At 35.3% G+C, this 72,089-nt stretch overlaps 1 protein-coding gene and 1 long non-coding RNA gene across 17 annotated transcripts in view; one reads left to right on the top strand and one right to left on the bottom strand.

Moving 5' to 3' along the window:
- Positions 1 to 34,725, bottom strand: part of lnx1 (ligand of numb-protein X 1) — a 72,011-nt gene extending 37,286 nt beyond the window's left edge. For 6 of the 15 annotated variants that reach the window (XR_015517765.1, XR_015517766.1, XM_087297274.1 and 3 more), the window contains exon 1: positions 20,097 to 20,793. Coding sequence is in view for 12 of the 15 variants with exons in the window: in XM_087297274.1 (XP_087153400.1) it covers positions 20,097 to 20,188 (92 nt within the window). In the remaining 3 variants the exon portion in view is untranslated. 15 annotated transcript variants of the gene reach the window in all.
- Positions 34,726 to 41,961: 7,236 nt separating this feature from the next.
- Positions 41,962 to 66,881, top strand: LOC141379563 (uncharacterized). 2 transcript variants are annotated; one of them, XR_015518373.1, is made up of 4 exons: positions 41,962 to 42,094; positions 44,178 to 44,202; positions 47,253 to 47,338; positions 66,747 to 66,881. It is a non-coding gene; the product is annotated as an uncharacterized LOC141379563 (long non-coding RNA). The 2 variants fall into 2 exon arrangements; XR_015518372.1 differs by lacking the exon at positions 66,747 to 66,881 and adding an exon at positions 47,443 to 49,371.
- The last annotated feature ends 5,208 nt before the right edge of the window (positions 66,882 to 72,089 follow it).

Genomic DNA, 72,089 nt, shown 5'->3' with positions numbered 1-72,089 from the left:
TAAAATCCCTCTTTTAAATCTAAAAGCCAAACCTCTACCTTGACTTCTTCCATGTTCATACTTCCCTGTTTGTGGTTGTAATGTTTTAGATGTAGGCCACAGCCAGGCGAGACCTCATAATGACCTGACAGAAAGAGGGAGAATTATCTGCTCCTCTTCGTTTAATAATAGTCAAATTAATCTCTAGAATATTTTGCTGGCTACTTATGGCTCGGTCTCACACACAGACACACATGCGCTCTCGGTAAATCCAGTACACTAAATCTTTGACTACAGACATCCAAACACACAATAGTCTGAATCTAAGTCATCAAAACCAGATCGACGTTTCAATCCTCTTTTGAGTGAATGGATTATCCTGAACCTACCCAAATAACACAGCTCTAAGACTGGGATGTACTAGTCTTAGACACACATACAAACATATTTCCATCAGAGCGAGACGCCAGACTCAATTCCTGAAACTGACCTAAAAACATCTGCACTCAAACACACACTTTGTGTGTATGTGTGTGTAAACACATCATGTGCTAGTCACATTTTAGTCTAGTACTGTTGCAGACATGGGGTTTGACTGATTCTCAAAGTAGAGGTTGATTTTTTGTTGTTGCTCACACTGAAAAATATATGGTGATATTTCAGAAGTATAACTTGGAATAAAAATTATATTATATTATATTATATTATATTATATTATATTATATTATATTATATTATATTATATTATATTATATTATATTATATTATATTAAAATATTTATCTTAATTATTGTTGCTATTTAATAGAAGAAACATTAATTTCTAATCTACATCTGATCCTTACATCAGTCAAACTGACTTAAATATTAAGTTAATCTTTGTATAACTAAATTAAAATGAGTTAAAACCTGATTAACAGATTAAAATTTAAGTAGCATAAAACATTTGTCGTCATGACTTTGTTGTCCTATCAATTTTACAGTGTATTTGTATTTTTGTTACAAATTAAACACAAATAAACGGCTTTGAAACTTTTTTCCAGTCATTTCACCTTACATCAGTAAACTGACTAAAATACTAAGTTAATCTTTGTATAACTAAAATAAAATTAGTTGAAACCTGATCAACTGATTGAAATGAAAGGTACAGAACATTTGATCTTATCACTTTGTTGTCATATCAATTTTACAATGTATTTGTATTTTTGTCAGAAATTCGACACAAAAAATGGCTTTAAATCATTTTTGTTTACTTAGAAATTGGCAAGTAATTTAAGAATACTTACAAAAGCCATATCACAGTCAATTAAACATGAAATATTTTTATATTTTCAACTTAAATATTTTTAAACAATATTGTGTGTGTAAATAATGCATAAACCATAAAGCAGTTTATACTTTTAGATATATTTTCTCTTTAAAAGCAAATTTACTATGGTATCCCTTATGTGGGGACATGTTTATATTATATTATATTATATTATATTATATTATATTATATTATATTATATTATATTATATTATTGAAATATTTGTCACATTTCTAACATGTCAGTAATTGTTGTTTTATTGTAGTAATTTCTTATCTATATTTTCATAATGTTCTTGCAAAATAATTAATTACAATTTTCACTCTACATTAAATACACTTATGCAGTTTTAAAAAATTATATTATTTTCTCAGTGACTATAGGCAATGTATTTAGGTGCATTTAAACAAAACTTAAATTAATTAATAAAATAATATTTTAGTCACTGAACTTATTTAGAAATTTAATGACAATACAATTAAATTCAAGCCAAATTTTGAAAAAAAAAAAAAATTACAACCTACATCCTTTCAACTAAATTTTTCCATTTTTTGCTTCTCTTGATTTTTCCTCTTTTTTAAATTTGTATTTAATATTTTTCTATAGCAACGTTGGGTTTACTAGTTTTTGGACTGTTATCGTAAGTTATTTCGTTAGATAAACTTCAGATTTGGCTTCAGTACTAACTAATCTAATGTACGTTTATGCTTTAATATAATATTGTATAGCTTCCTATTCAAAATAAGAATTTAAAACAGATTTGCGAGGGGTGTTCTTACAGTCTTTATGCTGAGCACTGTATACAGATTAAATAATTACTCGTAAAACCCCACAAACACAAATATAAATCTGACTGCAGACTGACTAATAAAATAAAAGCATGTTTCATCCAGTCCTCTTCTGTGTGTTGATCTTAAAGAAAACAGAGGTATCATAAAAATCATGAGATATTCCATCCCTTCCCCCTGGATCCTGTTAATCCAGAGCCAAGCATCAGGATAATCACAGCTCATACAGAGAGACATCAGCATAGAGAAAGAGCTGGTAAATCACACAAAACACTGCAGCAGTTACTGAGCTGAAGACAGACAGCAGTGCAATGCAACGCTGCACCAGCACTAAATGCATTTCTGACTGAACCGCAGCGCATTCAGTTCCAATCGACATCTGAAAAGCTCACTGTTCTGCTGGATATTGTGTTTCTCTGCTCACAGCTCAGTAGGATTGATATTTAAAACACTGCAGGGGTTTTGAGCAACAGTAAAGAGCGGACAAAAAAGTCAGAACAAATTTATTTAAAAATTTATTTAATTTTCAAAAATTCTTTTTAATTAATACTTATTTTTGTTCAAAGATGTCTCTTTCTCACACTGAGTTTGTATTTATTTGATCAAATTACATTTAAGCTACAATATTGTGATATTATTTAAATGTGGAATAACAGATGTATGTGTTTATAGCAGGGTTGCCCAAACTCAGTCCTGGAGGGCCAATGTCCTGCATAGTTTAGCTCCAACGTCCTTAAACAAACCTGTCTGGAAGTTTCTAGCATACATAGAAAGACCTTGATTAGCAGGTTCAAGTGTGTTTAATTAGGGTTGGAACTAAAATATGAAGGACGCCAACCCTCCAGGACCGAGTTTGGGCACAGCTGGTTTATAGCATCACATTGTGTTAAAAACAACATATTTGTTATGTCAGCATTTTATTAATAAATGTAATTATTATTTTAGTATTAATATTACATCATTTTATAAACATGACACATTATTAATACATTTTATTAATACCTGTGTATCTTTTGTGTTGATGATTTTCTATTTGTTTTTATGTTAATATAATTGGAACTGTCATTTATTCCCATGATTCAAGGCAAATTAAGTCATCACTTCAAATGTATTTCATGTAAAATGTAACTTAATGTAACTGTTAATATAAAATGTATAACTTACAAAACCTTACAATCAAATTTACTAAATGAAAAAAATATATTTTACTCAAATTTTACTGATAATTCAATATACTTGTTAGGAAAAGAGTTATGTGAACTCATTAGCATATTAAATCAAGCAGAACTCAAAATGAATGAGTTACAGAAAATGTAGTTCCATTTGGAGACCACATGTTAAAAAAGAAGAGTTTTTGATAATGATTTACATTGTATAATAGGGTTGGGTTGATAGACAATGCCATTGTCCATTGCTGATGGCAGATTACACTGGTGTTTCATCTAGCATTTCTAAAAAGCCCTCATTCCACACTATACCACTGAAAACGCACATCACGTAGGCTATGCGCGCATCTGACTCCAAGCTCCAACAGCCACCCCACAGAGCAGTGCACGTTGGACAGTTTATCAAGGATGTACCGCTGGATCGCATCTCACAATAGTTGTTAAACGTGATATTTAATTCATCTTGTCTCTATCTAACGACTTTTTATCTTTTGAATCTATCAGGTAACATATCATAGCGTCAGTACACTGCTTTTTTTGTCTCCCCCAACGGCCTGCATTCACACTGCATTTTACCTTCTAAACCTGAGCACACTTACGTCACTGATGATGCAATTGATCAGTTTAACAGGAAGAGAAGTGCTTTTGCTCAGCACAGTGGACATTGCTTTAGTCATATAGTTATAGTCGTTTGGGATACAGTGACAAACAGTCAAATATTAATATAGGGGTATAATATAGGGGTTTTCGTCTTTAATAAATTCCGACAATTTGTGTTCATTAAAAAGTAAGAATAATTAATAAATTCATATCAAACAGTCCCTTAAAAGTGATGTCGCAGCTTTAGCTGGGCTTAGGCGCACTTAGTACTCACATTACAAGTCTATCTCAACAAAGCCCAAGTGAACTGCACTTGAACACACCTCTTCCAATTGGGCCAGGGCCGGCCAACTGAATCGCATCTGGGCCAACTGAATCGCATTTGTATATTATAAATGTATATAAAACGTATGCACATAAAATAAATACATAATACAGTGTGTTTGTTAATAAAGAAGAATTTTCATTCAGACAAATATGCCAACTCCAAAATAGAAATGCAGAATATGAAGATTTTTGTCAGATTTAGTATGTGAAAAAGAAGACTTTCCTATTTGAAGTCTTTCTTTCAAATGGTCTAACATTTGCAAAGAAAAATGCATGATTGGAAAAATGGGTCTATGTGATCTCGTTAATTACTCTGACGTGTTTTACTTGGGAGGGAGAAACACATATAAATGCGGTTTAATCAGTCTTTGTGAAGTTTATCAAAGGAGGTGTCGTTTTCCTTATCTGAGCTTAATCTGTTGATGGGTTTGAAGATCAGAGCTCTGGTGCAGCAGAAGGAAGGATTAAGGAAAGCAATAATCTCTGGAAGAAGGAGGAGGGAGAAGGAGACACACAACTCTTTTCTTTGGCTGTTTTGAAGCTGTGACGTATTCATGCAAAGTAATTCATTGTCTGGAGGATTACACACTCATGGCAAATGTTCTGAGAGGACTTTTGAGACCCGAGATGAGGAGAGGGAAAGATGAATGGCCAAGGAAAACTCTTTGGGGGACATTTATAAAATGAACTTAAGTTTATCAATATTTCACAGCCAGTATCCTTTTGTGAACTGAACACTGTAGCTGCACCAAATGGAACCTGACACTTGTCTGCATTGGTTGTTCAAACAGATCTGTCCCACCCAAACTCACATCATTAATGGGAGGAAATCTGCTTAATCAAATAAAGAAAAATTCTTAAACAAATGAATGTTTGTCAGCTTATCTTCCAATACGGTAGATGTATTTACTTCAGAATCTGTATTTACAGATTCTGAAGTGCGCATCTGATGCACGCTGTGCTATCCTATGATGCCCAGGCGAGAGAATTCATGAATGGGAGTGAATCAATGCAACTGACGTGGGTAGGTCAATCATGTCAAAATGGCGGATGCAATATGTCTGAGTTTCATTCATACTACATAGAATGTATTTTTCTAATGGTTGACTAGTACATAAAAAATTAAAATGCAGTGTCTACTGGGTAATAGGCAATTTTGGATGCAGTCTATGTCTTCCTTACTTAACACACAAACTGTGCAGAGCTGCGGCCCTTTTGGAACTGAATTTGACACCTGTGCCTTAGATCATCAGCTCGATCATCAAAGGGATCCATGAACTGATCCGTGAGTCAAATAAGAAACATAATGTGCACAAAATGTGCAGTGTGGGGAGCACCGAAATTGGGAACCACTGCCATAGTATATTGTATTTATGTATACATAAATTATATTAAATTTAAATCAATGAATTTTTTAGCAATATGCCAAAGTATACAATTTTTTTTAAGATCGACAAAAGCTACAAAACAAAATAAAGTTGTGTTGATTTCTGCTATGACCCCTTCTCGGAGAGATTAAGTATGGTAATAAATATGTACATGTCATTGTAAATGTGTTTGATTTTGGGGGCATAGATCTGCTATGCTGCTGCTGCTGCTTTTATTATTATAGCAGAGCAAGTACCAAGACTTGCTTCTGCCAGAATATTCACAGACATGCAGTCTGAGAAAATAACATCCTGCTGCTGCAAACATAATATACATGTAACCCCGGTAGCAGATCTAAACACAGGTGGAGCTGGGGTGGAGGAGGGTCTCCAAAAGTACATATTCCTAGCGTAAAACAACACTGAGGCATTTAAAATGTTGAGGAGCAAGCTCAATGGCTGCTGAGGCAACAGCCACCAATCTTCTGCGCCATAGTTGATGACGTAGAAGACGATGTGGTGTGAACTATCAGCCTGTTTCAAGACAGAACTTTCTATAAATACATTTGTTCATTCATTTTCTTTTCGGCTTGATCTCTTTATTCAGCAGGGGCCACCACAGTGGAATGAACTGCCAACTTATCCAGCATATGTTTTACACAGCGAATGCCCTTCCAGCTGCAACCCATAACAGGGAAACATCTATATAAACATTTATTCATTCTTTCATTTTCTTTATGGCTTAGTCCCTTTATTAATCAGTGGTCGCCACAGCGGAATGAACCGCCAACTTATTCAGCATATGTCTTACACAGCGAATGCCCTTCCAACTGCAACCCATCACTGGGAAACATCTATAAAAACATTTATTCCTTCATTCATTTTCTTTTCGGCTTAGTCAATGTATTATTCAGGGGTCACGACAGTGGAATGAACTGCCAACCTATCCATCATATGTTTTACACAGCGAATGCCCTTCCAGCTGCAACTCATCACAGGGAAACATCTATAAATACATTTATTCCTTCATTCATTTTCTTTTCTTCTTAGTCCCTTTATTAATCAGGGGTCACCACAGCGGAATGAACCGCCAACCTATCCATCATATGGTTTACACAGCGAATGCCCTTCCAGCTGCAATCCATCACTTTGAATCATCTATAAATACATTTAAATATTTTTATAAACACACAGATGCATACTCACAGACACACACACATAAACTGTGCATTGAAACTAATCATTTGAGGCCACAATATAAAATCCTATTATATATAATATAAAATATAAAAGCCTATATGAATTGAACAATATTTTTATCTATTTTTTATCATAACAAGCAAATAATCAAACAAGCAAATGATTTCCTCTAAATGCCCTTTGCTTTAAAAAATACAAACATAAACACTTTGCAAGAAAATCAAATCTTTAATAAAATACACCCCGTATAACCGCTGCTACACCAGTGAACACCCCATCCTATAAAATCACATCATGCGACTCAACCAACCAATGATGTTACACTGCCAACCAGCAAGGACGTTTATGCAGACCTTCCCTTTCCTTCTTTCTCTCTCTCTCTCTCTTTCTCCCTCCTTCATTCTATACCTTCTCCTCCTCCCTCTCGTGTTTCCCTTCTTCTGTGTGATGAGAACAGCAGGATGAAGACAGCAGCAGATTTATGCTCATCCCTCTCTCCCTCCTCCCCATGCAGCCCCAGCTGAGCGACCGCATTGACTTTATTTCTCTCTCTCTCTCTTGCTCTCTCTCTTTCTCTCAGTGTGGAAGCGGGACAATGATCTCCTTTAGTTCTCTAATGTGAGCAGGAGATAGTGCTGGAGCGTGTGGTATCTTTGCTCTGAGCACTTAACATTGAGACCTGTGCACAGTCTGGAGCGGTAGATACAACTGACCTGCTCTCATCTCGCCCTTCGCATGCGCTCCATTTTGCATGTGTTTTGCGTTTTGTTCAGTCGCAGCTAAGGACAGAACTGACAGCTTAATTGTATATTTTAAAGGGTACATATCATGAAAATCTTACTTTTGCTGTGCTTAATGTAATAGTTGCATCACGTGCAACTAATAAACCAGAAAACATGAAAAAGGACAGCACAGTGGCTTGATTTTATAGGTCTTTCTTTGCAAGATTGAGAAAAGCAAAACATTCAGATTTGTGATGTAGAAAAAGGATCTTGATTTTATATTACTGTTCCTTTTATATTACTGCTACTGTCCCTGAATGATTTTCTATTCCAATTTGCTACTTTTTCATAGTTTCTAAGTAAACACAAAGTAAATGGTGCAATTTGAGCACAGTAAAACCTAATAAATGAAGAGAACTCAAACCAATTGAGTACTGTAAAACCCAATAAGTTAAGTCAACTCAAACTGCTGGAGGAAACCGATTGATGCAAACCATTTGAGTTAAAAAAAACAAATCTGTATGAGTACTGTGAACTTACACAATTTAAGTTGAAGTAATGAGGTATTTATTTAGTTCAAAACTCTTTTCAAATGAGTAGAGTTAACTTTCAGTTAATTTCTGAGTTAACTACACTCATTTTATTTGATACAATTGACTGTTGGGTTTTACAGTGTACAAACTTACTATACGTACTACAATATCTATCTCACAACAATTATGAACAAATACAATAAAATGAGAGAAATTACATTAGCTGTACAATCAAAATATAAAAAGATGCCAGGGGTAAAATAGGTAAATAGGTATTGTTATTGTTACAGTTGTTACAGTGTAGTACCATATTGTTTAATCTCTTTTATAAAATGTTCACAATTTGGCTTATCTTTGACCCATTTCTTGACATAAATATGGAATTATTTTCCATGTAACAATATTAGCTTTATAAGAAAATAAGTTGTGCTTTTTGATCAATTCTTATTTTGTACTAAAGCAAATATGACATCATATGATACAATTTGTATTAGTGTATCAAATGTCCTTGAAATAATGAATTTCTGCCACGATCACCAGCAATCTAACCACCATAGATCACTGGAAAACATTGGCTGCATCCTAAACCGCATACTTCTATACTATATAGTACGCTAAAATCAGTATGCGAGCCGAGTGGTATGTCCGAATTCATAGAATTCAAAAATCAGTATGCGAAAAGTACCCGGATGACTTACTACTTCCGGCGAGATTCTAGAATGCGCATCCCATGCATGCTGTGCTATCCTATTATGCCCCGCGAGCGAATTCATGATTGGGAGTAAAGCGACGCAATTGATGCAGGTAGGTCATGTGACCATGACAAAATGGCGGATGTAGTACGTTCAAATTCCATTCATACTTTTCACGTTCATACTGTATAGAACGTACTTTTTTAACGGCCGAGTAGTACTTTAAAATTCAAATGCAGTACCTACTGAGTAGTAGGCGGTTTCGGACGCAGCCATTCACATTTATGCATCATGTTATGGACTACTACATATTCAGTCATGCAACACACACACACAAACCTGCTCAATTCAAGTCACCATTGATTGCAAACACTCACACAGCTGAAGCTGCTCATAGACTGATTACTTGGACTATAAAGATAACACAAACACACACACATTGTTGCTGAGTCTTTGATCCTGTAAGTAAACATTACGACGCGGTTTCCCTTGACATGATTTCCGTGTTAGACCTTGCTTTGTTTTGTTTAATTATCCCTGTATGTTGCCTGCCTTCTGACTACTTGCCTGCTATTTTGACTATGATTCTGGATTGCCCATACACATCTGTTTGTTCCTGTATTGACCATCGCTTGCCTGACCACCCTGTTCAATAAAGACCTGCATAAGGATCCTCACTCTGTTGTCAAGCGTCACTGTCACTGTTACAATTTCAGCAGCTTTCACTAGCAGAAATGCTCTTTGATTTCAGTTTCAAACCAATCAAAAGAAAGCAGAGGCGGGGCAAGCATTGGAATTTTCTGTTTTATTTTATGTTAAAGTCTGTGTAAAATCAAAACTTAATTAATGTTTATTATCCTAGCACACATTGTTATTCTTTAGGTGAATAAGTGTATAAGTTAACAGAAAAACTGTAAAACCCAACAGTCTACTTTATCAAATAAAATGAGTAGAGTTTATCTGAAAGTTAATTCTACTCATTTGAAAGGAGTTTTGAACTCAGTGTTGAAGGTAATGAGTTAATTAAATACCTCATCACTTCAATTTAAATGGAGTAAGTTCACAGTACTCATATAGATTAGTTTTTTTTTTTAACTCAAATGGTTTGTTGCAATCAGTTTCCTCAATCGGTTTGAGTTGCCTTAACTTATTGGATTTTACAGTACTCAATTGGTTTGAGTTCTCTTTATTTATCGGGTTTTACTGTGCTCACATTGCTTTGTTTACTCAAATGAATTAAGTTCACAGTACTAATCAGGATTAGTTTTTTTTTTTTAGTTAAATGGTTTGTTACAGTGAATGAAAAAAAAAGCCTGACTATTTGCTTTAGCTTTTAAAGTGACAGTCTTTCTCTTTTGGTGTCTGTTTGTCAGCTTCAGCTACGACATCCTTAACCACACCCCTCATACTGTTGCTATACTGCACTGCATTGTTATTGTGGGTAAAGTTGCTATTGTCTTTGACTGTATTAGTGGAGACCAGGTCTGTGTTGTTTTGGTCACACTTTATTTTAATGTTTGATTCACACTATTACCAAACCATTACCTTTTTTTTAGACCATTAAGATTTTTTAGCTCAATAAACTACTTATTGGTAAGGAACATTATTTCGAACCCTAGTCATGAATTTATACCATTACCGTCAATTTAGAGCCCCGAGTTTGAATTAAAGTGAAATTAAAAAGTCATTTGTACATTAGAAGCTAAATATGGTCCGTGTAAGATTATAATTATTATTTTTCCTATGTCTTTGTAAGGATATTTATCGTGCTGTTATGCAAGAAACATTTCAGATGCAATTCCGACAATAATTTTTTGTATTATTATTAATTAGTTGCTTATTAATAAGGTTATGGCTTTAGGTATTATTAGATGTAAAAGAATACTTTATAAGTGCTAATAAACAGCTAATATCTTAATAATGGGCTAGTAAGCCAGTCATAAATGATGAAAGTTGGTACTTAAACTAAAATATTACCATTGTTTTATCATGAAAATGTTTACCGTCTATGTATTTCATAAATGCACACTTATTAAGTACAGCATAGTAAGTCAATTTCACATTTTCTGTGACATTACTGTAAGTGAATGTTGGACAAATGGAGCAGTAGCAAAGCTCAGTCCTTAAGAGAAACCACCTGATTTTGCTCACTTCCAAGTATTGTTGGGGTATTTTGAGCTGAAATCTCACAGACACATTCTGGGGACACCAGAGATTTCATTTACATCTTATGGCATATTTTGTCCCCTTTTTTTAAGATCTCTGAAGCCCCAGTGGATGAGTACGTGCTTGTGTACTGAAGGTTTAAAATATGCATTTATCCTAAGAGTGCAAAAACATTTTTAGAGGCGGAGGTCACCGTTGGTTTGTGTGTATGCGCGTAATCTTCTGTTTATTCACACTTTAGCTTCACTTGAGCAGCTCTGCTTGGCCTAGTTTTCCAGATATCTTCACATATGCGGTCCTCTCTGAGTGTGCCACTGTGACGACAAGAGATCCTGCACTGAACTAGTGCACAAGGGCCCATTCAAAGTGAGGAAACATACTGTAGTTATATATTCGAGAAAAGAGTCAATAATTAATTACAGTAATAGAAATAAGAGAAATACAGTAATTCTTCTCTATTGTGATGTGTATTTGACTGGAACTGAAATATTGTTGGGCAGGACATGATTTTGCCCTTTGGCAATTGATTGGCAGGTAGCTCGGCCAACATACTATTTTACAGTGCATTAGTGCCTGCGTTAATTTTTCCAGCAGAGCTCATTCTGGAAGAATTTTACAGCAATTTTTTTTTTCTCTCATATGGATTTTAGGTCTTTGTTAAAATTGTTATACAGTTGGCTATGAAACAAAACAGCTACAAAGATAACTGCATCTTTGATCCCATGCGGCACAAAAAAGTCACACAACTGAATCAAAAATGAGAAATATATAACTATTTAATTAAATATTGTAAATTTAAAGTATATAAAGTATTTTAAAATATGCATACATATAAAAAAAATACAGTCATAGTCAAATCTGACTTAATTGCGCCATTTGCAATGTTTTATTTGTGTGGAGCTAAAAGTCGATTTTGCCTTTCTTCACCGCTGCTTTCTGATTTGTAGAATTTTCTGTACATCACAATGGGTAATGCAGTTTTTCTTCATAAATTTCACTATAAAATGCAACTGTTGTTCTTTTTTAGTAAGTAAACTTACACAGAAAGTTGGGCTCAACAAAAATATTTAAATTTATTAACAAACCCAGAGCTCAGAGTTTGTCGCTATTTTACCCAAATGTATGTTAAAGGAATTCCTCATTTTTTGAGTGGGGTATTAACAACTGTACTCTATCTGTATGTAAACATCAACTGAATTTTTACTTAGCTTGTTAAAATATTAGTTACAATCTAAGTATACATTTTTAGTAAGTAAACTTATACAGAAAGATGGGCTCAACAACAATATTTAATTTATTGACAAACCCAGAACTAAGAGTGATTAAGAGTGTTAAGAGTTAAGAGTGTTCTTAATGTATATTAACATGTTTAGCAGCCAACTTAATAACAGAGTCATTGATAGTGCATGTAAATTCGCCCTTAATCATGTACATAGATGATATGATACTGACTGAGTTTATTGCCACCCAGGTTAATTCTGAAAATGTACCTCTATATACATTTCTGGAGAGCATCAAATTTTTCTCAGGTGGCACAATTTTTGCTAATTCACCGGAGGACGATGTGTATGCTTTTTGAGATCTTAAATTTCTCAAATTTTCCAACTTTCCAGAGAGTGTCATTCGCGCCTATTGTTCTCCCGTAAATCCACCAGAGGCCACTTTTGACTGACTGTATGAATGACTGACTGACCGAATAACTGATCCACCCTCCTCTATCCCTAAACCCAACCAATAGTGTTCTCAAAAGCACTGATTGCAATCAGTTTTGCAGTTTGTTTGAAGCGTAAAAAAGGAACTGCGTCATACCGCCCGTAGTGTTTGTTATAACAAAAAAAAAATGCAGCCATATGATCTTCTGGCTACATAATTCATGGTATTCAGAAACGTATAGGGCTACGTTTTCAGAATGAGCCTACAGTATGTTATGTTACAGTATGGTATTTTGAGTGTGGTAATAATAACTGTACTCTATCTGTATGTAAACATCAACTGAATTTTTACTTCATTTATTTAAATATTAGTCACAATCTTAACTCATCTTATGCACCTTTTAGCTTTGTGTTTATGCTAGAACATGCTTAGCTGCTCCTTGAAAACCCACACTATTCACTTCCTTTGCTTTTCCTAAACTCCGTTACTGTCTCCCAGCCATGACTGAGCACCAGTACAGGTGCAGATCCGACCCTGAGCTCAGGTGCTGAGCAGGGAAAAGGACTCTGCCAACTCTCTGTCTCAGATGCGGCTAAAGTGTCGAATTAGCAACAACATTTTTTTTGCTCTTCCTGCTCCTCATCATCATTAACCTGATGAGGAAGGCAAGAGGACGCAAAAAAACTGCAGAGGAACTGCAGGACAGACACTCAGGCGAGAGCGTGCAGCAATCTGTTGAACCCTTGCTCTCTAGGGAAGGTGTTCAGAGGCTGTATTTGACTCTGCAGAGGAGAACGTGGTCGTCACATGTAGGTCATTTGTCTAAAGAACGCTTTGATTTTGCAGCCTTGCACCAGTTAAAGGTGGAAGCTGGAATTTAATCTTCATTAGTAATTACAGGAGAGGAAAACTGGATAGAAGAAATTATTTAAAGATTGATAATCAGGGATCTTTAAGGTATCCATTAAGATCTGGGCTTAAAACATAACTTGAATTATGTCACAATTTTAAGATCCTGTTCACACCTACACTCAAAAAAGGATTTTGGCTGTTTGTTTAAACTAATTATTTAAAATGAGTCGAAACAACACAATTCTTGAGATTTTTTTGGGGAAAAATTGTTTTTAGTTCAATCTACTTAAATTGTTATTTTAACTTAACTGATTTGTGATAGGACAACATGAGTGAATTGTGTGAAACCCTACATTTTAGGGTCACACAAAATTCATTCATGTTGTTCTAACACTAATTGGTTAAGTTAAATTATTTATTTTATTTTATTTTATTTTTTGTTACAAATTTAAGTGAATTGAAAATAAAACAATTAGGTTGTCCCCCCAAAAATCAAGAATTGTGTTGATTTAGCTCATTTAAAATGTTTAGTGGTTATAGAGTTAATTCACCTAAAAATGCAAATGATGCTATTAACAACTCACCCTCATGTTGTAACCCCTGACATAATCATTGTTAATCTTTAGAACAAATTAAAATATTTTAGATAAAACCTAGGAGCTCCCTCATCCTCCATATACATTAAAGTTACAAATCTTTATTGGTAGTTTAGAAAATAACTAAAAAACATCCCCAAGACAGACCATGTGCCTTCAGTGGCACAATCGGAATATTATCAAGCTACAAAGTCATCTTTGTGTGCACATAAAAGAAAAATAGCAACTTTTTTTCAACAGTTTCTTCTCATCAGTGTTAGTATATGAATGTGCACTCTATACTGACACTGAGCGGACGAAACTGTTGCATAAAGTAAATTTTCTGTTAAGTTTTTGCAATTTTTTTGCAAAAGGATTATCTGAATTTGTGTTTTGAAGTTGAATGAAACTCTCAGGGGTTTGGAATGACATGAGGGTGAGTAGTTTGTGACAGAATCTTTCATTTTTGGGTAAAATAACTCTTTAATATGGTTTTCCGTCAAGTTGAATTTCACGAAATACAGACTGGTTGAAAAATATTATAAGATTGTCCACATTTGGCCACTTTTAGATGTTGTGAACCACTCATTCTTCAGGATTGCTTTCATACTCATGTGGTCAAATGCATTCAAACGTTCACAAAAGAGCTCATACTTTTCACTTGCTGGCCAAACTTGCAAACATTATGAGATATGAAGATATAAATTTAAACACAACCCGACATACTGAGGTTTGCAGTGGTCAGTTAATTCTTTTTTGCCATTATTTAAAGCCCCAAAAAGCATGTCAGAACTCAATTTTGGCTGTGTTGTTAGTAGATGACCTTATTAATGCAATGTCTGCTTGTTTGATGCCTAAATTATAACGATATATGAACTCCATTAAACATTTGTAAAGTAGCTTCTGTCTTTTTTCTGTATTTTGGAGTTGTTTTGCATCACGATCAGGTACATGAGCAAAAAGTAATTTAAGTGCACTGATAAAAATGATTCAGTGGATTTTACAAAAAATGTTTATGGCAACTGGTTGCAAACAATTTATATGGGCAAATTAGGTTGAACTTTAATAAATGTAATTAGTTTAAATTCAGCCCATATACTCTAAATTGTTTGCAACCCCTTAAAACAATTTAGTAAATTCAATCATTTTATCCTGAATCATTTTTTAGAGTATATAGATATTTTGTGTATTGAATTGTTAAGCTTTTAACCGATGTATTGTTACACCCCTATATATACAGTATATGTTACACTGTATATAGTTCCACATAAAGTACATCCTGCTTTCTATCCAACAATGGCTAATATAGTACATAAGAGCATCAAAATGAGTGGATATGGCTCTTAGCATCCCACATTTCTTTTCTTTTCTCTATTCACCGCTCTGTTTGTATGTGATGTGTCTTGGCACAGATAAGTAGATGGGTTATGCGGTCACTGAGTGAGCCAGTAAATGCCGCAGGACAAACCGCTAACACGCACGTTCAGCGGTCATCCGCTCACTATGCCTGAAAATAAGGTCACCACAGCAACACAAGCTCACGGATACAGCCCGTGGTGATGACGACACACTACCGTCTGACCAGAGCCATCCTCTGAATGCAGACTTACACCAAAGCACGTACACAAAATCAATCAACACCCTCCAACCCCCTTAACTGATCTTCTTCTAATAAATGAAACAAATAAGCCAGACAGAAGCACACAAATTCAAATCATGTTCATTCAGTCTCACACTGACAGCAATCAGCCTTCCAGCCGTTCTCATTCACATTTATATGGAAACGGCCTTCATTTTAGAATACAGATTTATTAATGCATAAATCAGAGTCACAAGGACTGCATACAGTACACTGATGCTAAAAATGGTAGGTTGTTTTAACTCAAATATGGTAAAATTTTTACAGACCATACTTTAGTTTAAAGATTATGTAAAAATCAAACATAGGGGTTGAGTTTGTCAATATTTTACCCAACTTAAATTAAATTAAACGTTTTGTGTGTGTTTGTGTGTGTGTGTGTGTGTGTGTGTGTGTGTGTGTGTGTATACAATTTCTACAATTGCACAGGTACTGTAAGTAGTACAAGTACATCTTAACACTCCAATTTATGATAACAGAAACTCATCACACTCATCTTTGAAATACGAACATTAAATGTGATCTCAATGGTTTTCAACGGAAACATTTACGTTTATTTTATTATTATTATTATTATTGTTGTTGTTATTATTATTATTATTTTGCAATAAACACAAAATGTGGGAAGAGATTCTTGGGGCAGTATTAGTAATGACATGGAATGATCATTTTAATGATTGTAATTTGTTGCTGAGATGATGTTCCATGTAGAAAATCTAATAACAAAACAAAATAAAAGTCTGCAATTAATCTGGCTCTGTAATTGGAAATAGGTTTCATATTCACAGTAAGTAACACTTTAAGTTAAACATGACATTTGGAAGTAGATGGACTAAATACACAATTTACATATTTTTAATTATTGACTCAAATATTATTTCCAAATGTTTTCATGTTGTTTTATTCACAGCTTCTCAACTAGTCTCAGTTTTATTCACCCTACATAAAAAATTATTTGGCCCAGATGTGGCCCAAATCAGCTTTTGCTTGGCCCACATGCCGCAGTGAATTACGGTACATGACTGGACCAAGTCTGGCTTCCATATAAGGGCCAAACATGAACTATATCTGGGCCTAGTTTTTGCCAAGTGTATAACCCATAACTCGACCTGAACTGGGCCAATATGGCCTACCCATTGTCTGGAAGCCATAATTGGTGTGTCACAAATGAAATTGATAAACCCACGAAGCATTGCTCTTTAGGTGCGTTAGTAATGGTAATGGTTAGGAATTCTTAATAACAATATAATTTGTAAAATAATAATTTGGTTCAAATAAATGTTATGTAGGTTAAATTGAGTTTTTTTTTCTTTGCAACATACAGGAAATAACAGATTATTAAATCTTGTTTACTGGATTAAAATAAAGGCATTAGAAGATGCAAACAGTAAGATGGAAATGACTTTGTGCATCAAAATATTTCTTTACTCCAAAAATAATTTAAATATATTTTTAAAATGGGTCAAGAGAGGCCAAACTTAAGTGGCCCACATTTCAATTTTTAACATCTAGGCCAAATACTACATTTGACATCTGGCCCATGTCTTGCATGGCGCCTCAAAGGCGGTGCCACCACTGCCAAACCTGGGCCATGTTTGGCCCACAACAAGCTGTATGCCAGAATGCCTGCTGTGCCAGCTTTTTTTGCTAAATCTGGGCCAGAATTTTTTGCTACCTAGGACAAGTCAAGTAAGCAAGACACATTATGAATCACACAAAACAGATTAAAAGTATTGTATATTATTAAAACAGCTGTAAATTATGCTCTTGTTAACTCATGATTAAAACAATAACATAAACCAGTTTTATTCATACTAAACGAATCTGAAAGCAGCGACATGTCATAAAAGTTGTCAATATGCAAAAAAGTTTGTGTTTACATGCTGTCAGTGTTTTCCTATTATACATATCAGAGTCTGTGCAAGGATCAGAAGTATGCAAATGCTGCACTTATTCATTATTTATCTACAAACAATACATGTTTTTCTCGCATACCACCTCAAAAAGCATGTACAGACAAATCCAGCATCGCACAGATACAGCATTCCTGTCCAATTATCGAATGCACAAGATGCACACACCTACACAGAAGTTTGAGGCATAAGTGATTTATTAGTAAGTGCAAATACGACTATCCTGATAAGCCCGAAACATTGGTTTGGGGTGGGGTTTTTCGTTTGCCCAGTTATTTGTTTTTGCAATACCATTTGGCAACAGTGGTGGCGTAGAAATCACACATTTCACCTTAAAACTGCTTGCAGTACTATTTAGTAATGCTGTTCATCCAGTATTGCACCCCTGAAAACTCACACGTAGACACAAGCATCAAGCATCTGCAATCAGAATATCTGCGACAGTGCACAGAGAAAATCCGTGTAGAATTCAAAGTCTAATTAAGCATAGGAAAGTATAAGAGAAAATGTGTGTGGGTAGTATGTGTGTGTGTTTAGTCAAAGAAAAGCAATCAGCCTCGGTAGACATCAAACATTCAAGATATCAGCGTTGTCACACACCTGGACTTCACATTCATTTCAGGCTAAATGACTGCAAACAGTTAGTACTAAATACAAGTGTAACGACGTATGTTGGCTGTCAGTAATGCACTAGACCACATCCCATTTATTCCAGACTAAATGAAACGACATCATCCTCAAATATCTGAAAGGCTAAAATGGGTTTACTTTGCTGGTTTTAAAGAAAATAGTACCTGATTGAAATCCTTCCCCTGAGCTAAAAAAAAAAAAAAACAACAATTATTATGGAAAGTATATGATTTGTATTTTTCCACACTGATCATATGATGAACATCCAGTCTACAGACTATCTGTGTATATTTAGGAGCAGGTCATGAGCTAATACCACAATCTGTTTCACCTTGTGATTGGATCACCTGAGACAGATGTTAATACCAGATACCAGCATGTGTGTAATTGATTATAGGGTCAGACTGGTACAATGTGCCATCATTCACATCCATGAGTAAATTTCCATCAGAAAGTTCAACATTCAATAACAAAGACGGACAGAAAACAAAAGGTACTGATTTGTGAAAAACGAAGAGAGACATTCTAGGCAAAACAAAAAACTAGTTGAAAAATACGAGGAAAAAAGCCAGCGTACTGTATATAAGTGTGAGAGATGAGAATAGAAGCTTTCTGTCATTATGTATGATGAAGATGAATGACTGTGCCACTGTCAGCCAGCAAAACAAAAACACAGCATACAATGCCCCTATTTCTCTTTTTTAGCGCATCCAAGATGATACTTCTACCCATGACACTCACATAAATCATAAAACACGTCTCATACGGTGACCCACATACTGTAAACAAAGTGCAAAAGAGGAGAGACAGAAAGACCTAAGATCCAAGCCAAGCAAATGCATGGACAGATGGTGCAGGAAATTGTCTTATCTGCCACCTCACCATTCATCCCTCAGAAGACACCTCGCTGTCCTGTCCAATCCTCCTTTTCTTTGTTTCCCATGCAATACACACACCAGTTTCTGCTTATTTGTGTTGTGTATAGTCTAGACTCTATGAGCGGAGAGGATTTGTAATGCAGTCCATTGTACTACGCTCAGCCTTTCACACACACTTACATGGCACAATTGTGTTTCTGCCAAAGACCCGGGATCAATATAACCAGCGTTCACCCAAACACACTCGCTGCGCTCTTACGCTGAATGCAGAAGTGTCTTTTATACAGTGCGGATCATAACAAAGAAGATCCTAATGTGTTTGCTGCTGCATAAGAGTGTATATTTTACTCTTTGTAGAAGAGTCTTGCGGTTTTTGACCCAAGAGAGAAGTTCAGCTTGAATGTTTTATGTGCCTTGTAGCTCTTAGAGTGACTGGATATGCTGTTGGCAGATCCGATGGGCTTTTGCATGCGCATTTGATTACCTGTGTTTGGTTTTTCTGAATGGTGTGCCTAGCAACAATCTTTCTGTCCTTTTTTCATATGCGCAGACATTTGGTAACACATTGCATGTCTTACACATTTATCAATAAATCACTCTTAAAATGCACAAAATTCCAATCCTGACTATTTGATGCGTAAAACACACCTGCGCGTACAAACACACACACATTAGGTCATCTCAGCCATGCTGCAGTGTCCCTCACTGCTTAGTAGCATCAAAACAAAACCTGCTTCATCACAAAGCGCAACTATAACCACCTCTACGCGGTCCACTGCCTTACAACTAAGACATAACATAATGAAATTTTTTTTCTAAATCGACAAGAGGATACATTTAGAAACTTCTAGAAAACAAAACATAAGCAAGCAACGCACAAACACACAGAGGAATGCAAGTGATTGTGTCAAACGATACCAGTTAGGATTTATGCAGGTTGTTGAGAATGATGTATGGACACACACACACACACGTACACACAACCAGATGCACACATTGCAGTGCTGGATGGGATGGGGTACAGTGCGACTTGTCCTATGGGATGGAACATATGGGCGCAACTCACACCGGACCATGCTGCGAGGAGCCGATGTGTGTGTTACTCACAGTTCTGAGTAGAGGATGTGCAGGTTGCCAACATTGTCAGTGTAGTTTGCTGGACTGAGCCAGGGCAGAACCAACAGCAGCAGAGCCTTCATGACCCTCTCTCTCCAGGGTCCCCTGTCTTGAATCTCTCTTTATTTTGCTCTCTTTCTCTCTCTCTCTCTAGGCTGAATGCAGTCTTTCCTATCCGTCTTTCTTCTTGCCCCTTCCTCCTCCAACTCTACTACAGTTCTGACCCCCCCCTCCCGCCTTTCTTTCAAGTGAAAAGGCTATTTTCCTTCTCCTTTTCTTCTTGTTTCTTTGCCTGTCCACTTTTCTTTCTTTCCTTGCCTCCCTCAGGCTTTTAGCCCGGTCATCTCAGCAGTAGATCAGCAGCAGTGCAGGGAGAGGTAAAGACTGGGAGTGCTGCCAGCGGAGGAGAGCAGAAAGCGCAGGATGAAGAAAGAGTCGAGAAGAAAAGGAGGCAGGAGCTGTGTCTGGAGCGAGCGCAGGTGCACGGGTGCCGAGATGGAGAAGAAAAAGAGAAGAGGGTGAGGTAGAAGGAAAAGTGGAGGCAGAGAGCGGTCTTTGCTGGCACGCCGGTCGTGTGCGATGGTTGCGTTGCAGTCTAATCTGTCCTGGGCATCATCCAAGAGTAAGAGGATTTACGCTCACAAGCCCACATGCTGCTGTGAATGTGAGAGAGAGCGAGAGAGAGTATGAGTGTGAGTGTGGCAACAGAGTCTGACTTATACCGCAGCATGCTCTACAGAGAGAGGGAGAGCTGGGCCGAACCATCTGACACAGGAGAGAGGGGGAGATGCTGGCTTGGGTGGTCCATCTATCATTGTCCATATGCCTCAAGGGTAGAGCATGTGGCAAAGACCACCCCCCTCCTCAACACAACAGTTCATTCAGCCATGAAGTGGTGTGTGTACGCGTGTGTGTTTATGTGGAAGTGTGTGCAGGGGGTAGACATAAGCTGGACGGATGAATGGATGAATGGATGGATGGATGGATGGACAAACAGTAATATTCATATAGACATATGAAAGATGGAACCGATGGGTGGATGTACAGATGGACTGATCTACAGATTGGTAGACTGACATACTGTATGGATGGTCAACTTGATGGATGGATGGATGAACAGGAATAGACGATAGCAAGTTGGACGAACAGACAGACAACAAGAATGTTAAATAGACGTATGGATGGATGAATAGATGGATTCAGAGAGAAATATGAATGATAGAACAGATGGATAGATGTACAGACGGGCTGACGTAGACTGATATAATTTATGGATGGACAACTTGAACGGATGGATGGATGAACATAGAAATAGATGATAGCAAGAGAGTTGGTTGGATGAACAGATAGACAACAAGAGTGTTAAATGGATGTATGGATAAACAAACAGATGGACAGACACACGTTAAAATAAAAAGAGAGATAGATGAAGAAATGGATAGAGGAAGGATGGGTGAACAAATAAAAAGTTGAAATGGATAGAGGGATTGACAGACAAAGACTCAGATAGATGGATGGATGGATGGATGGATGGATGGACAAACAGTAAGAGTCAGAAAGACATATGAATGATGGAACAGATGGGTGGATGTACAGATGGACTGATTTACAGATTGCTAGGTGATATACTGTATGGATGGAAAATCTAATAAATAGATGGATGGATGAACATAGGAATAGACAGTTGGATAAACAGACAGACAACAAGAATGTTAAATTGATGTATGGAAAAACAAACAGATGGACAGACACACAGATGTTGAAATGGATAAAAAAGAGGGATAGATGAAGAAATGGATAGATGTAGGATGGGTGAACAAATAGATAGAGACATGGATTGATAGAGGAATTGACAGATATAAAGACTTAGATGGACAAACAATAAGAGTCAGATAGACATATGAATGATGGAACAGATGGATGCATGCACAGATAGACAAATGTATACTGCAGATTGGTAGATATATACAGCACTCTCAGAAATAAAGGTACAGGAGCTGTCACTGGGGCAGGACCTTTTCAAAAGACACAGTTTTGTACCCAAAGAGTCCACAGTGGTTCTTTGAAGGTACATATTAGTGCCCAAATCTACCTAAAAAGTATCTTTAAGGTACCATTATGGACCCTTCAGGTGCAAATATGTACCTTTTGAAAAGGTACTGCCCCAGTGACAGCTCCTGTACCTTTATTTCTGAGAGTGTGTATGGATGGACAACTTGATGAATGAATGGATGAACAAAGGAATAGATAGCAAGAGGGTCTGTTGGATGAACAGACAGAGAGCAAAAACATTAAATGGATGTATGGATGGACAGACACACAGATGTTGAAATGGATAGAAAGAGGGATAAATGTATACATTGATAGATGAAGGATTGGTGAACGGATAGATAGAGAGTTGTATGGATAGTTGGATTTACAGACATCAAGAGTCAGATAGAAAGATGAATAATGAAAGAACAGATGGATAGGCGGACAAACAGCAAGCATCAAATAGATGGATGAACGTCAACAAATAAATAAGGGAACAGACAGACAGACAGACAGACAGACAGAGAGACAGACAGACAGACAGACAGACAGACAGACAGACAGACAGACAGACAGACAGACAGACAGACAGACAGACAGACAGACAGACAGACAGACAGACAGACAGACAGATAGATAGATAGATAGATAGATAGATAGATAGATAGATAGATAGATAGATAGATAGATAGATAGATCTCTAAAAGTTTTCTCTAAAAGTATGCAGAAATCTCTAAAAGTATTCTTTAAAAGTGTGTAGCAGTTTGTATTCTCTAAGAGTGTGCAGCAAGCATGTCAACTAAAGATACTGTTATAGGTATTCAGGAGAATGAGTGAAATATTATCAAATTATTGTACCAGCATGACAATATATGAAGATACTCAGAGCAAGTTATTGACAACTATGGGGAGATTCATTTGCATTGCAGAGAGTGTAGAGCCTAGAATAACAGGACCACCTGAACATATACTTGACCTTTCAGTAAAGACTTTCTAAGATAGTCACAGGTATACAAAGGTGGGGATTAAAATATGTGTAAAAGCAGGACCATATACATACAATTCAAATTAGTCTAGGGGAGACTCCCGGTTGTCCTGAAGGGCTGTTTTCAGACATCTCGTCTTTATTATAGTCAATAAAGTATATTTTCTGGTATTCAAAACCTCTAGTCTGATTGTAGTTACAGTTTTTCTCAGTCGCTTTGGTGCATTTCTCACAACACTATTTACATTTGCATAACAGTTAAGGCATGAATGTAAAGGCCGGGTAAGTATTTATGATAGATAGATAGACAGACAGACAGACAGACAGATAGTGAGCAACTACGATCTCTACAAGCAACTACAATCCATTCATCCTTCAATCATTTAATCCAAACCAAACAACCCACAAGGTCATATAATCAGATAAAAATAATTATGGGTTCATAGATCCATAAGCTTTACAGCAGTTTCAATAACTGTATAATTTGGTGCTGTATATAACGTGCTATCATCAATACTGCATGTCCTTAAGAGTGCAAGGACAGCCTGAGGCGGTACATTCTCTCCTTTCACCCCAGAACTAATCCAGTATTCCAGGAAAGTCTGTACTTGACAAAATACATGCATGAAATACATGCAGACACAAGCAGGCTTTTTGCAAACTGACAAACAAACTTTATCTAGACTCACTTGATTGCAAACACAAAAGAAGCTGACAAAGGCCAACATTCAAGACACAAACCTCTACATTTAAAACAAAAATCCAAAGGACATGCAAATAACATGCACAAATAAAAATCTAATCAAACATAAAATAATAAATAAACACATCAGAGCAGCAGTCTTAGCTGACTCAGTATACCAGATCTTATGAGTCACCAGTGTGTAGGAAGCCTCACGTTTTAACGTCACATGACCACAAATGCTAACACACAAACACAGTCACATGCAGCTGATGGTAATACACTCTGTGACAGATTCAGAAAGGACTATGAATGTCCTCACGAAAGTATTCACAAATAAACGGGAAGGCAATTCTTACATAGAAAGATCCTCATAAGTATTTGTTCCTCTTAAATCCCGTCCCATTTCGACCTATGTCCAGCTTTGTAGTCCTCGACCAACTAAGAACTCCGGCTTCCAGACCACTTTGGAGCAGGAAAGAAGAGTAGAGAAAGACAAAAAAAAGATGAACTGACAGCCCAAGAGCCCGGTAGAAAGAGAGAGAGATGTGGGAGGGAAAAGAAGTGTTGGTTTTTTTGGTTGACTGGAGAAAAGGGCAAGTTGATTATGTTTCCGTAAGTGGAATTTTAAATGAGAGGGAAACTTTCCATTAACGCCAGTAACAAAATGCAATTAATTTCAAATGAGGCCCTCGGGCTTGTGGAGCACTAATGATTCAGAAAGAGTCCACGGGAACGACAGAGACTCCACCATCCTGTAAATGGCAATAGCAAGCAAGGATTTCCAATAAAAGGCATTAGTTAGCATAACGTCCCCAAAGGCACTGATGTAGAAGGTATCTTTAGTTGGTTAAACAGAGGTCACAGTGGGGTTGCTGCTTCTGAGGAGTGTAGAACAAAAGAATACTCTGATAGAATAAACAAACAAATGCATACACTCAGGCGGAGATGTGCTAGACACATGTCTTCTACTGAGGCGAATCACTGACAACCGTGTTTTATGAATGACAATGAATAAGGAGCTGCTTATGAATGCCAATGAGAAGATGAAATATGAATTTAATACATGAGTCACATTCAGCTCTTCAAATCTTTCTTACACAAATGGAAAGCTTTTACTGCGCTTTGCCAGGCATTCATGTTACCTTCAAATAAAGGCATCTTAAGAGGAGTCCTTACCGAAAATGTCCTTCAAACCTAAAGACTGAATGTCTGGATAAACATCCTTGCTGGTCCTTGAAACTGAAGTACATTTTTTTAAACATTTTTTTAATAATTTTTTTAAGGGGGCAGCATAGTGGCTCAGTGGTTAGCACTGTCGCCTTACAGTAAGAAGGTCATTGGTTGAAGCTGGTTTGTCCAGTTTGTCCAGTTAGCTCACCATGTACGTCTCTGGACTTAAGATGCAGAGTTGACCATGACAACGGGGTTCGAGTTTGGTGAAGAATGGTTCTAGAAAGCAGGTACACTCTGAGAAATAAAGGTACACGAGCTGTCACTAGGGTGGTACATTTTTAAAAGGTACACATTTGTACTTAAAGGGTCCATATTGGTACTTTAAATGTATATATTAGTGCCTAAAAATGTAAGAGGAACACTTTTGTACTTTTTAGATACTAATATGTTCCTTTGAGGTATTAATATGAACCTTTTACTGTAGGTAAAATTTTGTAGCTTTTGAAAAGGTACCACCCCAGTGACAGCTCGCATATCTTTATTTCTGATAGTGTAGGACAAAAACAGAATCCAAAAAATAAAATAAAAAAGTAAATAAAAGGATGAGAATGTGATAAAATCTGATAAGGCGAGGACTTTTCTTTTTCTGGATTGCTTTTTTAAACTGCAGGTTGGGTTTAGGGAAGTTGATGGGCGAGTCAATCAGTGCTTTTGAAAACACTATTGGTTGGGTTTACGGAAGGTCGAGGGTTGGTCAGTCGGTCGGTTAGTCAGTCAGTTAGTCATTCAGTCATGACTGGATTTACGGGAGAAGGGCAACCACGAATGGCACTCATGAGAGAATTTTCAGATCTCAAAAAGCATACACAGCGGCCTCTGGTGGATTTCATGAAAACAAAAAATGCAAATAAATGTAGCTCCTGGGATGTATTTCACTCTTTACAGAAATGTATATAGAGGTACATTTTCAGAGCCTAGACTGCAAATTGGCCTTAGTCTAGGTGTGTGTGCGTGTGAATGTGATTGCGTACAGGTGTTTCCCATTACTGGGTTGAGGCTGGAAGGGCATCTGCTGCGTGAAACATGATGGAATACTTGGCGCCTTATTCTGCTGTGGTGACCCCTGATGAATAAGGGACTAAGCAAAGGGAAAATAAATGAATGAGTTTTTTTTAAGGTTTTGTTTTAGGCTTAGGTTTGGCATTAGGGGTTTGAAAGTCATATTTATCAGCATATTTATTATGCTGGGGGCAGGGGTAAGTTGTGACCTAACAACTATCACCAATGACACCTAACTGTATTGTTGCCTCGCATTGGCTCACATCTGGACCAAAAAGCTGTGCGTTAACACACCAAACAGACGAAAGTCAACTAAAATTGTTTGTTAAAATGGTCAACTGGTTATTTATTTATTTATTTGTTTGTTTATTTATTTGTTTGTTTATTTGTTTATTTTACCTAAATCTTGGATGACCTAAAGGTATTAGCATATTATATTAATTTTTTTTTGTGACGCATACCCTAACCTAACATAACCTAGTTAATATCTAATATGTCTGCTTAATTTATTTGCTTCAAAGTAAGGTTTAGTTGCCATACACTGTAAAACCCAAAAAGTTAAGACAGCTCAAATCATTTGAGGAAACCGATTGCAACAAATCAATTAAGTTCAAAAACTAATCCTGATTAGTACTGTGAACTTAATCCATTTGAGTATACGATGCAGTTTGAGCACAGTAAAACCCAATAAATGAAGAGAACACAAACCAACTGAGTACTGCAAAACCCAATAAGTTAAGGCAACTCAAACCGTTTGAGGAAACCGATTGCAACAAACCATTTGAGTTAAAAAGCTAATCTGTATAAGTACTGTGAACTTCATTCAAGTTGAAGTTATGATTATTAAGGGTATTTAATTAACTCATTAACTTCAACACTGAGTTCAAAACTCTTTTTAAATGAGTAAAATTAACTTTTAGTCAATTTTGAGTTGACTGCACTCATTTCATTTGATAAAGTTGACTGTTGGGTTTTATAGTCTAGTAATATGAATGGTGTTTACCTTAATCTAATGGTTTGAGTTCTATTGTCCACATTTCCATATGTCATACTGTCTTAAGGGCATAGAAAACATCTAGAATAGCACTAATAATGAATGCTATGTCCCTGGTAGGATTTGGGTGATGCATGTTTGAAAGCAGTATTTCTCTTGGCCTAACAGCAGATCTGTATCCATGTCTTCACACTGTGTATCTCAGACTGTCATCTTCCAAACCTACCACCAGCTTAAACCTCATTAAGATGCTGTATTCAAGTTAGAATCATCAAAAACAGCTTCCTCACCGGCATCTGATATGTCCCTCCATTTCCCCCCGCGGCATCACTTCAGTGCAGTGTTCAGCAAAGGGACAAGACACCATCAGTTTATCCAGCAATTTGTGCACCAGAAGGCTGGACTTTCGGCACTTCTGCAGCATCAAAGGAGTGCGATCCACCGGGCAGAAGTCGCTCTCCAGCAGAAAGTTTGTCAAACACTCCTGGCAGTAGGTGTGCCCACATGGGGTGTCCAGCGGCCGGATCAGGGGCTGAAGGCAGATGTGGCACATGAGGTCATCGTCCACCTCCTCTTTGTAGGTATATTCGTGGTTCTCCTCCTGTAGGTGGCGTTGTCCACAGATGTGGCAGAGATCAGGAGGAGGGGCGGTGGGAGTGACTCCTGTTGCCCCGCAAACAGGCATCGCCACAGCGCCCGCCTCTTCTTGATCACTCATTGTGCAATGGCAGATATGGTGTCGTAGGATGAAATGTTTTCCCGACGGCTTTGTTGTGTCAGGTTGCGTTTTGAGCCATCCACCTGCACATAAAACAAGAAAGGAACCGTCATTTATGGCAAATAGGTGTGTCCACATGATATTCTTGTTGGCTGTGTTTGCTAGAAAGGCAGGTCGCACACACCCAAAGACACTGTTAAGCAAAAATAGAACCACATTTCTTTTTTTTTTTACTTCATGGATGGATATTAATCTGATTCAAAACTCATTTTATATTAAACTCGTTATAAATAAAATAAATTGCACATGAGATCTTTAACAAACACAGTTTGGAGAGAAATATAGAACAGTCTTGTCATAATTATCAGTTGTACAATTGGAGATTTGTTATATTGTTATAAGAAATCTGTTACATTTCTATAATCCACAATTGGCAGCTTTGGTTGGCATAACTTAATAGAGGCCACCCAAGCAAACCCAGAATAGAGAGGGCGGCGTCCACGACATCACCCGATCCTCACTCTCATCTGCAACATCCCCCCACCAACCGGTCCTTGCTGTTGTAAGCGCAATCATACCACCGTCTCTCGTTTTCACTTTCGATTTGAGGGCGGCATGATCATTGTTTGCCTAAAGCGCCAATTCAGCTGGTATAGCAACATATGAGGTTCTATTTATTTTTCTTAAATTACGTTCTCTAATACAATGTTAATATATCAACCTATCGAAGCATCTATTAATATTTGTTTTATAATCTTGTAATACACTTATTGACAACCACCAAAACCTGGTGATATCCAAGTCACATGTTGAATGAGAGATCATCACAAAATGCTTTTTCACAAGCTGAGAATATTTATTCTAATGATACACAATGTGCCCTTCACACAAATGCTAACCACCAGTATGGTAGCACACAACACTGCAGTAATGCAGTTAACATTAATTTACAATTGTTTAACCTAAAACACCACTGCACTGTAAAATGTGTTACTGTTCTTTCATTTTAATCAGTCCCACTTTATATTAGGTGGCCTTAACTAATATTAAATTGAAATTAATAATTTCTTACAATGTGTTTATAGCATAAATAGATGTTTTTACATTGTACTTATGGTTGATTAAATACCTGTGTGCAATTATATCTGTAATTAATTTCTGTAACTACATTTTTGTTTACACTGTTGACCATCCTCTACACCTTAACCCCTTAATAACCTCAACCTACTTATTTTTGAGGTCTCTCTGTTTTCTTAACCTACATATTTTTGAGGTCTCCCTGTTTGATTGTTGCATTACCTCTGTTGTAGTTATATTATTAGGATTGTAACAAGAAATCAACAGCGGTCTACTTAAATATTTTAACACCTTAAATGCTACATGGTTTGAGTGAAACTTTTAGAAGGAGAGTCACATGTATGCGAAACAAATATCTTGCAAAGGAAATTTCAGAGGATAGAGTCAAAAAATATGCTACAAACAATATTGCTTTTACATGAATTAAGCAAATTTGACTTAAAGGGACAGTTCACCTATAATTTACAATTTTATCACTCTTTACTCACTCTCGAGTGGTTACAAACCTTTATGAGTTTCTGTTAAATATAAAAGCAGATATTTTGAAGAAAGCTGACTTCTATAGTAGAAAAACAAATACCATGGAAATCAATGGTCTCCAGCTTTCTTCAAAACACAATTCATTCATGTTGTCCCAACACAAATCAATTAAGTCAAATTAACACTTTTAACAAATTTATGTGGATTGAACATAAAAAAAATATGCTGTCCTAATAAAATCTCAAGATTTCGGTTGTTTTTAATTAAATAGTTTTAACAAGTAAAAAAAAAATATACATTTTTGAGTGCATGGAGTTCAACAGAAGAAAAAAACTCAAAGTTGACACAAGTCAAGAGTAAGTAAATGATGGCAGAATTTAAATTGGGTGAACTATCCCTTTATTGTCTGTGTGCAAAAAAAAAATTTGCCAAAGAAATGTTAAGTAAATCTACTTTTATTATTCTTAAAATTAAATACTTTTTTTAACTGGTTAGTGATTCACATTTTTTTCTAAATACTTCTAAAAGCTTAATTGTTGAGGTTTAGCAATTGTTTCTGAAATAGAATGTTGTTCAAATCAGGCTATTGTGAGCCTGCAGCACCATAGCTGCTGTAATGTAACCCTTTTCGCACGTGAGACTACATGTGTAATATTGTTACAGCCATAAAATCTTGTCTGGAGTCTCTCACTGATAACAGTCTCTCCACTGAACACAGATATACTTTGTCAGTCTCTCTGTTTTCAGTGTATATATGGCCAATAAATATGGATTTTCTGATGTCACCCACTGTTGATCAGAGGAGGAAACCCTTGCTCTGCAGGTGAATGCATGAGAATAGCTTTATTGTCTGCCTCTCTGTAATCTGATCTGAGCTTAACCAGAACTATATAAGGGCGCACACACACACATACACACACATACACACACACACATACACACACACACACACTCCCACCCATAAAGGAGTGTGCCCAAGGACAGAGATATACCTGGAACCCTGCGTTCTCCGTAAATCATCATCTCTTTAATGATCCTTCAAAGTGATGATGTGACTCGAGTATGTGCGTTACATCACACACACACACACACACACACACACACACACACACACACACACACACACACACACACACATGCAATAATTACTTTTACCCCGCGGCTCTTATTGAATTGGAATTTTCCATTTTCTTGTCTTCCTACATTCAAAGGCACTTCTGCTGAAAAATCCATTGTTCTAAACAAACAGAATGACAAGTCTTTATAGCTGCTTGTTTCATTTCGCTCTGTCATATTTCTCTCATATTCTCTCAAGGAAAGTTATATTGTTTCTCTGGTGACTTTTGGCCCAGAGAAAAACAGACTTTCAATGACATTCAACTACAAAAAACTACACACAGACAGTGTTTAATGACTAAAAATGATTAAAATAACCTTTAATAATTGGCTTTATGGAAGTAACACACACACACACAACCAACATAATGTGTGTTAATCGTTCAATCATGTGTTAGTGTTACGCCTAATCAGCCTTTTCTTTAATAGCTTCGGTTAAAAATTGTCTTGTGTACTCGTGTTGTGTGTCAGCAGTTTTTGTATCACTCAGCACAGACAAACACCTACTTTCCCATCACGCAAAAACTGCACAATAATGCACCGCTGAAGGAATGAATGCAAACGCAATCACAAAGTAGGGTCCAAAAGTCTGAGACCACTGGTGAATATGCTCCTACATGGCATTCATCTTGATCTTTCTGATATAATAGAGTGGAAAGACATGTTTTACAAAGGCACAAAATTGAGAAAAAGACGGCAGGGTGGATCTCTGGCTTTCAGTCTCACTGTGAGGATCTGTGTTTGACTTCACTATGCTTTGTTCAGACATGTTTTATAAAAGAACATTCCACAGCGTGCCTGAATTAAAGTCTGAACCAAGAATTAAGAGTTATAGAACATTTAGACGTTAAATTAAATGTGTTTGTTTGATTTTGACACTTTAAAAGTATTTGTTTGCACCCAAATATATCACCAAACCCAATGGCTGCGTTGAATTTGCATTATTTAAACCCAATAGTTGCAGCCTAATCTCACGAGAAAACGTAAGTATTTTACATTTTGCTAGATTAGTGGCTACTTCGTACAAATTCGTACGAGTTCAGTCCCCTAAACCCAACCGTCATTGGGGGATGAGCAAATCGTACTAAATTGTACCAATTAGATTGTACGAATAAATACGAATTAGCCACTAAATAAAAAAGGTTACGAATTGCAGTGAGATTGTGTTGATAGTTGGGATTGCCTTTAGGTTAAAGCTGCCACAACATTATATTTAGAGTTTAATATATGTATTAATTAAAATTAATAATATCAGAAACATACAATGAATTAAAGCTGCTTATTTTTTAAATGTACACAAAACTCATTTTAAAGGATCATTTATAATGTACTTATAAAATATAGTAAATAATAAAGGAAATATGTCAAGAAAATATGACTATTATCATTTATGTTTCTAAACATATTAAAGAAAAGTATTACATAATCCTTTTGGCTAACAGGGTTGAATGGTTGAGTTATAGACTCTAACAAGCAGCCTCGGGGCTCCCTTTTGATTAAACATTCAACTGTTGAATCTTACAGCTAATGAATAATGCAGAACTATATAGTGATTAATGCACATATGATGACTATTCAATGGAAATTATGCATATTAACGAGCATAACTGCACACAAAAAATAACACTCGCAAAGAGATGACAAAGGAGGTTGTTATGGGTGAGTAGTTATACGATGAAAGTAAGTCGAAAAAATCATAATATATCTGTCAACAAGCTACATGTTTTGTGGTACTGTACAGTATGTAGGAAAGGAATGTGAGAACTTCATACCAAAGAGTCTTCCAGCAGCCCATGAGGAGAGTTACACAAGTGCTCATATGTAAATGTATATCACTCGCCCCCCACCCTATGCTTTTCTGCATGCCTTCATCTTCTTTCATCTTCCTCTGCAACCTACTTCTCTTCCATCATGTTTTTAATCTGCTCCTATAGGCTCTTGACTAAAGCTATACTCTATATCTGACTGCATCTATGCCTGATTTATTTATCATGTCATCCTTGTTACAGTGTAATATCCAGTACATTTAAGTACTGAGTAGTAATAATTAACAGCATGTACCTTATATAGAGTTAAGATTGGGTTAGTTTAAATAACTGAATTTTTAACAGTAGAAGGCCATGTGTTGAGTACAATACAAAATGAAATATGTTACAAAAAATATAGTGATTAACTACTTATATGTTATATTAGTTATCTCTCACACACACACACACACACATATATATATATATATATATATATATATATATATATATATATATATATATATATATATATATATATATATATATATATATATGTGTGTGTGTGTGTGTGTGTATATATACATTATATGGTTATAAAATATTTACAGGCAAATGACCCTTCTGTAAAATTGTTATTATTTTTTAAATATTTCCATACTATCAAACAAAAGTTTTAATAGTTTTTTAATAACTCATTTTTTTGGTCTTGTCAGTTCAAAATATTTTACTATAGTTACTTTGAAAAACACTGGAATTCAGCATGAAGGGCATTTTAAAGGCTAACTAGGTTATTTAGGTTTATTAGGCAAATCTTTTTTTAAATGACTGGCCCGCAGTTGTTTGTTTTGTAGTCCTCTCAAAAAAACCTTCAGGGGGTTTATAATTTTAAACTTAAGATTAATCTTTTTTAACAGTTTAAATTAGTAAATGTATTTACTAACATGTGCAAACTAACATTAGTTAATGTTGTTTAGGTTAAATAACGTTAAGTTCATGTTAACAGTATACAGTGCTCAACTTAATTGAGCAGACCCATAGTTGAGTATCATTTTGAAAATAATTTTTTTTCCATTTCTCAGTGAATCAATGTATTTTGGTGCATTTGATCAAAACAGATGTATTAAACAAATATATTGATTAAAATAATATTTTAATCACCAAAAACTTTTCGACATTGAAAGATAATGCAATTACTTTCAAGCAAAATATTGAAAACTAAACTACAACCTACAAAATTTAAAATAAAATTTTCCATTTTTTTTTTGCTTCTCTTGATTTTTCCCTTATTTTAAATTTTTATTTAATATTTTTCTCGAACATAAATTTGGGTGTACTCGTTTTTGAACCTTTATTGTAAGTCATTTTGTTAGATGAGCTCCAGATGTGGCTGCAGTACTGACTAATCTAATGTATAGGCACAAACATAATATTATAAAGCTTCCTATTATAAATATGAATTTAAAAGATAGATTTGTGAGAGGCCTACTTATATTTGATGAGCATGGTATATATATATATATATATATATATATATATATATATATATATATATATATATATATATATATATATATACACACATTTTCAACAAATAAATGTTTATAATAGTTAATACATAAATAAGCATTTTGTGTTTCCCCCTGTCTGTACAAATATATTTAACTCTCACTAGCAATAATATGCATATAATATAACGATAAATGTAAAACTGAAACAATCACAGAAAAGACTTATTAAACCATAAGTTATACCATATATAGTAAAACAAACAAACAAGAAAAAAAGAAACAATAAAGATATGTCTCAAAAGTGAGAGTAATTTCTCTACATTTTCAACACACACACACTGACAAGTGGCATGCTGTTGGTTTTCCCAACTAACACCTGTTGGTCAAAATTGCTGACATATTCTAACCAAAAGAAAAAGGATGACTCTGATCAATCTGATCTAAAGGTGTTTACACTTCAAATAAATGAACATTAACCCAGACACACACACACACACACACACACACACACACACACACACACACACACACACACACACACACACACACACACACACACACACACATTTTAAGAAGCATTATGACATCAAAGGTTTCATGTTGCTTTTCCACACAAAGAAAGTCAACAAGAGTCACCAAGAATCTAACAAAAAAGTCTCAGGTGAAAGTCTGTCTCAGGTGAAAGTAACCAAACAAAAAAGTTCATCAAACAACAAAGTCTGTCTTGGGTGAAAGTAGCCAGCAGAAAGTACTGAGTAAATAAGCTGGTGTAGTTATCCTGCTTACCTGAACAGGTAATCCAATCGCTCCGGCAGAGGTAAAGCGAGAAGGGGAATGAGAGAAAGTAAAAGGAAAAATTAGAGGACTTTGTCCCTGCGTTGTCCCACAAGTTAAAAATTTGCCTGATTTCTGGACTCTGGTAAGCTGTGTAAGTTGTCCTGGTGGTCTTCAGGTGAATATTTGAGTCCAGGGCCCCCCGGCCATCCTATCCTGCTCTGGGACGCCAGATCCTGACGCACACTTCAGCACACCTTATACAGGAAGTCAAAGGAAGAGGAGGCGCACAGTACAAACGGTAGGCAGGTAAACATGAGAACTGACCCAACCTGCTCTGGTGGAGCCGCAACTGCTTTACACACACACACACACACACACACACACACACACACACACACACACACACACACACACACACACACACACACACACACACACACACACACACACACACACTGTTTAACTGTGAGAAAAGTACATAGCAGTTTTTAAACATTATAGTATACAGTATAAATAAATGTTTGATTATGTGCACAATACACAATACTAACACTTTACAATGTGTCTTCTGATAACAAGGAAATGCATTACACAAACAGTGTTTTTTTCCAGCATTTATTGACCTTTGTTAATGTTTGTTAAAAATAATTCTCATGTTAGTGGATGCTGATTTAATCCACGTTAACAAATGGACTTCTTACATTGTGCTAAACACTGTGTTGTTGTGTTCTTAAGTCAAACTTTTAACCACATAACACTGTGGTTTAGGATTTGGATATTGGACATTAGTTAACCAAAGTTTATTAAAGCCACTTAATAAATTATTAGCACTGGTTTTTAATGCAGAGTCATGCAGCCCTTCTCTGGGTCAGGGTTAGCATTGTATTTAGCAGCATTAATAACATACTGCATTGTTAGAAAGTTAGCAATCCTATATTTGTGTGATTTTGACGAGCTAGTTTTTTAAACTGTGTTTGGAGGTTCAAGGGAATGTTTTGAGAAAAAGCATAAAAACATAATACTTACAGGTGATGATATAATAAATTAATAAATTAGTTCAATAAATTATATAGAATTTAAGAGAAAGTAATCTTTAATCTGACCCATTTCTAATTTTTCTCCTTTTTAGCAGTATAAATTAGGTCTCATTATACTAGAAACTTTAGGATTACGAGTCAATGTGTAGTGTGAAGGAGGAAGACAAGCTGAGAATCCAAACGCAGTATTAAACATATATTTATTAAACAAAACTAGATCAAACTAGGGAACACACGGCTATCATGGCATCAACAGCATACAACCAACAACTAGAGGGGTAATAAACCGATACATATACTTCTAGTCATCAATAGTGATGAACTGCAGCTGTGTGTGTGATTTCAGACAAACAGGAACCGGTGTGTGAGTGGTGCATGATAGTATATGTAGTATATGTCCATATGACTGCAGATTTGTAGGTCATTAGCGATCCACAGGCGTTGGATAATCATAACATCATCATAATAAAGATGACCACAACTGGTAGTATTTGGCATCTAAAAAATGAAGACCCTAGCTTTAGACAGAATCATGGCTTTTTTTTTTTTACAGTATATATAAACCCTCATGTCAGCATTTGAGTAGAAATTTTCAAATAATAATGCCAAAAGTGCATAATTTAAGTGAAGACGGGTTTTTAAGTTATTTACGTTTAAATCTTACCTCTATAGTCCAAAAAGTCTATTCAGGAAAAAGCTAACAGCAGTCAGCAAAGCAAAATACAGATGCACAATGCTAACATTTGTGTAAACAGCTTGTGTCCTGGTTTATCCAATTAATGACACTGACACCACAAATACACAAACAAGGACTTTAACCCAGTGTTTGTACAATACACCTTATAAATACCAAGGTCTAACTGCTAACTTGTGTTAAATTATGAGCATTATGGAACATAGCCAGGGTTTAAAATGACAAATAAAATCGAATAGTTTACAGCAACAATCAAATCGGTCAAATGTAGATTTTTAAAGGATAGAAAGTACTGTGAATGCTCATAGGCCTTTGCACTCACACAAAACCGCATGCAAAATCACTGGCTGCTCTTGGCAAGTTGTGACATGCCCAGAAAAATCCACATACAAAACCCTGAACAAAGTGCATTAAGAACCCGAAACACTTTGCTAAAGCTGGTTTTCACTATTCAGAGACCAACACCCATCCAACGACATCAGACTGAGGAAATCAGCAGATAAATTGGCAGGTTTTTTTTTTTGAAGATTTGGTTAGGATCTTTGAGTGGATGAGGGTTACCTGAAAATGACTGTAGACTGTAGATATTTGTCTATACTTGTTGTGGATTAAATTTCTTAAGAAAAGAGTGTGTCATGATAATTGTGTGCGTATGAGAGTATGAGTCATTAATTACAAGAGATTGGGGTTTTAACAGCTCATCTTCGGTAAAGTGCTCTCACTTCCTGAGAAAAATAGGTGGGATGTTTGTAAAAAAAATTTTAAATGAAAAAACAAATTATTTGAGGGTTATTTCTAGGCTAAAACATCTTCAATGCCCAGGATTGTCATCAGCTGCCTTTGGTGTTTAAATAAAAGTTTTTGTAATAATTAACACACAAATTCAAGATTTATTCTTCATAATTATAAATATGTGGAATAATTTTATTTAGTTTTTTTACTCTATTTAGGGATACTCCACTCATTTGGCCAAAGATCCTGACTGACATTTAATCACTAAATTGGAATTGGTCAATCTGGCCGATCTCATGACCCCCCAACACAGCTGCTAAAATACATACAGATGTGGTGCAACATCTTTTTATACAGTTTATTGGCGGGACTTGTTCGAGTGAGGGTCTCATTGTTGCAGCCAATGCATATCCAGTGTTTTGAGCTGCTGTGACACAAGCAGAGCGGTTTTCCTCATGCTCTCATCAATCTGTATGAATATTAGAATGGATTTGCATGTATTTAGGCATTTTTACATGTATAAGAACTAAAAGTTAGTGTTTTTGACAATATTCCAAGTTTACCAAAACATGGCTGAAATTTTTTTTATTGCTTTGTTAGTAATTTTTCTTGCGTTTTTAATATCTGTTTTATCCATTATTTTCTGTTATTTAAGCTGCTTTGACCATGACATGTCCACACTTAATGGCAGCCTGATCTCACGAAAAAACTTAAGTATTTTACGTTTTGCCAGTTTAGTGGCTAATTCGTACAAATTCGTACGAGATCAGTTGTACGAAACTGTACAATTTGAAAAAGGAGGCGTGGCACCTAACCCCACCCATAAACCCAACTGTCATTAGGGGATGAGCAAATCATACTTAATTGTACAAATTAGATTGTACGAATTCATAAGTTACGAATTGCCGTGAGATTGTGTTGGTTATAAGAGACACATTTCATGGATGATATACAGTATCCCTCATTTATTCTCATAAGGAGAGATCTCAACTTACAGGTAAGTATCATACTTAGGGGAAAATGTACTTTATGCATTATAAAGCTTGAAGCATTAGAATTGGTACTCAGCCTCTGCTGATCACCATGACAAGGATTCGGTACTCTGTATCGGCTGCAAAAATCCTGATCAGAACATGCCTAATTTCATTCTGTAAATTCCTAATGAAATTTCTTCATAAACAAACATTTATTTAGAGCGTTTATTTATTTATTTATTTTTTTTGCATAAATAGCAAAAATGTGTTATGTTATCAGACATGTTTCTGTAGATTGTTTGACAACACAACCAGTGTTTTAACTTATGAAGTTAAGAAATCAATATTTAAAATAATAATAATAATAATAATAATATCAAATAAAACCAGATAAACTTTTTTTCCAGATGATTTCTGTGACATTTATTCTATAGCTATATTTTAAGGATGGTTATATAAAGCAAAAAAAGCTTTATAAAGCTTTAAAAGCTTCACATTCAAATTATTTGCTTATTAATACAAACATGTAGCATGTAACATGCATAAAATACTGTCTTTTAACCTAAAACATTGTATCATTTGTTAAATCAAAGAGATTAAAAACGAAGGTCAAACCAATGTTTTATGTCTTTAGTTTGTTGGTCAATAGTTATCAGGAAAAAGTTGGCCGAATTGGTAGTCACTATACTATAGGGTGCTTTATAACACAGGAAATGTAAAAAAATATTATAGTTTTTTCCCAGTTTGTCCTGTTACTCCACGTCACACTGTTTAATGGTGCAGTGTGTTTGTCTGTTTTGAATGAAGTCATTTGACGTGGAATGTCCTGCATGTTAAGATCTGCTCCTGGGCTCCATTTCACAAAGGTTTTACACTCGATATCAGCAGCTCCAATGTAAGTACATAGAACTGTAATTCTGTAAAACTGTACCTATATTGGCACCATCTATTACACTAAAGCAGTAGAGAATCATCTAAAAGCATAACTGCTTCATAAATAAATATTTAGAAACCATGTTTCCTTCCATCTTTTTTTTTTTTAAATTGAAATATTTTAAAAGATGAAAAATAAGCTTTCCATTGATGTGTGGTTTATTAAGTTCTTCGTAATCAATCATCACATTAGTAATAATAATAATTAAAAAAACTAAATACAACTTATTATTCTAATGATATTTAGAATAAGTAATTTATTCTAAAAATCTGTATTTGGATTTAGCATTTGCTCAGCTTTCCTAGCTTACTTCAAGTATTAGAGAGTGAATAAATGATTAGAAAGGAACCTGTGAGTGAAGTTCTTTTTGATCTGTATGAAAGTAAGAGTTGTTTCCTCCAATTAGGTATATGTACATATGTTACATGAATCAAAATGCATGAATGATCAGATGGTCTTTCGCAACATGTGCCTGTTAAAATTGGTCATTTGTGTGTTATGTGAAACTGTGTAAATAATCAAACTAGTGGTCTCTGATTCATGAGGAAGATCACAAGTTAAAATCTGGATAATTACCTTTAATGTTTCATATATTAAATATCAAAAACAATATAAAGCTCTCATACAACAACCATTGCATCATAAACTAAAGACAAGACACTAACACATACCAGTGAAAGGCATTTTCTATAATTGAAGTTAATTGAAGATGAAGCACAAACTATTATACATCTTAAGAATATTGGTGTCTCCCTCAAAATAAAATAATTTTTAAAAATCCTAAAATATGTTTAATTTAATTCAACTATTTTCACAGTTACAATTTTAAACTATTACTCACAGAGCACAATGTAGCTCATAATGATAAACCGTTGCAGACTGTCAACATTTTATTGCTCAACCAAGAACCCTCTTCTTCCAAATCGACAAATTAAGTTTTAGTGGTGGAAAGAGTATTAAAAAAATCATACTCAAGCAAAAGTACAATTACAAAAAGTTTAAATAAAGTTTAAATTAAATAAAATTAAATTTAAATTTAGTAAAAGTATCTGTTGTAAATACAGCTTAAATTATGAGTAAAAAATAGCCCATCTAAAATTACACAATAGCGAGTATTATGCTGTGAAATTTTAAGTTAAGTTCCTTAAATTATTTGCCATTCACGGGCTGTATATACACATTACATTAATATATGCACTTATAAATAAGCAGACAGAAAGTTGATTTATTTACAAGCAGAACGAAATCTGTGTAACCTAAGGGGATTTGCGCATGTGTGTGAAAACATAATAGTGTATTTAATTATTAAAATGTTTTGTGATTTTAGTTATCATACAAGAATAGCCAAAAAGCTGTGCTGAGTTTTGCTCAGGAGTCACTTTGTTTTTCAAATCTTTCAAAATAGTTCCAACTTTTAGCCACGGAGATGTTAGTCACTACAATACAAGATTTGACTGACAAAATTTCACAGATTTTCAACATTTGCCATTTCCCGCCTCCTCCATCCAGTTTTGTTTGAATGAGTTTCATCCTCGCCATTTTACCCCACCAAAATGCATTTAGTAGGTGTTCTGTTCAAAAATGTGCACTTTAGGTATTCTGCTTGTGAAATCACAGTGCATACTGTCTATTTACATCAACAAACTTGTGTGTCATTGCATCATGAGCCCCTCCAACGAACACTCATTGATTAAAGTTTTGACACCTGTCTAAATCTCAGGAGCCTCAGGTGTCACTGTTTTTCCAGCCTGATCTCACGAGAAAACGTAAGTATTTTACGTTTTGGCAGTTTAGTGGCTAATTCATTAGTGGCTAATTTACGAGTTCAGTCGTAAGAAAATGTACGATTTTAAAAAGGAGGCGTGGCACCTAACCCCACCCCTAAACCCAACTGTCATTGGGGGATGAGCAAATCGTACTAAAATGTATGAATTAGATCGTACGAATTTGTACGAATTAGCCACTAAATAAAAAAGTTACGAATTGCCGTAAGATTGTGTTGGTTTTTCACATCTTTCAAAATGGTTCCATCTTTTAGCCAAGAAGATGTTAGTCAACAATACAAGATTTGACTGACATAATTTCACAGATTTTTCAAAAATCGAAAAATAATGATAAAAACACTTTCATGCTGCCAAAATGGTTTCTCCTGTGGTTCTCATCCAAATTTCACGGTACTTATTTCATAAATGGCAGGATTGTGAAAAAGCTTAAAAAGCATGCCATGGTTAACCTTGAGCATCTATCAAAACTCAGTCTTACCTTTTACTCTGCATTACTTTGTGCCCCGCTCTCACCCACTCAAGTAAAAGTAGGCCTACACAGTTTTAAAGCTACTTAGTAAAGCACAGTTTCTGCATTTATAATTTGTTGCTTTATACCACTGACCAGTTGGATATCACTTCTGAGAATCGGTCCATACAGCATTGTGTGTCTCTGTGGTTATTGACACCAGCTGTGCATTTGCATATTTTTCTGTCTTCCTGTATGCATCATGTTATAAATATGAAAGCTCATGCAGCTGATCTATTACTGGTAGGACACACACACATTCAAGGTGACCCTTATGCTCTAGTGCAATGAAACACCCCCACCTTCCCATGATGCAGTGTGGTGACCTGCTGTCACCCTCGTCATCCTCTCGCTGACCCTCCTGCAGAGAACGACGCACACACATAGAAAGAGAAGACAGGAGACACCTTTTCTTTCTGTTTTACTTTTCTGCTCATTCCATTGAATCCTAAAGTAGTTTAGATCATATTTTCAGTTTACTTATTTTATTTCAGTTCACTCGTGTATCACGCAATAATTTGCATATTTCTTTCTTATCATAATTATTTCTGCTTAATACTTTCTTCTATTTTACTCTCTTTTACATGTTTGTTTTTACTCAGTGCTTCAGATATAGTCTCGTCCTTACCGGGTTGTCTGTTTTTGTTTATTAATTTGTTCACAAACGCAATAAAACTGATGACTCAAACTGATGAGTTGAGAGTTTGTTGTGAGAGAGAGGGGCGGGGCCGAGGTGGGAATGGCGCGAGTGTTAACGAGGTTCACCTGTTTGCGGGACACCAGGCTCGATTGTCACGAAGAAGTGCAGGTGAGATGAGAGGTGGAGTGACGACAGTGACACAGACAGGAGAAGGTCTGGGACGTTTGTGTGGACTTTTCTGCATGTTTGCCTGGCAGTAAGGAGCTGCTGATTTCTTTTAGCTTTGAGTCTATTGCTGACATTCGCCATTTCCCTCCTCCTTCCAGTTTGTTTGAGTGAGTTTCACCTTGTCACACAAATTGGAAAAGAAAATATGGTCTTTGCAACAAAAATGTTTCCTCACCAATGTGGTCAAATATTTATTTTTTAAATTAATAAACACATTTTTGTCCTATTAAACAGTTTTTTGAAAAGTTTAATAAAAATAAAAATGTAAAATTTTAATTTTGTTCATTTCATACTGAAACTGTTCATTTATTTTGGGGTTGTGATTATGTTGTACAATATTGTATACATATTGGCTCATTTATTAATGAAATTATACAACAAGATGTTTCTGTTACTTTAAAAGAAATTATTGTTGGTTATTTTGAATTTGTCTCTACTAAAAGAAATGCTTGTTTTGTTAATTTTTTATTATTTTCTTTGTAAATTCCATATCCACAAACGCAAATTTACTAATACCAAACCATATTTTTCATAATGCAAGAATTCATAATTTTATAATAATTGTTCATAATGCAAGAATTTATTAATTATTTAAATATTATTTCATTATCTGAAAATATAGAAAACGGAACAATTTTATTTTGTAGTGATTTACATTTAATTATTTTTATACTGTAATAATGTTTTAATAATTTTTTATACTGTAATTCATTCAGAAATGTCTTACCCTCAAGTTTATATCATGTTCTTTATTATTATTATTATTATTATTATTATTATTTTATTTACTCTCTCTCTTGTATCTTTTTTCATTGACAATGTAATTCAAATTCTGTATTGTAAACAAATATTGATACAAACATGTCAACTGTTTTTTTTTTAAACAAATTACCTGAAAACAGCTCTTATGGTGATAATTTAATTGAAGAGTCAGTGTCACCATATAATTGTCCTGATTTCATAAATTGTACCATAACTAGGTGTGCAGTTGTAGCTTTGTCCTTAAAACTCATGAAACAAATACTGAAAAAAGAAAACCCTTTTAACCTCACCAAAAGTTCATTCTGTAGGTCTTCTGTTCGAATATGTGCACTAATTACTAATGTATTTCTTTCAGATGTGCATTCTGACTATTTGCATCAACAAATGTACTTGCACCCGCAGCTGATAGATATGGGCCAGTAGTGGCCTTCTGCGCCTTCTAGTATCTATTCACAAGGGTAATCAGCTATTCGAGAAGATTCCAGATCTATTTTTTACATTACTGTAACAGTTGGGTTTAGGGTTGGGGTAGGGGTAGACATTAATAACATACAATTAATGAGAAATTGAATAAATAATATACATAATTCTTGTGGTTAATCAGATATACTAATGTAGAAGAATCCAGATCTGTTTTTACATTACTCTGACAGTTGGTTTAGGGTTGGAGTAGGTTAGACGTTAATAAAATACAGTTAATGGGAAGTTTAATAAAAAATTATCTTAGTTAATCAGATATCATAGAACAATCCAGATATGTTTTTACGTTGTTGTGATAATTGGGTTTAGGGATGTGGTTGGGGTAGACTTTAATAAAATACAAATGGGAAGCTTAATAAACAAACAAAATAATTCACGTTAACTTCTGACTGCAGCCATATGTGATCTATAGCTGATTAACCATGTGGACAGATGACAACAGTTTACTGAGCCTACTAGTAGGAGCAGAGAGCCCCTACTGGACCGTATCTACTGTATATCTAGGTCTGACACCTGTCTACATCATGCATGCGTGTGGGGTCATATGTCTAGATTTGTTATAGTATGCAGATGACAATTCAGTTTCTCTTTTAAGAAATGTGTTCTTTTATCTGATGACAACAGAACAACTGAGTAAAACAAAATTTGCTTTGTTAAATTTTAACAGCTCCTTTGTGTCTGTACAGACTTCGGTGGGGTCTCAATGTAAAAAACTGGATGCCATAACATATCAAGATGAAGGATCATGTGTTTGTTCAGAGCAAACAAGGCACAGTGTCATAAAAAGTTTGTAAAATTTAGAGTCAAAAAATGTAAATACAGTAGGCCTATATAGTCAACTGCTGCTAAAACATGCTAATACTTATGACTCCTGATGATTATTTTTGAAATCTTATCTCTGCAATAAAACTGAACATTAATTGCACATTTTTCATCTTTAATCAACAGCTTCAGCTAACATCATGGCATGAGGGTGAGTAAATTAACATTAACTGTAATTTTTTTGGGAGAACTGTCCCTTTAAAGAGTTAGCATGATCTCACTGACAGATTTCAGTTTACAAATCTGATTCATATCAGGCACTAAATCAGTCTGGCTGTGTCTAGTTCAGTTTCAGTTTAATCCAGTCCACAAATCCCAATGTGAGTTTGGAACTGAAATGGCTTTCTAAAGTGTTCGCTGGTGTAGAGACAGTACTGTCTGCCCTGAACTGCCCACCCTCCTTCCCCCCGCTTTTTCTATTACAAAGTCTGGAACTACTTGGCTTTCCCACAAGATTCTGACACAAAAGCCTTAGAAAAAGTCTCGAAACTTTTCAAGAAACACTCCCTCGCCACCTTCCCCAGTGACTCTGGATGTGAAAGGGCAGCCATTGCGCTCTGTGCTTCATACAGCATACATATTTCATAACTGCAATGCTAATGTCACTGTGCATATGAATATGCAGGAGGAAGACTTTGAGAAGAAGGTCAGCGAACAGACAGTACATGGTGGGACAAAGCATTTTAGCACAAAACTGTGAGTTTGTGGATGTTTGAGAGATTTGTGAAGAGATTCGGTGGAGATATGGGAATCACTCTGTCCTAAATGGGAGTAGATTACGCTTTGCTTGAATTGGCAAATCCTGCTTGAATCTTTTAAAAATAATAAGCCTGTAAGCTCAGTGTAACCCAAGTCTTGTCCTGATCTTTGTCCTGGAGGGTTTCCAGATGGACACAGCATTATGAATGTATCTGGTTATCCACAAACAAAATTGCAATTCACACATGAATTAAAAACATGTCCATGATTAAAACACCAAACAATAGGTTTTAAAAATGTATTTTAACTACATTGTTAAAAATAAGTAAAGCATGTAAATAATTTTTTAAAAGTGTAAATTAAATTTAGTTAAACATAGAGTTAAGAATGAAACAATTTTATTTTTTAAAGAATTGGGTTCATTAAAATATTTAACATCATATTTATATTTTGTTTTATGTGCTTCCAGAGACTTTGTGGCTAATTGGTCACCAATGTTAGTTCTTACTAATGTAGATGGTTTCTTACTTCCATCTATCTATTGACCTATTTACTTATTTTCTTATATTTAATGATTTTAATTTTTATAACCCATTGCACATTTGTTTTGGTAAAACTTACCTTTATGTCTTTAAAAGCACATAGTACATTCTATTTGATAACCTTAAATAAACATGTTACGAAAAAGAAAAAAACTATATCTATTGAAAAAACTGAAAATCAGTACTGTTAATTGTTTTTTTAATCAACAAATAATAATATTGTAATTAGAAACATTTTAAATATACATACAACATACATGTTTTAATAAACTCTTAATTTGCTGCATATTACGAGTTAGGTATTGATTTGAAACGTAGAGTAAGATCATTCAAAATATGTACTTTACAAGTCAATTTACAGCCAATATCTTAACATAAAGTGATACAAACTTTGTTCAATGTTTATGTTTATTTAACTCAAATAAAACCACCTATTTTAATAATAAGAACATGTGTATATAACACTGATCAAATTATCAAAATGATCAAATAAACAATAGGCACCATAGCTGATCACAGATCGCAGTCCTTCACCAATCAGCCTCCAGTCATATAAGAAATCAGAGGGAAGGCACAGAGAGCCAGAGCAGGTTATGGAAAGCCCAGAGGAACAGCATACAATCCATCAGAGAGTGCAAAGTAATTTATCCAGTAATCCCACAGTCCATCAGCACAGCCAAGCAGCTATTACAGCTTAAAAAGACCACAGCATACCAGAAGTACCTTATGGGAATGGAACAGGTGTTAAAGGTAACTCATTAAATGAATACTTCTCTCTTTTACCACTTCTCCAGCAAAATGATGATGGCTTGTGAAGCTCAATGAGACCTGGCTTGCCTTTTGCTCGACTTGAGAGCCATTTACTGACTTCAGTGACCACCCCACGATTGTAACTTGAACACAAATAATCATGTCAATCAATAATTGAATATATATATTACAATGTTTCAATTGCCATTTTTAATTTTCCTTGATAAATCCATTAGATTTGAGGCAAAAGGTAATTTGTGGTCAATTATAACACTACATTTAAAGTCAGCATAAAAGTGAAGTTGTGGTAGTTTATTGTGTTTTTTTTTTCTCCCTATTGTGATCTACATGTTCAAATGAAATGGCTTATTGAACAAATTTAGAGTAAGAATTGATTTTAGCGATCAAAACGTCACTGAAATTGGTTGTGGTTAGCTATTGCTGTGATGTCTGAATGACAGTTTATTGCCCCTCCCTTGTGCCATTTGTCATTTTAGGATGCGGTTGCAAAAGGGCAGAAAGTGTTTGATTCAGTATTATGGGAAAACAATCAATTAATCAATCAATCTTGATGTGCAATTTGCAAAACATTTGTTGCTACTTTAAAACTTGAAAGTTGAATCAAATGAACTTTACTAGTCAATGCAACTTGAATTTAACAAAGTTGAATCTCATATAACATCATAAAACAAGTTTAAAGTTAAATTAATGTGTTGCTGTGCTTTATTCATAACTATTACAGTAAATTGTTACCAAATTTCATGACTTCATGGTGATTCCTGATTGTACAGCTACACCTAATGACATGTACTACTAAATCAGTAAAAATAGAACAATTTAACACATAGTCATGACAACAAATGTTTTATGTGACTTTGTTGTAATGTGTTAATCAAATTTAATCGATATTTTTTAGATTATACAAAGTTTAACTTAATACCTGAAGTCAGTTTGATTTTGAAAAATAAAGTTTTTGTTTCAACAAAAATCCTTTTTTTTTTCCAGTGATATAAAAATAAATATTACTGTCATTAGTTTGTAAACATGCATTACTTACTGTTTAAAGTGGGGACTTAATTATTTCATTAGGTTAGTCCAACAAAATATTCTTTGTTTAAAAAAAAATTCTATAGTACACTTTCTGTAAATAAGTTCTTTACATTTACTTATTGTAATGTTACATGCTTTGTATTGTGATGTTGCATTACAGGTAATATCAACATTGTCTTTCATCACGGCACTCTGCTCTGGCGTGCATATGTTTTTGAGGAGCCATGATTTTGGAAAGCTCTTAAGGTAGGATCTGGGATTTTATGCTTTCAAAGCTGGTTTGCCATCACTAGCTTCTATCAAACTACCAACTGTAGCTTTAAGAACTCAATACAGAGGACAATTTTCAGTTCCAGAACCACCTTTACTGCAATGGTAACGGCCGGGATGACCAATTCTTTCCTTCTGTGCATCACTTCCATTCACAGCAACCCCCTTACACACATGGGGACTTGCTGATAAGTGATTTTCACACACATTTGCTGGTTGCGGAGGTGATAACTGATGTAATGAGGGCAGGGAACACTTCCAGTCCCCTTCCCATCATCACAGAGCTGACATCCCTCAACTGACATCAAAAGATTCAGGCTCACATGTATGCAGACATGTGCTCCTGCACGTATCTCTCTCACCCACTCTGCCAAACATCCAGTCAGCCTGCAGAGTTATTACTAAACTGTGAAGAAGATAAAATTATTCTATTAGCCCGTGAACATTTATCCATGCTTTTTATAGTGTCTCTTGCTGCTCTAGGCAGCCATATAGTTGAATATGAATCATCCACTCTCAGGATCATAGTTAGGAGTCATTTCTAGCATCAGTCCATGATTTATACATTTTTAATGCACTTTGAAATTGTGTTTTTTTTATGCATAAAAAATAGGTTCTTTCATGTGGAGTACTAAAAATGCATTTTCTGTATTGATGGCCCAGGAAACATCTTGTAAAAATTTTGATGTGTGAATGTTAAAGTATATATTTTATTTTCACATGTGTTGAAAATGTTCTTCAAATATGCAGTATACGTGCAATATTAATCATTTATTATATAATAATTTCTGTAATGATGTCTCTTGGTGCTGTAGGCAATCCTATACAATAATATAAATCATTCACTTTCACTACTATAGTTTGGAGTAATTCATATAATGCTGTTTTAATGATCTAGGTGCAAAGTCTAAAGTGCATGGCACAAAAGTATTTAATGCATGTCCGAATACCCTTTTGCTATTTTAAGAATGGAAAAATACGCTTTGCCCATGATCTAATCTCCCATTCCCTTTGGGAGTCAGTTGCGTAGCGCTATGGCGCATTCACTATTTACAGGCGGACTTTGCAAGTGGAAAAACTGAACGCTTCACTGGCAATAAAAAAAAAAACAGTTAAACAGCTTATCTGTAGCGCGAGGATAAAGAACAAGGATAAATAATTTACTGAAAATTGTTGCAATGAAAACACGGTAAATGCAGATAGAAACTTTTTATTCTGAAAAGTTATTTTGCACTTGGAATTATAAGGTTCTTTCTGCATTTACAGTTTTTTTTTACTCCAATTTGAAGTAAATTCTTTAATTCAATAATTCATATATATCATTCAATTTAATTAATATGTTAATATTTAATAAATTATATGCTTTCTATGAATTATTGAGTTATGTTTATTGAATTATAAGACCCATGAATTAAATTAAGTGATAGCCCTTTAAGGCTTACTATTAAATTTAAAAGACTTTAAAAGAAATTTAAAAGAAAACAGACAATGAGCAAATGAGTTTAATTAACACTGAAAAGTGTTTCACTCACTATATACACACAATTAAAAATATTTCACGGTTAATATTTAATTTAAATATTTATTTCTTTTTCAACAGTGTAAAATTTAACATTTCATCTCAATGTCAAAAATTGCTTCTAAATCATCACATTTCCACATCTCAATTTTGTGTGGTATGGCATTATTTAGCCGACTCTGATTTTGTGTGATTTTGTTTTTCTGGTCTTTTCCAATGTCAATGGAGCAGTCCGGCGAAATTACAAAGAAAACTGTTCTGATTGGTCCATGTGTGTGCATTAAAAATGCTGATTGGCTCACAGAAAGAATCTTATAGATAGACTTGTTATATAAACCTTTTTTTTTGTTTTTGAAATAAAAAGTCATAATGTAAACAACTCATAAAAAACATCATTTAATGTAAAGAAGTTATCATTTAATAAAATGTGAATAACTCAATTTTGACAAAAATGTCAGAGAACCTTATAATTCTAAGGTGATGAAATAAATGAATGAACAATAATATTGAAGTGTTGTCAAAAAACTGAATATATCCAAATAATTTATATACTCTGTTTCACAGACTCGCTCTCTCTCTTTCACCTCTTTTCGAAAGGAAAAAGACTGAGAATATATTTTCATCCTCAAAGATGCTATTTTGCCCTTGACCTTTATATGATCCTTGTTTTCACATATATGTCTTTGAATGGACTATGAAATGATTGCTTCTCTGCCGTACTAATGTGCAAGAAATCCACAGCTCTCTGTATTTGAGAAAGTGTGTGTGTGTGTGTGTGTGTGTGTCTTTGGGTTTAATGAGAAGTGGCATATGAGTCAGACCGGAGGTTCACGGCTCTTTGCTCTCACCTCTTAGAGTAATGGTGTGTGGGCTTCAATCACTCAAACCGAAGGAAACTCACACACATAGAGATTCACAAAGGGATACACACAATAACAGAGATGCACATTCTGACCTGATGCATTTTGTGCTGCAATGAAGAACATTTTACATTTATTCACATTCAAGTATTAGCACATTAGTGGTGACGCAGTGGCGCAATAGGTAGTGCTTTTGCCTCACAGCAAGAAGGTCGCTGGTTCGAGCCTCGGCTGGGTCAGTTGGCGTTTCTGTGCGGAGTTTGCATGTTCTCCCTGCGTTCACGTGGGTTTCCTCCGGGTGCTCCGGTTTCTCCCACAGTCCAAAGATATGCGGTACAGGTGAATTGGGTTGGCTGAATAGTCCGTAGTGTATGAGTGTGAATAAGTCTGTGTGTGGATGTTTCCCATGGATGGGTTGCGGCTGGAACGGCATCCGCTGTGTAAAAATGTTCTGGATAAGTTGGCGTTTTATTCCGCTGTGGCGACCTTGGTTTAATAAAGGGACTATGCTGAAAAGAAAATGAATGAATGAATGAATGAATGAATTAGAACATTACTTATTCGTTGGTTCACTTACTCACTCACCTACTTACTCATTATTTTTTATAGATTATTTGTCTGATTGTTTGTCATTGATTGATTGATTGATTGATTGATTGATTGATGGCTTTGTTGCTTGAAGTGGCAAAACAACCAAATGGCAAACTTCAAAATGTGTATTTTCAGTGTAAGTTATGATTTTAAGGTGACAATAATAGAGAATTTGTTCACATACAGCAAATTTCTATCAAATATTCCAAAGTTAGGTATTTTCAACAAGAGCAAGACAATTTCAAGTGATATTAAGTCTAATATTACAACAAGAAGATAAAATATGCTCGGAATTGCAAGCAACATGCTAATTCATGGTAACAATGTTAGCATAGTAATGTATCAACACTATAGTTATTGTTAACGCTAAAACATACTAGCAGCATTAATTAATGTTAATGTTAAATTTTAACATACTAACCATATAACCAAACAAGCTACAAGCATGTTTTTTTCAAGCTAACAATGTATTAAATATGCAAAATAGCACGTTAAAATATGCTTAAAAAACATGCTGTGAAATAATAATGTTATATATAAAATTATTGCCAGAATTATTAGCACTCTTTTTTATGCTTCTAAAGGCCAAATGTTCGTTCGTTCGTTTGATCGTTCGTTCGTTCATTCATTCATTCATTTATTCATTCGTTCATTCGTTCATTCATTCGTTGGCAACTGACACAGCCAAGGCTCGAACCAGCAACCACCGTGTCACCTAAAATGTTAACATATACTAAAACAAACTAGCAAAATGGTAAATATGAATCATGCAAATACATGCAAGAAACATGCTAAATATATGCTAATAGCAAATATAGCAAGCAAAATGCTAATGCATGCTAGAAACTTTTTTTTTTGCATGCTAGAAACTTTGCATGCTATCAAAATGTTAAACTAATGGACAAGTATAGGTTGCTTATTCATGTTAAAAATATAGTTCACCATCCAAAATAAAATAAATTAATTAATTAAAGCTCTATGACTTGTGGGGGAAACCGGAGCACTCGGAGGAAACCCACACCAACATAGGGAGAACATGCAAACTCCACACAGAAATGCCAACTGACCCAGCAGAGGCTCGAACCAGCAACCTTCTTGCTGTGAGGCAATTGTGTGTTACCCACTGCGCCACCATGAAGCCCAAGGTGTATTATATTATATTATATTATATTATATTATATTATATTATATTATATTATATTATATTATATTATATTATATTATATTATATTAAAATGTTTTATTGTATTATTTACTGGATTATTAGACTAGGTTTATGTGCTGGAACCATTTATTGAATTTTTCTTATGCGCTCAATTTATTTTATCAGAGAAGAACATATCGCATTGCTTCATTCCACTGCACAGCAGGAAACAAGTGGAATGAATCCAAAATGAAACACTGAGGCGGTCCTGCGGGGTGTTTCTGTAAATTAGGACCGAGTCTGCATTAAACTCTTGGGTTTAAGATGATATTGTTATTGCTGGTAGTCTAGTCACAATGTCACCACAAAACCTTAGAGACAAAACTGAGCATATGAAAGAAAAGAAAAGAGCAAGAGAGACTGTAGACAGCTAAAGAGACAGAGCAGAAAAAACAACCAGAGAAGAGAATCGATTTTCATTTTTGCAGAAGGAATGAATATGAAGCCTTAATGATGATATATTCAATAACTCATTAGTGTGTGTGTGTGTGTGTGTGTGTGTGTGTGTGTGTGAGAAAGGTTGAGATTAGAGTTTAACTAAAAAAGCAGAGAAGCTTCAGCTAATCAATGACTTTCCATACACAGATTTTTAAGTGTTATTATCATTCATTTTTTTGAATATGACAGTATGAGTAAAGACACTAAAGAGACAGGGGATGTGGCAGTGTAAAGGAAGAGTGATGGATTTAAAGATCTAAGGAAAATAAAAGGAAAATAGAGGTAATACTTTCATTCGATGACCTACTTTATGAATTCACTTTGCAGGTCCGTCAACCAGCAATCAATTTTTTATTTTTTTTGCAAAAAAAAAAAAAAAAGATTATATAAATAATTTAAAATCGTTTTGTATAATAATTTAATCTTTTGAACATTTCTAAGGAATATTATTACAAAATTCAACATAAATTAAAGTAAATCCATATATTTTTTATCTTATTCATATTGCAGGTTGCATTTAGCATTGCATCAACAAATGATAGCAGGTAATTAAGTTTATGAATGTCGCAAATATTTCAATAACCAAATCTCAACCCAAAACAAAGTTACCACCTTTTAGATTTGACTGACAGTATAGATACAAAGAAAGTTTCATGCACACACAAACTTATTTAACCGTGTGCTCGCACAAATCCTCTCTCTACTAGAGTAAGCCATTTCCATCCTCCGCCTCCAGCAACACAAACACACAAACCGGACAACCTCAGCAAAGACATTCAGCCTTATGGTCAACACTGCACCCTAAGGAGTCAACAGGCCTTTGGTAACGGTTCACTTTCCCTGCGGCTGAAGTTCCTGACAGGGCAGCGCTCCCAATTTGCAATCCTGTCTGTCACACACTCAGTTCTTCAGGAAAGCAGGCGTCTGTTTGGGTCTTTTTCTGATGGGGTTGAGCTCAGAACAGGTGGCCATCTGAGAGGGCAGTCTCGTTATCCTCTCCATCCTTTCTAAAACAGATCCACCCCGTCAGCCTTACCCGTCTGTCAAAACTCACTCGCCCGGAGGCTCTCTGCATGTCATGGTCGTGAAAATGTGCTTGTTTGAGAAGCTAAAAATATTCAGACACATAAGAAATGGCTTGTGTTTGACGGATCTAAAGAAACACACTGCCTGCTGGGCCAAGTGTTTATTTGCACTGGTTGATATATTTTCACACAACACACAAAGCTCTTAAGACACACCATCCTCAAGAAGAAAGGGAAAAAAAGAAACAGATTTTATGATAGTAAATAATGAGCTAAGCTTAATCACACATAACACTGTTGTAAATCACTTGGAGGATTTCCTCTGCCTGATAAATGCTTCAACTTGTCTACTTAAAGGGAGAGTACACCCAAAAATGAACATTTACTCACCCTTGAGTGGGTTCAAACCTTTATAAGTGTCTTTATTCTGTTGAACACACAAGGATATATTTTGAAGAAAGCTGAAAATGGTAACCATTGAGATCCAGTGTCAGTGGTTACAACTTTTCAGCTTTCTTCAAAATATCTTTTTTATGTTTGACAGAAGGAAGAAAGTCACACTTTATTTTAATAGTTTGTTTGTTGAATTCAAGTTACAGTACATTGCATCTACATGCCAACTAATTCTCATTAGATTATAAGTTAGGTTGGAGTTAGGGTTGGGGTTTGGGTAAGTGTAAGCTGACATGTACTTGTAAAGTTTCTTATAGTCAGTTAAATGTCTGTTGAAGGAGCAGTATCACCAGATATTAAGCAGACAGTGTACTGATATTCAAATTGGTTGCTTTGATCTTAAGAGTCCTTTGCCACAATTATGTACAGCTTCCTGTAGGCTATAAAGCACACAGGATCCCTGTTATTAAACAGGAATATTTAAACTAAAAAATCTATAAATATAAAACTAATATTTATGTGATTATAACTAATAATACAAAGTACTATTAAGTCATAGTTAACATTGTTGACTAAGTTAACAAAACAGCATGATAGTTTCAGTTTACATTGTCTGTATAAATCAAAAAAGCGATTGTTTTTTCCCGTCAATAACTTTTTTTGATTTATTTTAATCCTTTTTTAAGGATTTATTTTTACATGCACAAATAACAGCAGCCAAAACAACAAAACGTTGTCTAATTTACCTTTCTTTTTTTATTTTACAAAGCGCTATCAAATGTCATGGGATCTCAGTAGTTCTCTTTTTTTTTTTTTTACAAATCACCGTCATGCATGAATGAATGATATTTTTGCACTTTTACACATACTAATCCATGATAACATTACACAACACTGTAACCGCATGCCAAAATAACACATTGTCAATATTTTTTGAGACCCCAAATTTCACAAATCATGTGTTCAGGGGAGCCCATGCCTTATTTAGGGGAGCCGAGCTCCCCCTTGCTCCCCCATAGTTCGCACACTGGCTGTACACCTTGAAAGCGGTTATCGTCCCATGTCCACTGGGTTGCAGGTGGAAGGGCATCCGCTGTGTAAAAAATTTGCCGGAATAATTGGCGGTTCATTCCACTGTGGTGACCCCTAATAAAACAGGGGCTAAGCTAAAATAAAATTAACAAATTAATGTTAGAGGTTGGTAGAAGTAAATCTCCCAAGTTGAGCAGTCTTGTTATCTGGCAAAGGTGTGTGTGTGAATTTTGCTGTAATTACCAACTGTTATTCATAAGTTTGAGTAAAATATTACTTTTAAGACTTTTTGGCCTTTTAATGCTGAAGGACACAAGGGTGACTAAGTTTGCAATAACTGATTTTAGACAAAAATAGACCGAAATTTAGTCCACTAAAACTTGGCTAAACAAAATCAGGGCAAGGCTGAGTCAATATACTAAAAACTAAAAAGTACATTTGACACAGGACTGAGACTAAATATAGCTGACAAAATCTTAGGTTGCACAAAAACTGCACATTCATACATTTAAAAAAGATATACACCACAACAAACACACACACATACACAGAAATAGACAGGGAGACAGACTGTAGCAGTGTTCAGTATGTGTTCAGAGTTTAGAACATATCGATATTCATAAATATTCAGGACACATTTTTTCCTCTTTGTCTCGCAGGGACTTTTAGTCCCTCTCAGAAAGAATGAGCAGTGGGTGATGAGAATGTTCATTTTATCATTTTCTGTCAGCACGATGAGACAAAGTTTACTGCTGTTAGAAGTTTACTTGCTAAAACGGCAACTTGAGACACAATCAGGAGGAAATTGTTGATATTTCTGTTGCTCATCTATATTTTATGCCTATAAAAATAAATGCTATGCAAAATATAAATTGTTTACATTTATTTACACAATTACTTTTTAAATAATGGATTATAAACAAAAGTACTCACAAAAATGCTAAATGCTTAAGTCTCTGAGCAATAAAAGTAATAAAATCAAATGAAATCAGTGGAAAAAAATGATCCAATCTTTAATAATGAAAGTAGATATGTGAGAGAGAGAGAGGTTTAATTGAAAAGTGTCGATGTAACAAAAGGGAAAATGTCATGAATGACGTCACAGTGTCCCCTTACACAGACACAGTTATAATGTTAGAAAGGCACACACACCTGATACTCTTTCAAACACATATTACATCCACGTCTGTGGCCGTGACTCAAGTCTCATACTCTCTCAAACAATAACTGCTTTATAATGGTGCAATGACTAATTGCAGCATTGTGCGTCCTTTGTTTTGTTTTTTTTTTTTTTGTTTTTTTTCTTTAATTATTTTAGAAAAGAGTTTAAATTCTGCCATTTAACTAAGTACAAACTCTTCCTGAGGACAAAAATGTCCTAATTATAACATTTCTTTCTGCTGGCATTTAAGTATATAATAATAGTATAATAAAGGTTGGCTTTTCAAGTAAATTTTTTTTATTATTATTATGATGACGAACAATCCAAACACTCAGAAATATAGGTACAAAACCCATCACTAAGGTGGTTCCTTTTGTACCTTTAAGGTATCGTCAGTGTTGGGCATGTTCTTTTAAAAAGTTATTAGTTATAGATACTATACTTGCATAATGTGGAGTTACATAATTGTAAAAGTAATAAATTACCAGGGAAAGTAAATATTGCATACAAAAAATCTAATTTGTTAAATAACTAGAAAATAAATATAAAACATTGTACATTAATCACTCATCTACACTATTTTAATGTTGTTGTGGGATAATGTGAGAGTCAACAGCTGCATGTCCTCAACTATATATCTAGATATTATTTTCTTTAATATGTCAAAATAATAAGTGTTTTCGGTGGAGAAAATTCAAGTTTTATTTGCTACGAACTTTTGTGCACTAAACTCAGCTAATGATAGTTTTATTGAATAAAATAATCAAACAATGTAAGTGAAATATGACAACAAAATGCTGCTGTGCCAGAAACTTTTATAATGGAGATTCATTCACAATCAAATTCAAAACCGATCTAGCAACACTGTTGGTGTGTGGACGACTGACTCTGCATGTGCTTGTGTGTAAACACCCGCACTACTTTGTCTCTGATTGGCATTTTACTTTATCAAAGCCAATCAGCACATCATCCAATCATCATCACTGCTTGGTTATGTGTTCCGCCTCAGCCCCAAACACACACACCACAAGAGAAAGAGAGGTACAGCGGAGAAAGACCGCTTTAGCGTTCTCAATTATAGTAACGTACGTATTAAATTATCATTAAAGGTAACGCGGTTATAACCGGGAAAACAGTAATTCAATTAATTGCTTATTACTAAGAAAAAAAGTATCGCTTTAATTAACGCAGTTTATTTAGCAGCGTTATTTTTATTACAGAGTATCAAAGGTACACATTTGTACTTTTGGGTAGTAATAGCTACCTTTTAATGGATAATTCATCTAAAAATTTTATTTCCTCACCATTTTTGTACCTTCAAATGTCCACAAAATTAGAAAAGCATTTTCCTTTGAAGTTTTGCATAACTTCCTAAATCTATTTATGACAACCCACCATTTCCATTTACTAACTTGCCTAAACACAAATGCATCTCATGGTGACTTAATTTTGGGTCAGAGGCAGAAAAGCAACAATGACCACAATACAACTGCTCTGAACTCTCAGTAGGGAGCGATGTTAAATTCTCTTTTTTGACATTCTTGTTCAAGTATGTTGATGTTTTTCCTCGACAGCTCTATACTTGGCTAATACCTGCTTCTAGCAGGAGCCCACAGAGACAATCACAGCTCAGTCCGCAGCCAAGCGCAACCACATAATAGAGCAGACAGCAGGAGAAAGAGAAAACAACAGACGACAACGCAAGAGCAGGAATAACTCTTTGTTTGACTGCATTCAGTCTGAATTCACTGCTAAGATACGCACGTCTCCACAGTGTTTTAATAGGGCACGTATTTTACTCACAAACAAAATATGCAAGAGAACAAAACAAAAATGGAAACATGCTGTGTTGTTGTTAGCACAGCTGTTTTTTATTTAGTTGGGCATTGAATATTCCTACTTTGATTTTCAATCCTAAATGTGCTTCACATTTGCGAATGCTTATATCAGCTAGCATTAGATGTGCAGTTTGTGGACGGCAACAACAATCATATCGCTATGCTAATCTAACATTTAATTCACATGTGTAGTTAACAGATGTAACTTATTCGCTTCTACTCGTGTCTCTGGTAAATATGTTGTAAAAATTTCTCCCAGCAATGTGTCTGCCTGTCTGTCTGTACATCTATCTATCTGCATCACATCTGTATTTGTCACAATCACCAGCGATCTAATCCTGGTAGACTGCTGGTAAACACGCAGATGATTAAAGGACCACAAATTTGCCAAGTTCCAAGTTCCAGTCACCTGCTCCTCATTGGGTTGATCCCACTCATGGCTGGGAGTGGCTCATAAACTGATTCCTAGGACTATTTATACAGCGTGCACACAGACACACATCAGGGCTGAGTCTTGTTATACTGAATTGTGAACATTACAATGCGTTTTCCGGCGTCTTGCCAGTTTTGACTCTTGCTTTGTTTTGTTTGTTTACGTTGCCTGCCGCCTGCCTTTTGACCATCCACCTGCTATATAACCACTACTCTGGATTTGCCTGTACACATCTGTTTGCTCCTGTGTTGACCGTTGCTTGCCTGACCTTTCTTTTAAATAAAACCTGCATTTGGATCAGCATCCACGTCACATTACAGTATTTGATAAGATTAATAAATGTTTCCAGAACATGACGACACTGACGACTGATTAATGAATCTAAAATTAAAATGTGCACCCAAGAATAAGTTGCATTTCACATAAAATGTGTAGGGTGGCGCAGTGGTGCGGTAGGTAGTGCTGTCGCCTCACAGCAAGAAGGTCGCTGGTTCGAGCCTCGGCTGGGTCAGTTGGCATTTCTATGTGGAGTTTGCATGTCCAAAACATGCGGTACAGATGAATTGGGTAGGCTAAATTGTCTGTAGTGTATATGAGTGTTAATGAGTGTGTATGGATGTTTCCCAGAGATGGGTTGGAGCTGGAAGGGCATCTGCTGCATAAAACGTGCTGGATAAGTTGGCGGTTCATTCTGCTGTGGCGACCCCAGATTAATTAAGGGACTAAGCAGAAAAGAAAATGAATGAATGAATGAACAAAATGTGTAATAATGTCTTGAAAACATAGGCTATTGTATTGTAATATTCTATTGTCAGCTTATGTCAGGGGTGTTCAAACTCGGTCCTGGAGGGCCGGTGTCCTGGAGAGTTTAGCTCCAACCCTAATCAAACACACCTGAACCAGCTAATCAAGCTCTTACTAGATATGCTAGAAAATTCCTGACAGGTGTGTTGAAGCAGGACACCGGCACTCCAGGACCAAGTTTGGATGTCCCTTATGTGATCATGACCCATTCATGTAGCATTTTATTTTATAAAATAAATAATCATTAACTATTATGTATTTGGTTAAATCATTCTGTTCCATCGGACATATTCGTGCTGAATGGAGTGCATCCCTCCATGGTCTTCTTTATCATGACGTCATGCAGTGATCTTGACATGATGTTGTGTAATTCGACAGCTGTGGACGAGGATGCTGTTGTGTCAGACTCAGACTATAGATATACAGTATGCAGATGCCTCTGTGTTTGTAATCTGATGTCTGCAGACTAATCCTCCATGCTAGAACGAGAGCCACGGGGATATTGATTTGACTGATGGCTGAACGGCATATGTGATACACATGATATTTTTACAGTGACATTAAGTTACATAATGAACAGCTGGTCAATAAGTTGATTGAGAAAAAGAGTAGTAATGACACTGAAGCCAGGTGGTTTTTTTTCCCAACGGTTAGACCCTGTCAAACATGTGTACCTAAAACAGATTTACCAGGGATTATCTGTTTGTGAGACCAACAACTAAGAACTTGGTCAAAGTGCACACTATTGTCAGATTGCATACTAGGATATTATACAGGGATGTTTACAGTAATCAAACAGTTTTCTGTATATTTTTAAAAAGTTGCTATGGCAACTGTTCATTGACAAATTGTTGTTTTAGGGTACACAAATGAATATATTTTTAAATTAATTCCTTATGTTATTCAAATCAATTAAAGTTTATTTGTATAATGCTTTTTACAATAATTATTGTTTCGAAGCAGCTTTACAAAGGGTGTACATTATTGCATTACAATCAAATTAAGTTAGTTACAATCAAATATAAGTTATTCTATATAAACATTAAAAGCCCTGCAGTTGATTTCATATAGGTGATGTTTATGCAGTGGGGGATTTAGGCGATATGGACGATCACCCAGGGCGGCATCTTGGTAAATGCCCGCTCTTCACTTTCGTCCACGACACCACACCCAGCGCCCTGCTTTTTACTTGCGTGAGGGCGGCACGGAGGTTGTTTGCCTAGTGCACCAGTTAAGCTTGCACCACTCCTGTTTCTTTTTGTACATGTTTAATGAAGTGTATTAAGTGTATGTGTTCTCCTCGATGGTTGGCATCATCTCTTCTTATGTGTTATCCTTGAAGTCCACTATGGTTGATATCATCTTTTCATACAATATTTGTTGTCCTTGATTGTCAGCATCATCTCTTGACAGGTCTTGGATCACATCAATGGTGCTGCACAATCACTAGTGACCTCGGGATAAGTATCCCCAGGTGGAAATAGAGAGAAAAAAAACAATTAGCTGCTGTTCATAGTGTACTTAAACAAGAGATGTTAAATATCAATGCAAAAATGAAGTGCTATAAATGAAAATAACAGTTATATAACCAAACATAGAAGCAAACATGTAAATAATATAAGTATTTCTAACAAAATGCCAGGTGCATTAAGACAGGAGGAGTGTGTACTATAGGTGATTTGCCAAGCCCACTCACATGAATTGTGCACACTCATACATGCCGATATGTGATGCATTGTGTGTATGCTTTACTAAACAGATAGGTCTTTAATCTAGTTTTGAACTGAGAGAGTGTGTCTGAGCCTCAGACATTATCAGAAAGGCTATTCCAGAGTTTAGGAGCCATACATGAGAAAGCTCGACCTCCTTTAGTAGACTTTGCTATTTTGGGTACTACCAAAATCTTCAAGTGCAAGTTGGATTTTAGCAAGACAGAATGCTATGTGTTTTAGTAATTCATTTTGATTTTAAAAATTAGAAAATAGCACAAATACAGATTTGCTACACACACACACACACACACACACACACACACACACACACACACACACACACACACACACACACATATTTGTCAAGTTATAAGTATCCATTTTTGCTTTTCAAGTAATGTTGTTGTTGTTATTATTATTTTTTTTTTTAAACAAATATTTCAAGGATATTTCGAAGTAATAACTAACCAAGTGAACAGAAAACTCCACAAAAACACTAATAAATAAGTAAATAATATTATGAAAAATATTAGGGTGAAATTTACAATTTATTTTTTATTTATTTTTTTATCAAATAAATACATTCCATACTTTTGCTTTTCAAGCAGTCTAATTTTCAGGATGCTAAGGTATTTTAAATAAATATTTAGAAAATAATTTTATAATGTTGCTACTAAAAAAATGGACGAACCAAACACTTAATCCATCCAACACCAAAGACAATATATAATATGATTATTTTCACCAGATGTCTATAACTCTTGTACCTCATATCCTCACATAAGCAGAATGTAACAGGACATTTTGATCCACACAGAGCCATTTATGACTGCTCTTGCCTTTAAACTACACAACTCACCAGACCAATTAGACTCCAGGAGAACTTGAATCATCTATTGAGCAAATTCAATTCATTTCCCTTTGTCATTTTCACAGCCTCACTGATTAAAACCATTCCTCATTATCCATATGCTAAATGAGCTTTAATTAAAGACGACAAAGGGCCGACTGCTGTCTCTGAACGCGACACAGAGCTGCTCACGCTTCTTTTTTTTTCAGTTTCTCTCTCTCTCTCATCTAAGCTTTTTTTCCGCAGGCAACAGCTTAAGGAGCCTGGCATATAAAAGTAAAAAAAGTGAATCCACACAGGCAGGTGAATACAAGTTTTCTAACTCGGGATGAAATTGAATGCGGCATTGGGTTCAATATGCTTATTGTCATGGCAAATAAAACGCTCTCTGAATTCCAATTTCAACTCGCGCCAACAAAAAAGGAGAAGGAGGGAGAGTTGGGGAGAAGTGGTGAAAGTGAGGGATCTCTTCGCACAGTTATTCCCCACTGATGTGTGATGAATGACTGTGTGGCAGATGTGAAATAGGCTCCATTAAAACAGCCCATTTCCAGCAGTGGAGTGTGGAGACTGTCTAAACATCACCTGAGAAATCAGCATATCTCTGCTGCACTGTTAGACGCAACGCATGAGGCAACAAACAAACAGTAACGAAATCACAAGCTTATTGGAGCTTGATTGATTTATGAAGGAGACGATGATGGGGAGTTTTCACGGTACTTGACACTCAGTCGTGTGCTCTTGTAGAGTCTGCTTGGAGTAATTTTTAAAGGTGATGTACAGTATGCCATGAAGAATAAATACTGTTGGTTGATTTCACCAAACACTGAAAGATTTTGACATAACATTATCTCTTTCAATGGCTGGCATTGGAGGCAAAGCTGTATGCCAGTGGTTCTCAAACTGTGGTACATGTACCACAAGTGAAATGCAGGCTTCCTTCTAGTGGTACGCGGAGGAATCGCTAAATAATTCAAGTAAAAACATCAACACACCTTTAACCCTTTGATACGATAACAACGATCTGATCAGGAAATTGATTTTAATAGGCTAAACTTTTTATTTTATTTTTCTAATGTTTGTTATATATTCTATCATTTGAGGTTATTTTCCTCCCTATACTTGTAACAGTTGTTGAGGGCGTATCTCGTATTTTTATATCCCAATGTTGACCGGTATAGTTTAATCACTTGCTTCTCTGACGCACATTGCCTACTCTAATGAGCAGTAAGCAGATCTAATTTCTAATATAAACATGTAAATTAAATTCATATATTAAAAATACAAGTTAACATTTAGATTTCAAAGATATACATTTCAAAACTTATCAAACAGAATATTATGACATACAGTATAACCTATTTTTATGAGGTCCAAGTAACATTTGCTGGCAATTTAACCGTTGACATTTTATTTATCTTTTTTTTTTTTTTACCTCCAAGTTTGTTGTTGTTTAAACTATTTATTATGTTTAAAGTGGCTGACAATAATAAATATTCATAATAATAAGAATTAATCTGCCACGTTTGTGAACTGTGCAGAGCTGTAGCCGCTTATTTAGGCCTACTATGTATTTCAATACCAGTCATTATGGTGGTAGTTTAAAAGAAATTTTTTCTGAGGTGGTACTTGGTGAAAAAAGTTTGAGAACTACTGCTGTATGCTTTTGGAATGGAAGAATACCTCGGGAAACTCATTTTACATTTACAGCTGGAAGGTATTAAAGAGAAAGTTAACTCAAAAATGATAATTCTGCCATTATTTACTCACCATTTACTCATAATTTACTTGTTCTGTTACACATGAAAGATGATGTTTTGGAAACCTGTTACCATTGCTATTCATAACAGGAAAAACAGATACTATGAATGTCTATGGTTACAGGTATCCAACATTCTTTAGTGTGTCTTCCTTTGTGTTCAACAGAAGAAAGAAACTCAGACAGGTTTGGAACAAGTCAGGGGTGTGCAAATGAATGGCGTAATATTCATTTTTGTGTTCATTATCACTTTAAGAGACCACTTAAGTTTTATTTTTTTCTTTAGATTTATTAGGTAGAGTTTAAAAATGATAAAGTTTATAAAATTAGAATGTTCATAGAGTTTATAAAATTCTAATATTTTAGTTTTATTTGCTAAATGTCTCGTATAATTTCTTCTAAATTTAAAATAAAAATAAAATAAAGATTTCCCTCTCTGAAAATGAAAATTGGTTAGAATGGAAAGAAAGAAAGAAAGAAAGAAAGAAAGACTCCAAATGACAAAGAAAAACTTAAAATGACAACACTTTTACTATTCAATTTGGAAGAAATGTCAACAGAAGTATATACACTACTATTAATTGTAAACCAAAAAACTATTTCTCAGTCAGGCTAAAAAGTCTTCATGTAAAAGTCATCATAAAAGTTGTTTTGGTCTCTAAAAAATGAATTGAAACCTAATGTGTAAGAGCAAGCATGTCAGATTTGGGGCTTACCCCAAAAATACTCACCGCCAGGCAATCAAAGATTTGAATTTTATCTTGAGTAAAACATTAAAGAATATTTTTAATTGAAACTGTGGTCCATGGTAATTCATAAATCCCATAATAATGGTTACCACCACTTTGACAGTCAAAAAAAAAAAAAAAAAAAAAAAAACAACTACAGGCAAAACATTATTAATACCAATGTCTCCTCATAATACATTGAGAGGTCTTAGAATGCAATACTTCTGTTTCAACAAGAAACTAATCAATTTGCAGCATTATTACTTTTAATCAAGTGTCTTGGCAAGCAGTAAGTGTTTTTAAATCAGTCAGGAGGGCAAATGCCTTGTAGAATAGTGACCTGTGTGAAAGCAAACTCACATGAGATGATGCTGTTTACAATTTTTTTTTTTTTTTTTTTTTTTGCATTTTTGCTTATGGTGATTTTAGAAAACTTACCGTTGATCAACTTTTTATCACTTTTGATTTGATTTGAAGCAACTGGAAGCGAGTAAATTATTAAGTTGTGATTTGCCTTTTTAGGTTGGTCATAGAGCTCCTTCAATACATTACTTTTCATTTATTTATATATATTTCAAAATATAGTAACAAGTATTTTCTAATTAACATTTCATATACTAACTTAAATGGCAGAAGCAGGCATAATTAAAGAAGAAAAGTTAAGTTCTACTTTCAAAAACAAAAAAGGCTCTGCCACAAGAGAAACCGAGAACCACATGGTTACATAATATCTTAAGGTCCTGGGGAATCTAAACACAGCTAGACTGAGATTCATTACATATATACCATTAGGAACTTCCATCAGTGTGCTGTAACTCAGCCTCATCATATTCCATAACAAACGCAGACACACACTCACTCATTCATAATGAATACCCAGCATGTCCTTTGTGAGTTGTAAATGAGTGGTCTGTTCAGTAAGCAATTTTGAGAACGCAGGCACTCTGGAATTCTGGGTAATTACGAGCATCGCTCAGAGACATGCATCTCAGGATGAGCCGGTTGCCATCAGATTGAAAAAAACACATGCCATCAGAAACACACAACAAACACACACACATGGTCCCATGAGAGAATATCATACAGATTACAGCTTCCTCATTTATAAACACCACTCCACCCAGAAGCCCACGGTAATGGCATTACAGAGCAGAAATAGATATGACGAGGGAGGATTTTAGATCTGGGATCATTTGCAGAACAGACAATACAAACAAATGCACAAGTAAGTCGGACATTAACACGTGCATTGCACAACTAGATTGAGAAATGAGCATGGAATAACAATAGAAAGTTGAGTCACGGTCACTGAACTCCTCACATACTATATGCAAAGCGCTGTCTGTCTGTTCAGAGATCAGTTGGATATTGTTGTTCAGATTGCAGACAGTAAACTCTCTCTGTGCAAGAGGCTGATTTAAAGGAATTGTGGTGTTGTCTGTGTGCTTATGATTGCAGATTATAGAGTTTTGTTCAAACTTCTGTTCAGGAGTGTGTTTTCAGACGAATGAGGAGAATGTTGATCACACTGCTGTGTGAGTTTATTCAAGCACAGAGTACACTTGAAAGAATGCCATTTTTCTTTGTGCTTTGCTGATTCATAAATCCCTCAGGTGGATTAGATTTTCAGCATCTTGGTCAGACCCTGTGATTGTTATTTAACATTTAGCAAGCAGTCGATTAGTTATGAAACAAAGTATTTTGATTTATGGCATGTATGCAAATGTTAAAGGTGCAGTTTGTATGGTTGACACCCAGTGGTTGAACTAGGTATTGCACTCCTGCATCAAAACAAACAGAAACGCAGGTTGCCAGATTGAGGACAGGAGCGAGTGATTTAAACCGTATACTAAATAAAAGCAACGACACCCGGTAGAAGGAATATTCACCATATTAAAAGGAGTTCTTGTCCTAACCAACACCCCGAATTGATATATTAGAAACGGCTTCTATTTCTCACAGCTGAACAAAAGAAAACTTACACAGATCACTTCAGGTACACCTCATGTGCTTTATTCAGTGTTAAATTCTTACAATGTGAGTTTGAATGCCATTTTACATGACAGCTATTGCCATATACTGAAAGCAGCATCTCAGATCTTGAAATTGAACTTTAGAACTAAACACGTGATTTAGCATCTACAATTAATAATGTTAAAAAGGGTTAATATGAATTGAATAGATTATAAACCTTACCATTTCATGAGTGAGTGCATATTCTGTGCTTCCGAGTGGCTGTATTTAAATTTCGGTCGTGTTTCGTCTGGTGCAAACAGCCAAATTGCTTGTCACTGCAAATCTTGTCAAGCAGTGTGTTGTTAGGACACAGGGTTAGAGTGTAACCTGCTCACCTAATGTTTACATTCGTAATATTTATATTATTTGCTAATTAATATCCTCATGTGGAACTGAATCTGCCTCATTTCGGAGTTCATATGATACTGTTCACTGGAAGTCGCATTTCGGTCATGGACACATGCTTTCAGAGCCATTCTGAATGAATGAAACACACGGTTGTGGCAACTCGGAGTGCTGAAATATAATTGGCATTGGACAGGTTAAAACAACCAAAACAAAGACAGCGTTCCAGCATGGAAAACACATTTTTAAAGAATGTTCACCTGGCATGTTTCGTAAATAACTTTAAGCATATTATGGTATTTTTATGTCCAAAACTTTTTACTTTTAATTTAACAATAAAACAATACATAGAAACTTACACTTGATAGTATTTCACTGTGCACGCCAGCTTGTGGTTAAATGGAGAAATTCAGTCAGCCCACAATTTCTTAAAGGGCATTATGGGTATTATTCACAAACCATTGAGTGTACATTGCACACTTGTTTTTGCAGTGCACTTTTAGATTGATTGAGTGCATCTCAGAAAATCCCAACACAGGCTCATTCTGAAAACGTAACCCTATACATGTTTTTGGAGATTGTGAATGATGTAGTCAGAGGTACATATGGCTGAGTTTCGTCTTTAAAACGAACGCTACTGGGCGGTATGATACCGTTCCTTTTTGCACTTACCAGCTGATCACTTACCTCCATGTGGACGGCTTTTCTGCTGTTACCAGTTCAGCTCAACATGTGCGTCGGCGAACTTGAGATGGATAGTGGAGTCGACAACAGGATTAGAGTCTGATGAAGAACGGTTTCAGAAATGAGGTAAGACAAAAATAGAAGACAAAATAAAACAAACAAGTAAATAACAGGGTGAGAATTTGGTAAAATCTGAATATGTGGTAAAAAAAAAATTGGGGCTCTTCTTTTTCTGGATTGCTTATTAAAATTCTGCGGTTAGGTTTAAAGAAGGGGGTGGGCTGGTCAATCATTGCTTATAGAAACACTATTAGTTGGGTTTAGGGAGGGGAGAGGGAGGGGGGATCAGTCAGTTGGTCAGTCAGTCGACAGCGACCTCGTTTACACGAGAACAGCAGGTTCGAATGGCACTTGTGAGAGAAATTTGAGATTGTAAAAAGCATACAGCAGCTGGTGGATTGGCAAAAACAAAAACTGCATAAAACATAGTTATTAGGTTGTATTATGCACTCTTCAGAAATGTATGTAGTGGTACGCAATTAGAACGAGCCTCGTTTCAACGACCACTGTGGATTTGGACAACACTAAAAATGGCTGCTCCATGAAATAATGCACTATTTAAGGGTAAAGAGAGACTGCTCTTTTTTTATACACAGGCTGCTAATTTTTTCACTACTAATAGACAAGTGTCTAAGTGTTCAATAACTGTCACAGGGTCTGACCAAGAAGTTTAAAATCCAATCCATCTGAAGGATTTATTAATCAGCAAAGCACAAAGAAAAGGGCATCCTTTCAAATGAACTCAGTGCTCAATTTTACACACTCGTTTTCATTCACTCCTTTCAGTTGACTATATTAGTAGACTAAAATAAAAAAATAGCAATTGAGGGTAAGGGGTGTTTTCAGATACAGCAATTGTAATACATTTACATTACATTTATTCTATTTAGTTTTAATATTTTCTCATATCACATAATTACATGCTGAGACATCTAAAAGAAAGCCACTGCTTAATTAATTTCTACGCATTTAAAAAGAATGACTTATCAAAACATGTCTCTGTTTGTTTTTTTTTTTTTTTTTTTGCTACTTGTTAAAACTACTTATTTAAAATGAGCTGAAACAATACAATTCTTGAGATTTTTTAAGAACAAATTAGTTTTGTTCAAAAGTAACTTAATAGATTTGTATCAGGACAACATGATAAATTGTCTGGAACCCAATTGGTTGGAACAAAAATGTGTTTGTTGTGAAACAATATTACAGAAGAAAGAGAAAGAAAGACTCTAAATGACAAAGAAAATTTGGAAAGAATTGCTCTCAGAAGTTTACACACAACTATTAATTGTAAATTAAGTTTTTCTCAGTCAGACTATGCAAACATCTCTGATTTTAGCTCTAAAAAACCTAAAACTTCTCACTTTACAATAAACTATATAGTTTTTATGTTCAAACCACTTAAATTTGTTAAGTTAACTTAATTGGTTTGTGTTGGGACAACATAACTAAAATTGTGTGGAATCCTGCACCTTTTACATTGTAAAGGCTCAGTCAATGGGTTCTGTTTGCAATGTGTTTTTTTCAATCAATCAAAGAAGAGGAAAGTGTCTTGGAAACCTATTGAAAAAGAGTAGATGTAGTTGAGTCGCTCTTACTTTAACCAAATTACAAGATCTGTCACTTAAAGACTGAAACAGAGACTCAAAACTGAAAGCACATCTGTTTAGCTGTGCCTTAACTGAATGAGCACTGTGCTACGTCTGACAGATCACACTAGTATGTATTTCTTTTCTTTTTTATTCTTTTATAACCTGTTTTAAAACATTTTAACGTGTTTTTAATAATTTTATTTATAGTTTTTTTTTTTACTTATGCTTGTCTCTTTTCCTGTTTATGTTTAGCAGAATTTCCACTGTGTATGAAATATGCTATATAAATAAACTTGCCTTGCCTTGTAGAGCCGTGCCGTGCTAAAAGCCATCAAGTCAGAGAATTTCTGTTTTACACATGGTATGTTTTTGTTACAAATTATTTTGCCTTACTTGCTTTCATAGTGTTGACATCAGTGTAGTTTAAATACTTTTTGCCCATTTTTGTTGGCAAAGGATTTGCCAAAACCATGAGTCAATACAATCATCAAGACAGTTTAAAAAATGAATGAATGAATGAATTCCCCAAATGTGCTGCCAAAAAAATTGCTAATTGTCCAAACATAACTTCAACTTAACTCCAATCATTCCAATCACTTGCTCTTCTCTGAAAACTAATTTTTCATTTGTTTATTTGTGAAAGGATTTACTAAATAATAAAACCACAACTTTAATTTTTGTTCAGAAACAATTTTTCCCCAATTTGTTGCCAAATTATTAAAAAAAAATCACCCAAACATGCCTCAAAATAAAAATGTCAGCAACTGCCTTCCATTTCACCAGGTATTACAAAACTTCTCAAGAGAGACACACATAAGACATGTTCTGTTTAAAAAATCTGGTGGAAGGAGTTTTTTCAGACAAAAGCATTGCTTTAGGATATGATCCAGGCAGTGTAACGTCATTATATCCCGCAGCCTTTTTCAGTACATGATGAACAGCTTTTGTTGCTTGCAGAGACGCCTATGCCCAACTCTCCTTTCAGCACAATAAAGGTTCTTCACCTTCATCGAAAAGAATAATCGTCAGACCAGCATTCAGTAATTTAACCCCGAGCAGCACCACGCAGGGGACAATGCACTGATTAAATACATTATTCATGATATACTCAAGCTAGACATACAGATGGCAGGGAAAGGAACAGAAAGGATGTTTTTTCAAGGTCAGAAAAAGTCCTGTGCCTGTTGCTTTGAGGCTTGTTGTTTACAGTCTCTTTAAATCAGCCTCTGCACTGATTGGGTGGTGCCTGAACACTTCTTTATAGACAGTGGAACAGGTGTTGAGGCGGGAAGGTATACATCTGGGACAAGCATGCATGTAGACAGTTTTCTGACTAAGAGGAAGAATAACATCAGCAAGAGTCATTGCACAGGTGTGATCTTGATGAATAATGCTTTTGATTCATTAGCTGGTGGATTCCTACAGTCTGTTTAAAAAAGCTCAACACAAACACACTCTGAGGCATGTTTAAGAATTTATTCACTTTTTCTTTTTAAGAAAAGATCCAGAGGCTAAAACGTGTTTTTTTTTTTTTTTTCATGCACATGTCAATTTAAATATTGAGCTTTTTGGCTTTTCAAAAAGATTTTCTTTCTGTTAGGCCTCCTGTAGGGGGAGAAAATTCGAAATACATGTTTAATAGTTACTTTTATATCTGTAGATTTCATATACAATATATTTTTAAAGGCTTTTTCAAAATTTGAGAAATGAGTCATGGGTCGTAGAAGTAGAGAGATTCCTAAAAATATCTCTCAGTAAAAATCTACAGTGGTGGAAAGAGTACTGAAAAATCAGACTAAAGTAAAAGTACATTTACTTGCCTAATAATGTAGTGCAAGTAGAGTAAAAATATCTGTTTTAAATATTACTCAAAGTATAAATAAAAAGTAGTCCTTTTTAAGTATTACGCTGTTAAAAGCTGATGAATTTACATCTAATTTGTGGATGTGTGTAAACGTAACATTCTGTTGTGCATTTAGTGATTGCCCATCAGGCACACAATGTCATAAGATGTTAATATTAGGTTAGATTTAGATTGTGATGCCAGGTGACCAAAAATCAAAGTCTAGCCAGTGTCTAAGGGCAACGTTATTTTTATGTCTAATAACAACGTGAAATTAAGTTGATATTTGGATGATTTTAGGTTGTGTTAAAAAGTGACCAAAATCCAACGTCAAGCCAACTTTTTTGGAAACCTGTTGAATAAGAGTAGGTGTATTTAAGTCACTATTACTAGATTTAACCGAATGACAAGATTTGTCACTTAAAGACAGAAACTGAGACTCGAGACAGAAAGCACATCTGTTTAGCTGTGCCTTTACTGAATGAGCACTGAGCTACGTCTGACAGATCGCATTAGTACGTCTTTGTTTTATTTTTTATTTATTATTTTATTATAACTATCAATATGTGTAATCAATGAAAATGCTTGAGCTGCAACATGAAGAAAAAGTCATTCAGTCTCACTCAGTGAAAGACTTCCACAACCCTTTAGATCAGGGGTCTCAAACTCGCGGCCCGCGGGCCATTTGCGGCCCTCAGTGCAATATTTTGTGTCCCGCGCCGACCGCTGTACACTGACAGAATCAGCGGAGCGGGGAGAGAGAGCGCTCCCCGCTCCGCTGATTCTATCCGTACACAGCGGTCACTGGCATTCCCCGCCCGCCGTGTAAACAAAGGGGCGGGGATGGCGGTGACGTCACCACGCACCCCGCCCCTTTGTTAGACGCTGTGACGGGCGGGAAGTGTTAGGAGGGAACTCGCGCCGGCCAGAACCAAGGTAAGCTGTTCCCGCCCCTGCCTGCCACTTAGCTACCTATCTGCAGCCTGCCACCTACCTAGCTACAGCCTGCATCTTATATATATTATAGGTAGATACAGACTGGTACAGACTGATGTGACTGGAGTGGGGTTCTTTTTGTGAGCACATATTTGTGTGAGAAGTTATTCTCCACCTTGAACTTCAATAAGTCAAAGTACAGGTCTAGACTTAATGATGATCATCTTCAAGCCATACTGAGGGTCTCAACTGCTTCCGCTCTAATGCCAAATGTGGTTCAGATTTGTGAGAAGAAGCGCTGTCAAGTCTCTGGCAGCAAGAAGTAGGCAAAAGATGCCATGTTCAGAAGAACTGTTCACAATCTTCACGAAATGTTCTATTAATGTTCAGGACACTTCATGTTCAGAAGAAATTATTAAAACTGTTAATGACATTTGAGGACTTTTTTTTGTGAAATCCCTTATGCGGCCCAGCCTCACCCAGACTTTGCCTCCTGCGGCCCCCAGGTAAATTGAGTTTGAGACCCCTGCTTTAGATGCTCATGCGGTTAAATGAATTCCAGCGAGACAGGGTTTAAACTTCGCTGTCTGAAAACGTAAGTTTGGTATGACGGTGAAAAAAGAAAGGAACAACACAATGTTCTCTTCCCAGTCTTAAAACACAGCATTTGGTATATTTATGTGTCTGTCAGAGCAGAAACTAAACTCTGACACTTTTGTTTCATTGTTAAACCTTTCATAAGTATCATAACTGCCTGGATGATCTTTTGTCAAAAAGTTAATTATTAAAACAGAAAGACTCAAAAGTTTCTAGATTGGGGTCAGGAACACAATTTAACCAAAGAAATTGGTCTTTTTTTTCATAAATTGCAAGTTTAAGGGTCAGACAATGCATTATTAATATTAG

Source organism: Danio rerio, chromosome 20 (genome assembly GCF_052040795.2).
Source record: "Danio rerio strain M-AB ecotype USA chromosome 20, GRCz13ab, whole genome shotgun sequence".
NCBI classification, from domain to species: domain Eukaryota; kingdom Metazoa; phylum Chordata; class Actinopteri; order Cypriniformes; family Danionidae; genus Danio; species Danio rerio.
Note: the sequence above shows the minus strand (reverse complement) of the source record. Positions and strands in the feature narration are given on the sequence as shown.